At 42.0% G+C, this 66,072-nt stretch overlaps 2 protein-coding genes and 1 pseudogene across 2 annotated transcripts; 1 reads left to right on the plus strand and 2 right to left on the minus strand.

Annotated features, from left to right (window-relative positions):
* Positions 1–2,141: 2,141 nt before the first annotated feature.
* Positions 2,142–13,450, minus strand: LOC101606305 (UDP-glucuronosyltransferase 2B15-like). Its single transcript, XM_045130189.1, has 6 exons — positions 12,724–13,450; positions 10,639–10,787; positions 8,816–8,947; positions 6,851–6,938; positions 5,577–5,796; positions 2,142–2,418 (listed from the first exon to the last, which is right to left on the minus strand). The coding sequence occupies exons 1-6, from the start codon at positions 13,445–13,447 to the stop codon at positions 2,142–2,144; spliced, it is 1,590 nt and encodes a 529-aa protein (XP_044986124.1). The 5' UTR covers positions 13,448–13,450.
* Positions 13,451–16,396: 2,946 nt separating this feature from the next.
* Positions 16,397–17,553, plus strand: LOC101615866 (annotated as a pseudogene).
* Positions 17,554–52,191: 34,638 nt separating this feature from the next.
* Positions 52,192–66,048, minus strand: LOC105944544 (UDP-glucuronosyltransferase 2B1-like). The gene is made up of 6 exons (XM_012950338.2): positions 65,325–66,048; positions 64,133–64,281; positions 58,985–59,116; positions 55,830–55,917; positions 54,017–54,236; positions 52,192–52,471 (listed from the first exon to the last, which is right to left on the minus strand). Exons 1-6 carry the CDS (start codon positions 66,046–66,048, stop codon positions 52,192–52,194), a joined length of 1,593 nt encoding a protein of 530 aa, XP_012805792.2.
* Positions 66,049–66,072: the final 24 nt, after the last annotated feature.

Raw genomic sequence — 66,072 nt, forward strand, 5'->3', positions numbered from 1 at the left:
TCAATATTTCCTCTGGAATGAAGGAGACAGATTCTGGAGGCTCAGAAGATCAAACCTGGCAGGGATAAAACTTAAAAGGTCTCAGGACCGCTTCCCGAGGTTAGGGGAGCTGGAAATGTAAACAGCTGTTGGAGCTGACGCTGAGCAGTGTTCCTTAGCAATTCTCTCTGAACTGAAACATCCCATCTCGTGGAGAGCAGGAGGCTGAGGAGACTTGGGAGGTCCAGAAGTCTGGAAGCAAAGGTTGCGAGACCCCTCCCCATGGTGACATAAGGGTTAAGCATCTACTTGGGAGGAGACTCTGACCTGCAGAGCTGCCTGTGAGCTGTGCAGTGAGCTCCAGGGATGCAGTTCTCCTGAGTCAGCTTTGCTGGGTGGGCTTTTCGGGGGTGCAGCTGCCTTGGAGTCACCACGGCCTCTGTCAGCCACCCTTCACCAGCTCTGTATGGAACACCAGGAAGCTTGGCGGGTCACCAAAGCTGCTTTTGGCACAAATGTACTTTATCTGTCACTGGAGCCCTACCTGGGGTGAATTGACATCTGTTCACATCTGTCCAAGGAAAAACGTTTCATGAGACATATGGCATCTATGTAGAGTTTTAAAATATTTTTATTTATTTATTTGAGAGGGAGGGAGAGGGAGAAAAGAGAGAAGAAAATCATGATTGCTGATATTTAAAATTGGGATCTTAAGACCTTTGCCTATAGTATTCTGTCTTCAGCCTGGGCTTTAGAAGCCCCTGTACGTATTCTTTGTCTGGTTCTTCCATATTTAGTATAGCTAGAAGAGACTGACTAGAACAAAGAATGTAGGAGAGAGGAGATGGTGTTGCCACAGGAAGAAAGTATCAATTGTACTCTGAGCAGACCGAGTTAAACTTGCAGGTTCCCAGCTATCATTCTGAGCTAACTGGACATAGACTTTTATCATTTTTGTTTAAGTTTTTTTTTTCATTTTTGTTGTTTAACTGTCTATTGTATATGATCATTCCCTGAAGCCAAAATACCAAGTGGAGAATATTAAAGGCCTCATATAGTAAAACAAAACCTCTTTTCTTATTAACCAATGACCTATCAAGTATTCTTGCTTTAGTGGGAAATGTATTAGGACCATTCTGCATTAAGAAAAGAATCAAAAATCAGTAATGGACCTTCTATGAGGGCTGTACACTGTTAACTCTCACGTGTACAAATGACTTCAACTTCCTTCCTTAACACTGTCCTGAGATTTGACCAAATTTCTCCTGGCTTCTCCTTGTATTAAGTCATGATCCATGTCTCTAGGGGTGATATCACCAGCAAGGCATTGTCTCAAGCATATGTGACTCAGTGAAACTGCAAAACGTTCATTGTCCAGCTCCCTTTCCAGGATATTTTCAGTTATTTTTCACAGTCTTATTTTCTAATTTTATACTTTCAAATAGCCAAGCAACCCCTTATGTTTCCTGTTTCCCTACTTTTATGTCTCCCCTGTTTATATCTATCACCTCAGTCACCTTCCGGGTTCAGCTACACTAAGGTTTCTCTCCCCTACTTCAGTCATGTGAATAAAAATCTTGGTTGCCACATTTCAAAGAGGTCATTGCCTTGCTTTTTTTAAAAAAATATATGCTATTTATTTGAGAGGAGAAAGAAGGAGGGAGGGTGGAAGAGAGAGAATGGGTATACCAGGGCCTCCAACCTCTGCAAGTGAACTCCAGATGCATGTGCCCCTTTGTGCATCTGGCTTAAGTGGGTCCTGGAGAGTTGAACGGGATCCTTTGGCTTTTCAGGCAAGTGCCTTAACCACTAAGCCATCTCTCCAGCCCCCATTCCCTTCCTTTCTTTGACTGACACGCAACATATGATTCCCTTTGTTTAAGGGTGTAAATTTATGAAAGGTACACAATAAAAACTCCAGTCTTCCACCTCTTCTCTAGCAGGCAAGCTGACCGTGAGTGAGGACTAACTGAAATTGTTTATGGAAATCCTAAGTTAGGATTGTACAATTCTTAACATTTAAGGAGTAAAATATATGAAAATGGCTAGGGTCTTCTAACACGTGGAGAATAATCTTGCAACACCTCCCTTCTCATTGATGGAATGGGCATAGAAGGCTTGCCCATCATGACCTCAGATCACACCCATAGGCTTCACAATACTCATTCTTTTTTTTTCTTCTCAGTCTTCACAAAATTGTGATAAAAAAACAAGGAGCATTTTACAACAAGAAAAGCAATGGCTGCCACACAGGCCAGGAGGAACCCAAGTACATCCAAGGAGTAGTACTGGAACCAGGTGAGGTTGTGCGCAAGTGGCCTCAGGTGCTTGGCCCCCTTGTGGCGCATGACAAACTCGATCCAGAAGACGGCGCGGTCCAGGGGCTTCATAGGCTGGTCGTGGTGGATGGTGGACAGCCGCATGGCATTCTCTTTATAGCTAGAGGGAAAGCAAATAGTCATCGACTTGTGCAGTGAATGGGAAAACACATATGTGTATTTTTATTTTGTTTAGACAGTAAGCATGACTGTGCAAAATTGGAAGGAAAATACTTTAGCTTATTCACTCATCGTTGTAGAATTCTTAGTTATATAAGTCAGAACTTCAAAATATATTGAGAAAACTACTGTAACTTTTATTAATAAAGACTAGAGTGCTGGAGAGATGGCTTAGCAGTTAAGCGCTTGCCTGTGAAGCCTGAGGACCCCGGTTTGAGGCTCGATTCCCCAGGACCCACGTTAGCTAGATGCACAAGGGGGCGCACGAGTCTGGAGTTCATTTGCAGTGGCTGGAGGCCCTGATGCGCCCATTCTCTCTCTCTCTCTCTATTTGCCTCTCTCTCTCTCTTTCTCTGCCACTCTCAAATAAATAAATAAAAATGAACAACAACAACAAAAAAGACTAGAAACAGTTAATCCCTTTGTAAACTCACGATTACAGTTAAGCCCCAAATTTAAAATGAACAAAATCAAAATCAGCTATCATTTCAGGGTTTAAAATTTGAGTTTTTTCACCAAAAAATTTAAAAAGTTGTTAAAAAAAAAAAAAGAAAAGGCAGGGCACGGTGACACACGCCTGTAATCTCAGCACTCTGGAGGCAGAGGTAAGAGGATCACCATGAGTTTGAGGCCATGCTGAGACTACAGAGTGAATTCCAGGTCAGTCTGTGCTAGAGTGAAACCCTACCTCAAAAAAAAAAAAAACAAGAAACAACAAAAAAGTATTTTTTATAGTTAGTCATTAATAATGTAACTAGTGTGTAGAGTTTGGAAAAGCATCACAATTTAGAAATAGTAGAGGGACCCATGTCAAGTTTCCACTGTGGTGCATATTGGGGGGAAATTTGTGTTGATTAGGAATTTGTGCTTCTCGTTGATTAATGATGGCCACCGCAAAGGTGGCTTGGCTGCTTGGGTTACTGGCTCCAACTCCACTCTTTTTCTTGTGCCTGCTCTGGATTTCTGTCTCTAATCGTTGACTCTACCAACATGGGAAATGAGATATTACCTCCTAGGATACTTTGCCTAGTTGTCCTTGAGAAGTAGAATCTCACTAACATTTTGATATTACTCTTGTTCTTGTTAACTTTGTGATGTGTCTTCTTGTCACCTGCATGCTGGTGACTACACCACTGAAGAACGTGCCCCCCTCCTCGACCAGCAACCATTAGCTTCCAGCGGTGACTGTGGAGGAGTGGGGCCTCATGAGTCCCTCCCCATCCAGGACAGAATGTTGACTGGTCCAGCCTTGGGCAGGAAACCCACAGCTGCTGGGAGTTCATGCGTGCAATGGCCACGACACGTCCAGAAGACAGAGGTCCACAGCATGCCTCTCTGTCCTCTGGCTCTTCCATTACAGAAAACCAACAAATGAAAACTTTTTTAAAAAAACTTTAAAGGAAAATGTGTTTTACAAAATCTTCACTAGAATGATTTAAAAAAAAACCACTAGAACTAAAATAACTACCTTGACATGTGTCTTTTGCACTTGTATTAACCAATAAATTTCCAAAGTATTTTATTTTAAAGTCATAAGGAAAGGAGAAATAGATATAAACTATCTCTAATTCAAAGAATAAGATGATATGAAGTAACTGAAATTAGCGTCTGTACTGAAATTATTTAAACTAGTATTTGCTTAAAGATATTATGGTTACTCACTACCCACATTCCTACTTATATCTCTCAAAATGATTCTATTTTGACTTTAAAATTCTCCAAAATAGTATAGCCAGGGTCTGGGAAGATGGCTCAACAGTTAAAGACAGTTGATTAAAAAACTTGCTGGTTAAGGTTTGATTGCCAAGACACGTATACAAACCAAATGCCAAAAGTGACACCAGCTTTTGGTATTTGTTTACAGTGGCAAGAGGCCATGGCACACCCATAAATGCACACACATGTGCACAAAAATTATTAAAAAATAAAACTACAGCTCATAAAAATCCAGGAATGTTCACACATTTATAAGTACTTTGTTTTTTTTTTTTTCCATAGATGCCAATTGAGAAAATTTAAAAGCCCTAGTTATTTGGCACTTATCAATGATGGAAGCAAAATATTGGCATAGAAATTTGGGGAGCATGAACTACAATGAGAAATAGAGACTGATTACTGGTTAACATTGGTCATTGTAGAGAAGATTTTTAAGTAGAGAAAATGAAAAATGGAGAAGGTGGATATGTTCATTCCCCCCCCCCACCATGAAAAGATGTTAACTATGCGCAGGAATCCTGTAGCGTGGTGCTGTGTACTTTAAAGGGACACAGCTCATTTGCTTTCAGATTAACCTCTGGGGTGCGTCCTGCCAAAAGTCTCGGCTGGGATCACAGCCCCACATGGCCTTGCTAAAGTCATGCTTCTCTGCTCCCGTCTCTCCCTCGCACTTCCACTTAGTCCACTGAGACCATGCTTGGGAATTCTCTTCCTTACACTTTATGCTGTCTCAAGATTCTATACTATTCTTAAAATTCTGATAAATTTTTCCAGTAAAACAATGGGGAAATGAAAGTTGGTCAGTGGTTTTGCTGCATCTCCTAGCATTGTGGAGGATGAAGCCGGAAAATCACAGGTTAGAGACAAGCCTCAGCTCCAGTAGCAAGACCCTCCCACAAAGACTGAAAAAGGGAACGTAATATTAGACACCCTCCTGCTCTGAATTTACTTTGTACTTATTACTACTTTCTCTCTCCTAGCCTTCAGCTGAGAACTTAGATATCAGTACTACCTACCAAATAGATAGAGATGATAGAGGGGGAGAGAGAGAGATTTCTTTGCTGTGGTAAACCCTAAGATGCCCATGCAAAGCCACAGGTTTCTCCCAAGACTCTTTAGCAAGTAACAAATAAACATCAAAAAGGTTATCCTGGCCTGGAGAAGTGGCTTAGCAGTTAAAGCACTTGACTATGAAGCCTAAGGACCCAGCTTTGATTCCCCAGTATCCATGTTAGCCAGATGCACAAGATGGCACACGTGTCTGAAGTTCCTTTGGCGTGGCTGGAGGCTTTGACATGCCCATTCTCTTTTGCTCTGCCTCTTCCTCTCTCTCGCCCTCCCTCTCTCAAACAAATTTAAAAAATTAAAAAGGGTTAGACTCACGAAGCATCATTAAGGACAGCCTCCAGTGCATTGAGCAAGTCTGAACGTGATATGGTTTTGTAATCCAAGCCCACAGCTGCTCCCTTGGCCACCATGTGAGCGATGTTGTCTCGCTGTTCTCCAAACAGAGGAATGCCCACCATCGGAATGCCATGATGGATGGCTTCGTAGAGGCCATTGGCTCCTCCGTGAGTTATAAAAGCTTTTGCTTTTGGATGACCTAGGACCAGATGAATTTCAGTAAACCAATGCAGGTGCTTTAGACGTAAGAGCAAGACACACGCAATGAAAGGCACTGGAGGGGAAGGTTTCTTTTCTTTACAAGGAGGCTATGGTATTGTGATGGCACTTGAATGGCTTTCCCATCTCAGAGCAAGAAGCCCCTACTGCAGAGAAGAAACCACTGAGAGCTGCGCGGTCCTGGACCCCAGAGCACCGCGGGCAGGACTGACGGCTGAGCCCGCGGGAAGATCACAGGGTGGGTAAAGGAAAGTGATTGTCAAGGAAAGCCCAGTGCTGGTTAGAACTTGCTCTCTTAATGAAACAGAGCATTTTACTCTGTTAGACAAGAACGCCTTGTCGGGAAGCCTGGAGGGGTGTGGGAAGTGTGTATCACTTCATGATGAAGATGGTGTATTTTATCCCAAAAAGAATGCAGTCATTCATAATCACAAAATAAGGGTGATTCTTGGGATCATTAGAGCTTTCAAAAGGGGGAGTGGTGTAACAATTGAGTTAGAAGAAGGAAACTAGAAGCAACTTTGCACACAATTTTGTTTCTGACCTTAAAGAATGTGACTTTACTAAATCTCTCTTAATTAATTAATTAATGCTTATCTCATTGAACCTATGCTGAACTTAGTCTCCTGGGAGAATCTATTTTTCTTTTGCAGCAGGCAGCTAAGAGGAGGAGATGAACCACCCCTCGCACATCAGCCAGGGCTCAGGGGGGACACCACTGAGGAATTGGCGCAATGAGCAAGAGCGCTGCTTCCACGGCGAGCCGGGACCAGGGCCAGGGTCATGGAGACGGCACAGAGGACTCTCAAAATGCCCCAAAGCAGAAATCCAGAAGCTGCGAGAGCTCGATCCTAAAGTGGACTTAAAGCACACCCACCACGGCTCAGGTTTCCCAGGGCTTGTTTCTGTTCTGTCGCCTCACACACCGACTGGGTGTGGAACAGATGTCTTGGTGTGGGCCCTGTTTTCTTATCACACACCCTGACTTGTGTCACTCACACACATTTCTCAGTGCTCGATTTCTAGATTCTTACCAAGAAGATCGTTCTGGGGAATCCATTTGTACAGCTGAGTATTGGGTCCTAAAGTTTTTGGTTTCTTACCCTCAAATCTCCAAATAACCTGTTAGATAGAAGAGACTATTACAGGAGTCAATGTTTAAAATACCATACTGTAAATTTTAGAGATAGCTGAATATCTTTAACAGCACAAATGAGAAAATAGAGATAAGAACTTAGCAATATGAACTATTAATAGACTGAGACAAAGAATACACCAACATTTCCTGTACTTACATGTAATCAGGTTGAATACAATCTTGGTATTATGTGCACAATTACTGAGAAAAATCAGGTAGTAATTGATAAAGGAAAGAATTTCAAAAACTACTGTGTTTTCATAATTTCATTGCAAGGGAGATTAACAAATTATTGTTTACATAACACATTTGTTTTGATGCCATCCATATTCCAATTTAAATATTAACTTATATTTAAGTTATACTAAAGTCTAGTTTTCCATTTGGTCTATGTAATCTTATCAGAATTTGGAATTTTTTAGTTATCATTATTTATGGCAAATTTCTGCTAAATCTCTCCTGTTGGAAGGTCTTTGAGAAAACGCCACCACTTTCCCTAGTGGACCATGAACTCCTCTGTTTTAGCAATCAAAGAAACAACCCCACTGGCCATAAGGTTTTAAACTGGCCCTTAGATCTGCCTGTGACGTGGCCACCCTCACTTTCATGCTTGCAGAGGCAAGCACCTTACACACTGAGGGACTCCCCTTCCCCAGTCCTCGTCAGCATTTTAATGGGGGCTTCATTTTCTTCTCCTGATGCAGTGACCTCTTCCCATGATGTCCTGCAGAGAATGCACAGATGTGCTACCACCAGGCCTTTACAGACTAGCCCCCAAAGAAGGATGATTCTAGAAAGCCAAGCAAGGAGAGGACTGGAGCACGCTGCACCTTTAACCTCTGCTGCTCTGTGACAGCTGAAGCTAAATTCAGGATCTAAGTGAAAATTAGCGTCGCTGACTACCAAAGGCTGCATCTGACAAAAAAACAGAAAAGGAGTCCACAAGTGTGCAGAAACAAAATCTAGTCTGTAGGAAATTACTTCTTGTCATTTTTTTAAATGAAATGGGACACCTGAACTGTCTTCTTCAACAGGCTCGGTTCTATTTGACTCTTCGTCATGTATTTCTTCCTCAGTGAGAGGACTTATACTGTGATGAGTTAGAAGCAGATCTTCATAAGCCATGATGTTCATTTTAAGGGTAGGATCATCTCTACTCTTTTTTTTTTTTTAATTTTTAACATCGTTTGGCTTCCAATATTGGCAGGGGACAGGGAATAGTCCAGGAAGGATGAGCTGTTAGATCTCTTTCTGCCTTTCAACATGGATAGAAAGGTACTTGAGTTGAGAGTTGGTGGACCTGTGAAATGTGGTCAGTACTGATTCCTACAAATGTCAAAGTGCTTAATGTGAGATGTATGTATTCTGTGAGGTTTAGTTCTCCCTTTCTTTGAAGAGTTTTCTGTATTGCACTCTAAATAGGTGTATCACAAAATCTGCACAAGGAAGCAAGCATTGCAGGGGCTATTTAAACTTCATGCTAAATTTAAAATGTTTTTAACACCTGCTTAATACTATTGGGCTAATTTCTTTCCTGAAATCACTCAAGTGTTCAAAGTGCTTTTGAACTATCAAATCACTGGGTAGTCAGTATCAAGCATTACTAGTCATAACACTATCAAGATAAAGCCATGTTTTATGCTGTGCCCAGCAACTAAGGTCGTTGTGATCACAGTGTGTATATCAAGACTGTTGTCGATCAAAAAGCCCTTCTGCATTAATGGAGTGGCTGCTATGTATAAGTGCTTTTAAATTGGTTAAAATTAGAACACTTCATTTTTCACACAGTGAGCACCTCTCACACATCACAAGTTTCACTAGTCTGTAAGTGGCGACTTCCCTCAGAAGCACCCCACCTCACCTTCTGTGGAATCTGTGCCAGGGCTGATGCTATTGCGGTTGCCTTTTCTTCTGTCATGTTACTGACCATGGAGCCTAGAGAAAACACCACCACACCATCTTCTCCAGAGCTCTGCACAAAATCTTCCATTTCCTATGAAGGAAGTATTTGCTTCATCACAAAAGAGTAACAGCAGGAAAAAAAAATACTATAAAATATTATGAAAAAAAACAGCTAAAGAAGTATCAAGTATTAGGAATTACTGAAGGGTTAGAAGCTAGAAAACTCACAAAAAGCAAAAATTTTCACATTCCACACGGTGACACTTGCAGGTAGCCACATTCACAGCATTGAGGAAGGAATGTTTTTTATATATTTTTTTTCTGCCAAAACTAAAACTTCAAAATCAGTGTATATTATGTGAGCTGTCCATCAAGTTGCAATCTTGATTTGCATTTATTTTTCATCCTACAAAAAGATGATGTGATTTTATTCTAGTATTTCCTTTGTTCCTTCTAAACTTCCTGTGTTGGTTGATTTGATATAATGAAGGGCTGCTTTGCAATGCAATTTAAATGCTGTGGTATACATTTGATTCAGAACTTGGTTCTGGGGTTGTATTAAGGCAAAATGTAATGTCAACAGAAGCATGTGGACCTGCACATTCACCCCGTGGAGGACAGGATACAGAAGTAACGTCCTAAACTTGATCTAAACCTCCCATGGTGGCTGATTTAGTGTTATTCAAGATTCTTTGGTAAAACAAGTAGAATCCAACTTAGAGTAAATAGATAACCAGGGATATCTCTTGGTTCTTGCATCAGAAACCTTTCAAGTTGAATCTGTCTCATCTTCGGTCCCCAGTTAATTCCATAGGAGATTAGTATTCTAATTCGCGGGGTTCCTTGCTCCTGGAACTGGTCTAGATCTCTCCATCCCTTACTTGACCTTTAACAACAGCCTCTGCATTGTGCCCTGTTCCCACAGACCTGCTCCTCGGCAGTGCAGCCCAGTTACTTCACCTTGAAAGTTGTTTATTTTTCTTCTAAAGGAGCTCTGCTCATTATCTCGCCCTCCTTCAGCTTCCCTCTCTGAATTCCTGGTGCCCTTATTGTTGTCCTAAATACTTTCCCACTATTGAGCTCCAGATTACCTCTCTAGTAAAGTTGGCAGCTTTATTCAGCTTCCTACTAAATTAAACCTCTACTTCTTGGGAATTGATGCTACAGTGCTCATTGATTTTCTTCTTCTTTCTTTCTTGGTCAATATTCTTTCAGGTCTTCCTTCCCATTGTTCGTAGCTCAGCTAAGTTATCACATCCTTAACTAGCTTTCATTAAGAAATTAGAATTTCTCTTTCCTACTAGACTCTATGCTATTTCTCTGCATCATCCACACTTCCTTTGGGTATGGCAATCACATTATCAGTTCTGAAGGAATGGGTGATGTTTTCTGAATGGGCTGAATTTAGCTGATTTCATTTAAATAACTATTTTGAATATTTCCCAGAGATCCCATGTTAATTTCTAGGCACAATGACATGTAAACTTATAATGTCATAAAAATTTAAGCTTCTTGAGGACAGGACACCTTACCCTACTTCCTAGATCACTCTGAGTGGAATACAAACTGGATGAGTCATCTTGGTGGGGCACATCTTTAATCCCAGCACTTGGGAGGCAGAGGTAGGAGAATTCCTGTGAGTTCAAGGCCACACTGAGACTTCATAGTGAATTCCAGGTCAGCCTATGTTAGAGCGAGACCCAACCTCAAAAAAACCACAAAAAAAAAAAAAGAAAAGGAAAAGAAAAAGAAATAAAGAGAGCAGTGAAATGAAACATTTACCTTAGGCAGAGGTTTGGCAGGTTTGCAGTGGAGTCCTCCAACAAATTCAATATTGGGCAAGGTTGGGCGAGGAAACTCCAAGTCCCAGTAGGATCGAATGAGCCACATTTCAGCTTTGTTCAACAGCTCAGCTAGGGTGGTGGGTCTTCCTAGATAGAGAACATGAGCAAGAAAATGGAGAAAAGAAAATGACAGAATGAACGTATGAATATGATAGATTATATGAAAAGGGGTGGACTAATTTCTACTAAATGATGTATAAAATGTACATTTATCAACACATATGTTTATATGTAATATTATTTATATGTATAATTGATTTCTGGTCCACAGTACCGTGTGTGGGGGAGGGGGGTTAAATACAGACAAGAAGGTGTTATTTCTAAAGTCACATCAGAAAACTAGAAATCATCGTTATTAAAATAAGCCAATTTATAACTAGGCATGCACTTTCTTCACCTTTGACGATTTCTTCGTAGCAGATGCAAACATACACAAATGCTCAAGTTCCAGAGCCTCACAGTGAGAACTACAGACACAATGTCCTCACTGCAGCCTCCACAATGCAACTCGCTCAGCCTCGGCTCTCGGTTTTCCAAAGGAACTCTGCATGTTATGACTGGTTGAATTTCTGATACTTCTGCATTGGTTCAAAGCTTAATAATGTTATGCAGTATTCACAACTTAATAATATTATTTATTATTACACAAAAATATTTTAAAATTCAACTGGAAATCTCCTTTTATAAATAATGAGGATAGACATTTATCGTCACCTTTTTTTTTTGAGGCAAGACCAACAGACTGGTCTTTTTGTTTTTTAAATGAGGAATATATCCAAATAGAGAAAGAGAGACAAAGAGAATGGGCACGCCATGCACTTGACTACTCTCCTCGAACTCCAGATGAATGTGGCACTTTGTGCACATGTGTGACCTTGCGTGCTTGTGCCACCTTTCGTGTGTTTGGCTTATGTGGGACCTGAATAGTTGAACATCAGTCCTTAGGCTTTTCAGGCAAATGCTAAGCCATCGAATTAGCCCTACCTTCAGGTTTTCAAAAGCATTTTCATTTGTTTAATTGCATGGAGAGAGCAAGTGAGAGAAAGAGAGGAAATGGGAGCACCAGGGACTCTAGCCTCTGCAAATGAACTCCAGACACATGCACCACTTTGTGTATCTGGCTTTGCATGGATACTGGGGGAATTAAGCCTGGGTCGCTAGGTTTTGCAGTCATGTGCTTTAACTGCTGAGCCATGTCTCCAGCCCTAACTGTGGTTTTTAATGGAGAACCACGACCTCAAAAAAAACAAAAATAAAAATAAATAAAATAAAATATTTAAAAAAAGAAAATGGAGGGCTGAAGAGATGACTTAGCTGTTAAGCACTTGCCTGTGAAGCCTAAGGACCCTGGTTCGAGGCTTGATTACCCAGGACCCACATTAGCCAGATGCTAAAGTGGGTGCATGCGTCTGAAGTTTTGTTTGCAGTGACTGAAGGCTCTGGCACTCCCATCCTCTCTGTATCTATCTGCCTCTTTCTCTCTCTGTCTGTTGCTCTCAAATAAATAAAAATAAAAATAAAATGGAGTTCTTAGAAACCTAAAGTTACCTTCTTTTGTCCACGATAAAGTATCTCTGAAGAGAGGTGAAATACTTTAAAATTTTTGGCAAAATGTTTTAATTTAAAATAAGGACACACATCTACACAAGAGAAAGCAATTCCTTTACTGTTATATGCACAATGTTACTATAAATTATGTCACTTCCTAATCTATATACATCAAGACAATGAGGTGACCAGTTACTTTTTAAAACACAAAAAAAATACAGTGCACTGACATGTAACTGCTAGAAATGCTTCACTTTGTGACGGTGTAATGTGGAATACCTGATATCAGCATTGTGCTGCTTGCTTCTATCTACCCCCTAATGTCAGGTTCTTCACAATCTTTGAGAGACTGGTAAAAATTTCATTTCACCATTTCACATACAAATACAAATTAATTTTATTTTAGATGCATATAACACCTTCAAAAGTACATCAAAGATAGATTTTCAATCTATTGATGAGAAATATGACTTACCTAAAACCTCACTATAGAACTGATCCCATTTCTTTTCTTCAAATGTCTGAAACCAAAAGTCAAAATAAAACCTGCATATCATGTTTTCTACCCTTTCCCAGAAGGACATTTGACCACTTAATCCTGACAAAATCATGGGGACATAAGAGGGAGGCACCAGAAGTCCAGCACTGTACTTTTCCATATAGTAGCCCGGAGAGAAGCGAAGACTATACACAAAAGGAATTTTAAGCATCTCGGCTATCAGCTCACCACACGGACCAATAGCATCTGAGAGCAGGACATCAAACTTTGATTTTTGTAGTTTTGTCATAAGCTGCTTGTTCAGAACTGCTGCTTTACATAAGTCATAGGCAACATCAGAATAGTCCTTCATCATTTTATCCAGTGTTGGAGAATACATCAAACAAGTATCTGTTTGCACATTGTCTATCCAATCCATGACCCACTGTGCGAAAAATATTTTCAGTTCATCGTTACTAATAGGTACCGGAAAGTTTTCAAACATGAAACCAGAAGATTTGCTGGTATCAAGAAAAATGGAAGCTGAGTGTCTCAGAACAGTCACTTCATGGCCCCTCTGCACGAGTTTATCCAGTATTGTTTTGAGATTCATCCAGTGGCTGAATTCCATGGGCCAAACCAACACCTTTCCACAGTTTCCAGATCTGAAGTAACAACTCATCTGTAGCAGCAGAAGAGTGGCAATCCACTTTGTTGACATCCTGGGAACATGCAATGCTTCCTCGCTTCTCAGTGTGTTCCTTTCTATCCATATCTGTGCTTATATCTAAGTAGAAATTGGCCACAAAGTTAAAATATAACTTTGGTTGTTCCAATAAAACATATTACCTAATCAACCAGATCATGTTGGCTCAAGGGAGAGGAAAAAGCAAATTTTAATTCTTTCTGTTTACATGAGCATGTTTAATGTCTCTTTTCTAATGAAGTGCTTGCACCTGCTTAGGAATCAATGATCTGCCTAGGTAAATAATTTGTATTATATAAGACATGTTAGGATACTGCCAAGAACAGTTACAGATGAGTGATAGCTTGTCTGAAATCTTCTCAGAACACAACTCAAGATACAATAATGATGCACATGATCAGCATTTCTTGGATATAAAATTTTAGTAATTTTATAAGACTCAAGAAATATATACCTTATATTACCCAATATATAATTTTCCAATTTAAAGTATATAATCAATTTGTTATAGTACAATTATAACAATGTATAACTACCTTCACTACCAGTTTCAAGAATTTTTTTTTTCAAAAGAAATGCAATTATTACACCATCTTGCCATATTACACCATGTGCTGAATTATACCCTATGGTCATAGGATGAAAGTATCATCAAGGAAATATAAATGGTCAGAAGCACATGTTTAATGCCCAAAGTAGACACACATTCATTTGAGATTAATTAAATATGCATTAATTATTTTAAAAAAAAATGTTATTTAGGGCTGGAAGAATGGCTTAGCAGTTCAGGTATTTGCCTGCAAAGCCAAAGGATCCAGGTATGATTCCCCAGGACCTACGTTAGCCAGATGTACAAGGAGAAGCATGCCTCTGGAGTTCGTTTGTAGTGGCTGGAGGCCCTGGTGCACCCATTCTCTCCCTCTCTCTCCATCAAATAAATAAATAAATAAATATTTTTTTAAGTGTTATTTACAGTGAGGTAACCTAGGCCCAGAAAGCCAAGCGCCACATGTTCTCCCTCATATGTGGATCCTAGCTACAGATAATTGGGCTTCTGTGTGAGAAGGAAAATACTTAGTAGCAGAGGCCAGTAAGTTAAAAAGGAGATATAAAGGGAAGAGAAAGGAAGGGAGGAGGGTACTTAATAGGTTGGTATTGTATATATGTAAGTACAATGATTGAGATGGGGAGGTAATATGATGGAGAATGGAATTTCAAAGGGGAAAGTGCGGAGGGGGGTGGTATTATCATGGGATTTTTGTTTTGTTTTGTTTTTGGAGGTAGGGTCTCACTCTGGTCCAAGGTGACCTGGAATTAACTCTGTCATCTCAGGGTGGCCTTGAACTCATGTCAATCCTCCTACCTCTGCCTCCCGAGTGCTGGGATTAAAGGCATGCACCACCATGCCCAGCTGTGGGATATTTTTTATAATTATGGAAGATGTTAATAAAAATTGTGAAAATAAAAAATAAAAATAAATAAATAAATAAAAATAAAAATAAAATGTTATTTACCAGAATATTGTACTTTGAGACCCTACAAAGTAATACAAAGACAGGACATGAAGTTAGTTAACTCCCAACATAATTTAATTACTATCATGTGCAAGATGTTTGATAACAGCAAAAAAATAAGAATAATCTGATATCCAAAATGTATATCAGAAAAATCATACTTAACAAGATAATACAAACTTTGTTTTGTGTTAAGTTTTAAAATTACAAAGCCATATACAATGCATTATACAAGAACAATATGGGGCTGGAGAGATTGCTTAGTGGTTAAGGGCTTGCCTGTGAAGCCTAAGGACCCCGGTTCGAGGCTCGGTTCCCCAGGTCCCACGTTAGCCAGATGCACAAGGGGGCGCATGCGTCTGGAGTTTGTTTACAGTGGCTGGAAGCCCTGGCGCGCCCATTCTCTCTCTCTCTCTCTCAATCTCTGTCAACTCTCAAATAAATAAATAAAAATGAACCAAAAAAAATTTTTTTTAAAGAGAATCAGATTGTCTTTTTAAAAAAGAGAGCAGACTATGAAGAGTACCCGGGGCGAGGTGGCGCCCGCCTTCAGTCCCAGCACTTACGAAGCCGAGGTAGGAGGAGCGCTGTGAGCTCAAGGCCCACCTAAGACTACATTGTGAATTCCAGGTCCACCTGGGCTACAGTGAGACCTTCCTTCGAAAAACCAAAATTAAAAAAAGGAGATGTAAAACACCAAATTAGCTGTAGCAAGTATATGTTGGTGACACAATTGTAACATTTTTTTTTCTTTTATGCTTAATACTTTTCTGGTTTTTATAACGATGCTTTCCCTCTGTAGTGGACAGCTGTAGGCCCCTGAGGTGAATGTCCAGGCCAGGCACGGTTATGGAGGAAGGGATTTACTGAAGATAGAGGGTAAGTTCCACAATGGCAGGAGAAGCTGCCCCGTTTTCACAGATCCATGAACAGAAAGCAAACACACCCCAGGCAGAACTCAAGCTCTCCAGGTACCTCTAGACTGGGATTCCAGCTCCATCAGCACGCCTCAGGGCCGGACCTAAGATGCACCCAGGGACACCTCCTCCAGCCAGGTGGCTGCATATCTAGATTTCAATCCAGTTAAATCCTAAGTATATTGGGGGCCATCCATTTAAACTACTATTTATAGGTTTGTTTGTATGGTGCAGCTGAAATTTCCCTCGGACAAACTTTACAAAGCAAGACACTATTTACAAGTCCGTGGGCCCGGAGCGCACGGGTGTGAGCGCACCGGGCGGGAAGCGGCGCCCCGCGCGGCTTGGATGCGGCGCCCGGGACCGGCCCGCGCTCTCCCGGCGGCCAGCGGAGGGCCTCCGCACCCCCTTTCCTGCCCCTGCCGGAGTTCACCCCGCGCCGTCCGAGCCTTGTAAGAACCGGAGGCAAGAGTCCACGAAGCCACAGAGAACCTGGGCGCGCCAGTGGCTGTCAGACACATTCCCACCGGACCATGGCAGGAAAGGTGAAGTGGGTCCCTGACATCAAGAAGTCTGTGTTGATCAACAGCTTTGAGAAGAGAGCGTGGGTCCAAGTGACGGACAGTGAGGATTGGAACTTTTACGGGATGAGGGTGCAAACCATCCGAAACGTGTTCAGTGTGGAAACTGGGTACCGGCTCTCCGACGACCACCTCCCCAGCCACGACAAGCTGACCCGCACGGACCTGATGGTGAAGAACAGGAAGGAGCTGGCGAAGGAGGGGCGACCTCGGGCAGAAAAAGACGAGCATGGAAAATACCTCTATCTGGACTTTGTCCCCGTCACCTGCATGCTGCCTGCGGACTACAGCCGACCTGCTCGTGGAGGAGTTCAGGAAGAGCCCGTCCAGCACCTGGATCATGGAGCCGCGCCGCAAAGCCCAGGACAGGGGCATCTTCCTCATCAACAAGCTCTCGCAGGTCAAAAAGTGGTCTCGGGACAGCAAGACAGCCCCGTTTATGACTCAATCCACAAAAGAAGCGGATGTGATCTCCCCCTACATCAATAACCCGCTGCTCATGGGTGGGCGGGAGTTCGACCTGCGCTTGTATGTCCTGGTGTCCGCGCCGCCCTCTTCGCTGCTCCATGTATAAGCCAGGGTGTCGCCGGCTTTGCACACTGAAGTACACCCCAAGCACCAGTGACCTAGACAACACGGTCGTCCACCTCACCAGCGTGGCCATCCAGAAGCACGGACAGGACTACAACCACATCCACGGGGGCAAGTGGACCGTGAGCAACCTGCGGCTCTACCTGGACAGCACGCGCGCCAGGAAGGTGACCACCAGGCTCTTCCACGAGACGCGCTGGATCATCGTGCAGCCCCTCAAGGCTGGGGCGCCCGTGATGAACAATGACAAGCACTGCTTTGAGTGCTACGGTTAGGACATCATCATCGACGATAAGCTGAAGCCCTGGCTCATCCAGGTATGACGAAGAGCTGGCCCAAGGTGATGGGCCCAACGAGGAGAGCTCAGAAGTCGCCCTGGCCAAACCCTTGGGCCCAGGGGGTCCCGGTGGACAGACTCATCGAGATCTGTCCTCACAACATGGAAGGGACCAGTGAGCAGCAGACAACAGACCCCAGTCTGGGCCTTCTCAACCCCTCCTCGCCCCAGGCCCTGCTAAAGACCTATTTTGGAGATTCCTTTTTTCTAGAGCACTTCTTTTCCAAGCCCTGTAAATGAATGAAGGCCCTCTGCCCTCTGGAAGGTGGAGGAGTCTGTGTGACCAGGCCTGCGAGGGCCTCACGGATCACACAGGCAAGGACGGCTGCAGTGCGCGAAGCCACTCCAGTGATCATCCCGTCTGTTAAGACGAGTTAAAACAGAAGGATGCGGCCGTGGGAAGCAGTGCGTGTAGCCTGACCATGATTTCGGCTTTGTTCTAGCTTGACTGTAGAGAAAACAGGCATGTATCAAGACCCCTGCTGCAGTGCCCCCGGGGACCTGGTTCTGTCACCTCAGTGTCCAGAGGAGGCCTGCACAGCACAGCCGACGAGCACAGACAGTCCTGCTGGGTGGCCTCTGTGGTGCCAGCATCTGGGTTTGTCAGCTCTGTCGGCAGCCGTCAGCAGGGACAGGCCACTCGATTGTGTTGACACAGAGCGTCCCTGGGCACCAAGGACGTAGAGGCGCACAGGGACACCACCCGACACTGCCGACGTAGCTCCTGCCGTGCGAGTGGGGTTCTTTTCACAACCCTTTTTCTGACAGTCACACTGGACACTTGTGGTGCATTAGTTACGGCCGTGAATTTATCTTGAAAGCATGCTGTGCCCGGCTGTGCTAGACTGGGTAGACACCACAGCACCTGAGTGCTTGGCACACATACGCCCATATGTTTAATGTTTCATGTTTCACTGCTAATTAAGGACAGTTCCTTGTTTGTTTTGTTTTGTTTTTGTTTTTCAAGGCAGGGTCTCCCTGTAGCCCAAACTGACCTGGAATTCACTATTTAGTCTCAAAGTGGCCTCAAACTCATGGCGATCCTCCTAGCTCTACCTTCCAAATGCCAGGGTTAAAGGCATGTGCTACCACACCCGGCTTGGAAAGTTCCTTTTAAATAGGTGTGATGCCGTATTAGGCGAGAGCTGTCGCACAACTGAGGAAACTGCAGTGTGGGCGATTCTGCCTTCCAGCCTGGTTAGGAGCCACGCTGTGTACATTCCTTGCTAGGTAGGTTCAGTGCTGCTGGGGGTCAGTGTAGGGTTTATTCTCTGGGTCAGACCTTTGCCATTTATTAGCTATTATCTATGCTGTCCCATGGGCTCTTTGGACCTTTCTTTTTTTTGAAGGGGGAGGGGTTTGAGTTAGAATCTCACTGTAGCGCAGGCTAATGGTGATGGAATTCACTATATAGTCTCAGGCTGGCCTTGAACTCACAGCAGTCCTCCTACTTCTGCCTCCAAATGCTGGGATTGAATTAAAGGCGTGTGACCCCACTCCCCACAACCTTATTTTTTTCCCCTTGAGATGTAAAATGGGGACTAGGGTCCAGCATGGTGGCACACATGCGTTAACAGAAGCACTTAGGAGGCCGAGACAGCACCACGGGCTCATGGCTGGCCTGGACGGTGTCACAGAACTATGTCCTAAACTCCTCACCCTGAAAAGTGGGAACTAGTTGTGTTTGCCTCAGAAATAATGACTGGGGCTGGAGAGATGGGTTAGCAGTTAAGGCAATTGCCTGCAAAGCCAAAGGACTGAGGTTCGATTCTCCAGTATCCACGTAAGCCAGATGCACAAGATGGCACATGCATCTGGAGTTTGTTTGCAGTGGCTGGAGGCCCTGGTGCACCCATCTTCATATTCTCTGTCTGCTTCTCTCTCAAATAAAGAACTTTATAAAAAAAATAAAAAAAGGTACTATTTACAATGAAGCATGTCTTCACAAACACAGTCTTTCATTTCATTTCTTTTCAAATACAACTATAAGATTGCATATAAAGTGTATATAAAGAAGACAATTCAATTAAAAGACCACAGGACATTTCTGCTTACTCTGAATTAACATCAACTTAAATTTCAACTGTTTATTTTTGATCATTGGGGGCACAGTTGTAATCCCAGCCCTTGTGATATGGAGATAGGAGGATCAGAAATTCAAGGTTAGCCAGCTATACACACTTCCAGGTCAAAGTGGACTACATAAGACTGTTTCATAAACAAGTATTTCTTGGAGGAATTTATTTTATCATGTATAATATTGTTATTTACAGTCCTGAGAGGTTCACCTTTTATCCCAACCTCCCCAGTCATTTATAACCACTCTTAAAGAAAGAAAAAGTATTCTTCATCAAACATGAACTGTTGATGGGGGAAGTCAGTGGCAAACACTTGTCTTTTGACTTAATAAAATGACTTCTAGTTGTAGGAGACAGGAACATACATTCCAGTTATTGACAATTGAAACTAAACTTCATCTCGCCTCGAGATTCTTGAGCACTGGTCCACAAGAATTGTCCAGGAAGTGTGCCAAACAGAAAGCCATGGCTCTAATACTCACTACCCTCAGAATCATCAGGGTGGAGCCCTTTCAAGTAAGACAGCAGAGTAGAACTTTTACTGGACAAAGCCTTCCCTATGAATATGCAACTGTCCTACTAACTCTGAGGTAACATTCCCAATTTAAACATCATAATCAGAGATCGACAATGTTAAACTTATGCATGAATCGATCTGCTCCTCTATTCCACTGTAGTTGTCAAGCATCTCTACAATTCAAGAAAACCATATGCTGTAGAGACCAGAGGCACCTGTGCCTCATAAGACAAAGGCACATCCGATTCCTGGAGAAAACAGACAGCAGATATGACCCCTAGGATTTAGTCACTAAAAACAATGTATCCTAAAAATAAATTTCCATGTCAATGGAACAAAGCTGTTTATAAATAAGAAGGAATGAGGAGGTGTGGAGAAGACAAGAGGAAGCTTCAGGAAGTTCAGGACTGAGAGCCAGGAAACAAGGCCGAATGAATAGGGACTGGGGAAGTAGACTGAAGTGGGAAATGGATGAAGGGAAGAGCTTTATCCTTGGAATCCCAGAAGCTGGGGGAAATAAACAAATGTTAGTAGACACTGACCTGAACATTAATACAAAATTAAGAAGAAAAAAAAATGAGAAATTTATAGACTAGATCAAATCATTTTGGGTGAACATAGGTGAAGAGTAGAAAAAAAATAAAAATGTATAAAGCAAGTATTATTGTGAACAGAATGTTGCTGAATACAGAATAAGTCCATGGATTCAGTTTCCAACAACTCAATTTCCAGTGCAAAGGTAGGAAGCAGACAGAAGAAAATTGAGCAAAGAAAGGGGATGTTATGAGAACTGGGGAAACCAAGTCATAGGAAGCAAAGGGTACTTTGAGCAAAGTCAACAAAATTAAGACATTGCCTCCTCACTAACTGCAGACCAGTTAATACGACATACTGCATTACTGTTTGTGAAAAATAATAATGTCATAAAATGCCAGATACAGTAAGTTTTATGCAAATAAAAACCAAAACATAAAGTAAGTAATTTGACAAAGTAACCAAGAAGTTGAAGGCTGAAAGAAAGCAGGTATTGAAGAGAGGTAAAAATGATAATAAAAGGGGTGAAAAATAGTATGGAAGACAACACACCACCAATTAATTGAAACAAAAAGGATGCTAGTCAAGAACATCGTGTGGACATTGAAGGGGTAGCCACTTACTCATGGTGATCTGTATAAACTCAAATAAACAAGGGAACAATGACATGCCCAGTTGCTACCTTACTGAGCATTTGTCCCAAATGTTCTAGATGTTTGCTCAAACATGTGTAGAGCTGTTCAATTCATAATAGCTTGGAACTGCAATCAGCCCAGGTACCCATCATTGGATGAATGGATAATGAAGATGGGTACATTTACACCATGGAATTCTACTCAGAGGCAAGAAAATTTGATACAATGATATTTAGAAAAATGGACATATTTGAAACAAGTCAGACTCAGCAAACACACAATCACAGAAAGACAAATGCTACATGGTCTGACTCATCTGTGCTTCCCAACCTGGATGAGCTTGAGTTGCTGACAAACCTGACAGGCCACTCAGGGGCCAGACACTATGGATGGAAGGGATTGGAAGGAGGGTGGGGAAAAATAAACACAAAACTAAATCTAAAATGAGCTGATACCTTAGAAACCTTTATCCTTGGAGATAGACTAAAAGATATAACCCTCAAGTGGGGAGCACCTGAAAAGGGCCTTGGAGAGGCTGGGATGAAGCCTAAGCTTAATTTCTTTTGTTGTTGTGGGCCTGTAACCCCCAGTAACAGAAATTGGATGCTACCCACAATCAGCTGTTGCTTGCAGAGACCTAAAAGTTTCCCAAAATAAGACAGGTTTCTGTCAAAGCGCTTGATTACCTGCCTCAGGCAAAAGGTAAGACCCTATTTCAGAAGACACCATATGCTGCCAACACAGAGCATGGAAAGACCTGGCTGGAATTCAGAAGAAATCCAGTTCCCAGACAGCTAGCCTGTCTAATGCTGGAGAGCACTACATGAGCTGCTGGGGAAAATAGCCAGCAACCGTCTGAGAAACCAGAGGTCTAAGCTACTCACAAGCAAACGCCCTGAGAGCATATACATGCCAGTGCAATAGTGGCACACAGCCATGGTAGGTAACCAGCAACATTCTGATTGGCTAAGAAACCTGCACAATGCAAAGGAACCCATATCTGGAATTGGGAACCCGATCAGAATCTATGGAGACAAGATTATGCTCTCGGTGTCAAGCTCTCACTAGCCTTTGGTTAAAAGAGGGGTTACATACATCAAATTTCCCCTAAATTAATAATGCTTATCCCATTTAAACTATGCTGACTTCAGTCTCCTTTGGAGAATCTGTTTTTGTTTTGTCTGATGGTAGTGAGACCCGAGAGATAAACCACCCCTCACACTTCAGTCAAGCCACATCTGAATCCACAGAAGAATTGGAGAGATGAGCAACAGCGCTGCTTCCATGTTGAACTGATAATCAGCGCCAGGATGAAGGAGAAGCTGAAGACATGCAACACCTACCAAAGCAGAGATCCAGAGGCTCCTAAGAGCCCATCACTGAAGTAGACTTGAAATTCACCTACCATGGTTCAGGGAAGTTTGCGGAAGAGCGGGACAGAAAGACTGTAAGAGGCACATGTTGAGACATCATGCCCAGAAGCATTCTCTCCTCCCAAAAATAACTGCCTGTGGCTCCCACGAGGCATAACCCACAGTCCCATGGGAAATACCTGCAACCCCACTGAGGAGCATCCCCAAAGGAATGGAGGCAGGGACAAGGGAAAAGAGTGTAACAACATGTGATGTATCCATACGGAATATCTTTTTTAAAAAATTTGGTTTGGGTTTTATTTATTTATTTATTTGACAGAAGAAGAGAGAGAGAGAATGGGCACGCCAGGGCCTCAAGTCACTGCAAAAGAACTGCAGATTCACACTCCCCCTTGTGCATCTGGCTAATGTGGGTCCTGGGGAATTGAACCATGGTCCTTTGGCTTTGCAGGCAAATGCCTTAACCACTATGCCATTCCTCCAGCCCTGGAATATCTTGTTAATAATAATAAACATAAAAAATTGTGGCCTCAGTAAAAACGCAATGAAAGGATCTTTCTGCATCCTCCCACCAAAAAAAAAAAAAAAAAGAAAAAAACAGAATCGTTTATAACTAGTGGTCATAGCAAGCTAGCCTTTTGTCAGCTGGTTCTCCAGCATGGACTTTTAGTGCCCCATAATTCCCCATGTAGTTCCCCCCTTTTAGCAGTGGAAAAGGAAAATGTTGGCCGTTGATTTGTACAGGACCTCAGGGTCACCAATAAGCCTGCCATTCCTCTTTATCCAGTGGTGCTCAGTCCTTAGTAGGCTACCCCAGGAAAACAACGTGTACAGTGTATCTACACGGTGCTTGTGGCTGCATGCCAGCCTGCACCAGCTCTCCATCTCAATTTACAGTGGAGTCGCCTTAGCCCACAGGAGAGGTAAAACCAACCATTTGCAGAGTATCTTGCCAACTCACTATTTTGGCAGCTCTCACCTGTTTGGGCAGGCTTTATTTAGCTCAAAAGCTGAGGAATGAGGAACTTGTCTCTTCCATGTGGGGGCTATTTTACAGCATGTGGATGGTCTCATGACTTGTTCCCTACTACGTGATGGCTAAATGCCATGTGGAGATCTCTCTATGTGTTGGCTAAGCAAGGATATCAGGTTTACAGGAACAAAGTTTTATTATTATGTTAAAGAGCAGCATACTTGGGTCTTGTCACATTGAGAGAATGAACTTCAGTTGCTTCTTGCTGATGGCATCAATAGCTTAAGATCTTCTAGGGCCTGGCTGCTGCTTGTGTTATGTGAATGCTGGGGTACAGGAGCTAGCAGAGCCACGGTGCGAGGCCTTAAAAGGGAAGGAAAAGAAAGACTCCTTGCCTGGGAATAAGAAGGAAAAGTCCTTATGGGGAGCTGGAGAGATGGCTTAGTGATTAAGGCCCTTTCCTGTGAAGCCTAAGGACCCAGGTTTGATTTCCGAGGACCCATGAGAGCCAGATCCACAAGGGGGCGCACGCATCTGGAGTTTGCTTGTAGTGGCTGGAGGACCTGACACTCCCACTCCCATTCTTTCCCTCTCTCTCTCTCCCTCTCTCTCCCCCCCTACTTTTCTCCCTCTCTGTCTGAAATAAATTTAAAAAATTAAAATATACGTGTCTTTAAAAAGAGGAGGGAAAAGACTCCTTGACTGGGAATAAGAAGTAAAAGTCCTCATGGGGGCTGGAGAGATGGTTTAGTGGTTACATTTGCCTGTGAAGCCTAAGGTCCCAAGTTCGATTTCCTAGTGCCCACGTAGGTCAGATGCACAAGGTGGTACATGTGTCTAAAGTTCATTTGCAGCTCGTATCTGCCTCTTTCTGTCTGTCAAATAAATAAATAAATAAAGTATTTTCTTAATTCCTCCTGGAAGAAACTGAGCAGAGGTATGCCATGTGTATCAGCTTTAGCCATGCCACAACTAGACAAGACAACCCAACTGAACATCACCAAGGAGGGGCTTTGGGGTTCTCACTCAGAAACAGCAACCCACCTCGTGGCATGGACCCCATCACACAGGGTTCACTCAGGGGTCTCAGATTTTAACTGTAGTATTCCTATTTGTTGAAGAGAAAGATCCAAAATCATTTTGGAGCCTCCCCTGACCGACCAGTAGGTCTGTGACCTTCTGCACACCAAGGGAGAACTCTGGTTCACAGAGAGCCTCCTCTTGTAGTCACATGTTGTGTTAATTACAAGAAAACCCTAAGGCCATTGTTCAGAGGTCTATCCATCTTCCTCCTTTTTAAGGACCCAGTCATCTCCTCATGGCTGACTGGAAGTCTTGACGCCGTCTTCGGCAACAGAACAGTCAGGAAGAGCCCTTCTGTGCGCAGACTACTCCTGGGTTACTGATGGACGCTCCTGTGTTCACCACGGTGTCCTTAGAGCTGGATATGTGGCGATGCCAGAAGTTTTTGAAGCCAGACCTCTGTCAACAGGGACGTCTGCAGAGCTGGCTAAGTGGATTGTTCTGAGGGGACACTTGTCCTGGGCAAAGAACAAAAGGTCAGCATCTGCCCTGACAGGTAGCTCTGTTTCCATGCCAATGCTGCCATCTGGAGGGAAAGTGGATTAATAACAGTCAAAACATGTCCATAATATGGGCTTGAAGTCAGAACTGTGTGAGGTGGCCTGTCCCACTGAAGTTGCAGTTAATCAGGGCTGGGGCCATAGAAGGGGACAGTCTGAAGTGATCCAAGGGCTGGTCAAGCCTCAAAGCTGTGATGGCCCATACCAAACCGGAGATCACCCTGACCCCATGACTTCCTGCCCAACATGCATGCTTGTTACACCCAGGGGTGCTGACCATGGAGAAGAGAGCTGAAAATCCACCCAAAGGGTGAGGTCAGAGAGGCCAGGTCATTTGTGTTCCTCGGAGCTCACGAGGACGATTTTGCACAGGACTTCGCCATTCCAGCAGGCACAGGCTCTAGGCTGTCTGTGAGGAGTATTTTCGGGAAAGGGCTTTGGCCTGTGAGGTCTGCGATCCTAATCATAAACCTCAACTTTGTAAACCGACTCCCCTGGTGCTCCCAGTTCAGAGACATGACCAACACCAGAGAGATAGGGGCAGTTAGGTGTCCCCTCGTGGAGATTCAAATACCTGTTAATGATGGCTAATGCCTTCCTGGGCTGGACGCGATCCTTCTCGTCTGTGCCAAGAGGGCTTTGCAGCTTTGAAGTCCCCTTGTAAGGGAGCCTGATCAAAAGTCAATGCTGGCTGCTTGCTTGATCCCCGGCCTTTATGTGAGCCCCCCAGAGAGCACAGTCACTGAGAGCACAAGAAACGTGAAGGAAGAGTAGCAGTGAACAACAGAGGAGCAGACCACGAGGTAGAGGATCTTGTGGACCACCGAGAGAACTAGAGCCACCATCCACAGCCTCCCCTCCCCCACTGCCAGTGCCCAGCTCCGGAGAACACAGCAGTGGTCCAATGACCCAGCCAGCCTACTTGAACCCACAGTTCACCAGAGAGGGACCCAAGCAGGAGTGCAGCATAATTGAGACCAAACTCATCCAAAAAGGTAACTGGGATTATACCAGGTCAGTATCCACCTAATAAACATGGTATATAGGCCTGAACTGGAAGTGCTAATTGCACCTTCCATATCAGGATAAATTATATGTTAAATCTGATGGATGGTCAGATTTGCCATTCTTAAATAAGCTATATTTTGGGCTTGTTATTTGTTGCTTGTTGATTTATAGTGGCTTTGTTTCCGCTTCTGTTATACATTAGGGAAAGGTCTCACTTGGACACAAGCTAACTTGGAAACCTCAACAGACCAGAAATCTTAACCTCCTTGTTGTAAGGATTAAGGGTGTGGATGGGGCACCACACACCCTAAGGGACAGTTAAAGGATCTGGTTATCATAATACCCACTCTTGCATAAATACTCTGTGCTGATTTTCATTGAAAGTGTACATTGTTTAGTTAAATTTTAGAATCTATCTATATTTTGTTCCACTCAGCCTACTTGAATGCTCTCATAGCAAGCAAACCCAACACCTAGGGTCACTTTTGCAGATACTCTAAGAGTCTTGAGAGCCATAGCTAGCACCTTAAGTTCCTACCCTGAAGATATATAACATCATATTGATTGATACATCTAATAATACCCAGCTAACTAGGAAATCCAAACATTAAATAATCCAAGATGCAAAAATATACACATTATAACACAAGAAACACCAAAAATCAAGACAATATAAATCCACCAGAAAGTATTAATGCATCAGAAATGACCTCCAGTGAGAATCAGTTACAGGAAATGTCTGAGAAAGATTTCAAAAGAATGATTATAAATATGTTCAAAGAAGTCAAAGGAGTGAAAGAGGAAATCAAAGGAATCACAGAAAACACTGGACACCAATTTAATGAAATAAAGAGGTCCATACTAGACATAAATAAGGGAAATAGGAATAATAAAGAAAAACAAGTCAGAATTACTAGCAATGAAGAACACAGTTAATGAAATAAAAAATAACTCTGTAGAAAATCTCACCAATAGAATGCATGAAAGAGAGGACAGAATATCTAAGCTAGAAGACCAGGTGGCAGATCTAATACAGTCCAACAAAGGGAAAGACAAACTAATAGAAAAGAATGAATGGGAATTTTGAGATATTCTGGACACTATGAAAAGATCAAACATAAGAATTTGGGGTATAGTAGAAGGAGAAGAATTTTACTCCAAAGGCATAGTAGGCATCTTCAACAAAATCATAGAAGAAAACTTCCCACAAATGGGAAAGAGGTGCCAATGCAGATACAGGAATGCTTTAGAACACCAACCAGACAAAACCTGGAAAAAACCTCTCCTCGTCATATTATAATCAAACTACCAAACACACAAACCAAAGAAAAAAATATTGACAGTAGTTAGAGATAAAAATCAAGTTACCTACAAAGACAAGCCCATCAGGCTCACAGAAGATTACTCAACACAAAATTTAACAGCAAGAAGGGCTTGGAGTGATGTATTCCAAATTCTGAAAGATAATAACTGTCAACCAAGGTTACTTTATCCTGAAAAGCTATCCATTCAAATAGATGGAGAAACAAGGACATTCCGCAACAAAAGAAGGCTAAAGGAGTATTTGAAGACAAACCCAGCTCTACAGGAAATACTTGAAAGAATCCTCCATGCTGAAGAGAAAGAAAAGTACACATATAAGGAACCTGGAAAAAACAAACAATACTCAAATACTACTTAACACAACAGAGCAAAGGTAAAACCGGAAGAAATACAAAAAAAAAATGGCAAAAATGAATACACACCTTTCAACAATATCTCTTAATATCAACAGCCTCAATGCGCCAACCAAAAGACATAGGTTTGCATAGGGTTAAAAAGCAGGATCCTACAGTTTGTTGTCTCCAAGAAACTCACCTTTCTACAAAGGATAGACATTATCTTAGGGTGAAAGGTAGGAAGACGGTGTTTCAAGAAAATGGGCGTAGAAAACAAGCAGGGGTTACTATCCTAATATCTGACAAGGTAGACTTCAGTCCAGTGTTAGTCAAGAAAGATAAGGAAGGTCACTTTATATTGATTAAGGGCACACTCCAACAGGAGGACATTACAATCCTAAACATATATGCACCTAACATGGGGGCTCCCAAATTCATCAAACACTATTAGAACTAAAGTCACAGATAACACCAAACACAGTGGTGGTGGGTGACTTTAACACCCCACTCTCATCAATTGACAGGTCATCCCGGGAAAAAATAAACAGAGAAGCATTTGGACTAAATGAGGTCATAGAAGGAATGGACCTAACAGATATATACAGGACATTTCATCCAAAGGCTGCAGAATATACATTCTTTTCAGCAGAACATGGAACATTCTCTAAAATAGACCATATATTAGGACACAAAGCAAATCTTAACAAATACAGGAAAATTGAAATAATTCCTTGCATTCTCTCTGACCACAATGGAATCAAACTACAAATCAATAGTAAGAAAAGCTATAGAGCATACAATAAAATCATGGAAACTAAACAATACACTACTAAATGATGAATGGGTCAAGGAAGAAATCAAGAAGGAAATCAAAAAATCCACAGAGTCAAATGATAATGAGAATACAACATACCAAAACCTTTGGGACACAATGAAGGCAGTCCTTAAAGGTAAATTTATAGCTTCAAGTGCCTATATTAAGAAATTAGAATGGTCTCAAGTAAACAACCTAATTCTTAACCTTAAAGTCTTGGAAAAAGAAGAACAAGGCAAACCAAATATCAGTAGATGGAAAGAAACAATAAAGATTAGGGCAGAAATTAATGAAATAGAAACAAACAAAATAATCCAAAGAATCAATGAAACAAAGAACAGGTTCTTTGAAAGGATAAACAAGATTGATAAAGCCTTAGCAAATATGACCAAAAGAATGAAAGAAGAGACACAAATTAATAAAAATTAGAGACAAAAAAGGTAACTTTACAACATACTAGAGAAATTTAAAAAATCATAGGGACATACTATAAAAACATATACTCCACTAAGTATGAAAATCTGAAAGAAATGGATGATCCTTGATTTATATGACCTACCTAAGTTAAATCAAGATGAGATTAATCACTTAAATAGATCTATAATAAATATGGAGATCCAAGCAGTTATCAAAAATCTACCAACTAAAAAAAGCCCAGGCCCAGATGGATTCACTGGTGAATTTTACCAGACCTTCTGGGAAGAACTAATGCCATTGCTTCTTAAACTTTTCCATAAAATAGAAAAAGAAGGAATCCTACCAAACTCCTTCTATGAAGCCAGCATCACTCTGATACCAAAACCAGGCAAAGATAGAACAAAAAAGAAAGAAAGAAAGAAAGAAAGAAAGAAAGAAAGAAAGAAAGAAAGAAAGAAAATTACAGAACAATCTCCCTCATGAACATAGATGCAAAAATTCTCAACAAAATATTGGCAAACAGAATACACGAATATACCAGAAAGATCATTCACCCTGACCAAGTAGCCTTTATTCCAGAGATGCAGGGATGGTTCAACATATGCAAATCGATAAATGTAATACATTATATAAATGGACTAAAGGACAAATGTCATATGATCATCTCATTAGACACAGAAAAATAATTTGACAAAATCCAACATCCCTCATGATAAAAGTCCTACAGAGACTGGAAATAGAAGGAACATATCTCAATATAATAAAGGCTATTTATGACAAGCCTACAGCCAACATCTTACAAAATGGGGAAAAACTGGAAGCTTTTCCACTAAAATCAGGAACAAGACAAGGGTGTCCACTGTCCCCACTTTTATTTAATATAGTACTGGAAGTCTTAGCCATAGCAATAAGGCAAGAGATATACATAAAAGGGATACAAATTGGAAAGAAAGAGATCAAGTTATCATTAGTTGCAGATGACATGATTCTATACATAAAGGACCCTAAAGACTCTATCAGCAAACTGTTAGAGCTGATCAAAACCTACAGCCATGTAGCAGGATACAAAATAAATACAAAGATATACAACAAAACAGTGTTGGGTGCATGTAGAAAGAATAAGAACTGACTAGAGAGAGGTTAATATCATTTCATGTACTCATTTTGGTTTCTTAGCTATTTCTTTGTAACATGTTCTTTATATCAGTAATTCTTACTTAATCTGAAATCCCATTACTTTAATGATTTTGTAAATTTTTATGCAAACATTTTCATCACTACAGTAATAAATTGTAAGCCACCAGGGTAAAAAGTAGGACCTTACTTATAGATGTAGGAACATTTTTAGTTCATCTCATAGTGGTTATTTTGTTTTATTTGGAAGAATTATAAAATAAAAAATAGTAAATGTCCTACTAGGCATAACTTGGAATGTTTGTTAATAAAATCCAAAATTTCTATCTGGGCGTGTGTCTCATGCCTTTAATCCCAGCACTCAGGAGGCAGAGGTGGGAGGATCACTGTGAGTTTGAGGCCACCCTGAGACTCCATAGTGAATTCCAGGTCAGCCTGGGCTAGAGCAAGAACCTACCACAAAAAAAAAAAAACAAAAAATTATAATTATTCTCATTTTTATTAATTAATTTTTCTTGCAATAAACTATATTATTTGTGAGAGAGACAGAGAAAGAGAGAGAATGGGCGTGCCAGGGTCTCTAGGGCTGCAAACAAACTCCTGAAGCATGTGCCACCTTGTGCACTTGGCTTAGGTAAGTTCCTGTAATCTAACCTTGGTCCTTAGACTTCACAAGAAAGTGCTTTAACCACTAAGCCATCACTCCAGACATAATTGAATTTTTAACATAGGTTTTAATATGTCCCCTGCCCCCTCCCCCCACCTCCCCATTCTCTTTTCCCTGAGGCCTCCCTTCTTTTTAGGGCTATTGGTGTCACTGTGGGGTACTTAGGACCTCTGTCTCTTGGGGCCGCTTTGCTTCAGGCTGTTTCTACGTGCCTGGCGGCTCTTACAGTCTCCCTCCTGCCCACCTGCTCTTCAGCAACAGAGCCAAGCCTTGGTGGGTGTGATATCAATTAATGTGGACCTCTCAGCAGCCTCTGTGTTTGTGTTATGAGAGGGTTCTGATCACCACAGTATAATCAAGACCTCATTGTTCCTACCACCTATGCCTGAACATGAGGAATTCTGCCAACATGTGGGATGATATGCCTCAGGAATATATGTATATTAACTCAATATCACACTTACATAGAGAGACCAACCATTTGTTACTATGCCATTATGATTTAATCCCTTAAGAGATCCTTTTTTGTCTATCTCCCTAGTAGAAATAAAACAGACTTGAGATTTTGTTTAAAGACTAAAATCCAGTATCTATACAGAGTGTAAATTTCTTAAATTTTATAGGGTGATATGATAGGGCCCCGGAGCTAACACGAGGCTCTGGACAGCTCTGTTCAGTCTACACTGATTCCTGAACGATGTTTCCATTCCCATCAGGAGAAAGAGCGTCAGCGGCGGGAGAGCAGAGCAGGAGCCGCACAGGAGGACGAGGCCGAGTCGGGCGCGGGGCTGACAGTATTGCCAGCTGCGCTTAGTCCTTCTGTGGGTTTTGAATTAGAATCAATAGCCGTGAGGCCGACACACTGGATTTAATGTATATATCGATTAAAACAGCGTACTTCTTCATTTACCACTAAATTCTCAATTCAATGTGTTAAGGAAGGACACATGTTTTGTAAAATGTATCCTATGTCTGAAAGGGAATATAGCCAGCGACCTCATATAGCATGTGAAAATAGAGTAAAGTAATACAGGCATGTTGGAACATGTCTATAATCCTAACACACAAGCTGAATAGGCAGGAGGGTTGCTGTGAGTTCAAAGTTAGTCTGAGCTGCCTACCAAATCCAAAGCCCATAAAAGTAGGAAGAATGGAGCAAAAATGTCAACAATATACAGAATAATATGTTTGGCAGTGGTTCATAAAAGAAAATTTTAATATTAATATATTCTACATATCTTACATTAATGAACAATTTAAAACTTAAAATATGCACATATTACAACATGACAAATAATTTCATCAAAATCTTAAGTCGGCCTTACTATGATTCTAGTTGGAAAGGCAGGGCTATGAATCTATATTGCAAGTTCACAGTTTGTCTTATCATGAGAAACTGTGCACAATAGGCTTCTAATTTCCCAAGTATAAAATTTATAACTTGGTATATACTTGGGTATGGAGTATAGGTGAATCACTTTTCAGTTTTTAAGCTCTTTCACACATTTTTAAATTTTCTCAAATTGTGCTAATTCTGCTCTCATACGGATACCCCACAAATGAGACAGCAAATCCACATTACTGATAATTCCATAAACAGAGCTGTTATTTTTTTTTCACCTCCATAGGGCACTGTTATCTGCAGCCTGGACAAAGAAACCTGGAACAGTGAGGGAGCACTGAGCACTGGTCACCGTGTGGTGACACGCTTGCCCGCATCCCACAGGCCGCCTGGTGAACTTGCTAGCACCCTGGTCCTTAGCAGTGGTCCAACAGTTTCCCACTGAGAAGAGAAGGATGTTACAAGATTAATGCAACAGGTTTGAAGAAGGGAGTCTCCATGATCATCATTTGGAAAGTTTTCCGTATCTTTTATGTTGTCTTTAAACCCGTTTTAGAGTCAGATGGGGTGGTCTCAGCCCTCACAAAGCTTAGGCAAGAGGATTGATGTGAGTTTGAAGCCAGCCGGTAGCCTGGGCTACGTAAGACCCTGACTCAAAAAAGAAAGAAAGAAAGAAATCTATGAGTATGTCAGGATAGGACTTCTAGCTCAATGACAAGTATTAGGTATTGCATCTTAGCCAGGTGCGGAGGTACATACCTTTAATCTCAGCACTTGAGAGGCTGAGGTAGAGGATTGCTGTGAGTTTGAGGCCAGCCTGAGTCTAAGTTCAGGGCAGCCTGGGGTAGAGTGAGACCCTACCTTGAAAAACCAAAAAGAGAAAAGGAAAGAGGGGAGTGGTTGTCAGGCTGGCATGGTTGATGCATGGAACAGCAGGCTGGTACCAGCCAGACGCCCCAGGTTTGGCCCGTTCTCCCTGAGCGACCACCATAGCCGCTTCTGCCTTATCAGACCATGACCCGAGCGTCACCACCCTGGCCTCACTGTCTGGACTCGAGCCAGGGCGACGGTGAGCAAAATGTACCTTTCTTGCTTACAACTTACCTTTTGACATGGGTAAGTCACACTAAACCAACGAGCAGTGTTGGGGTTAAACTTCAAATCAATGAGATTTCATGATTCTGCGAATATATTGTGAAACAGGGAATTATGGGTTTTGCACTAATGAACTGTATGAACTGATGTTTCTTTTATATCATCAAGTTCTTTGAAAGACCCCTTTTATACTGACAGTGAAAAAATTCTGACTCCACTGTATCATTATTTTATCTATATTTATATGTAAAGGAGACTGCAGACCTAGTGATGAATATGAACTATAAACAAACCTTGATTGCCTTGAGGTCAGCTAGGTTCTAGTTGGCCCCTAGACATATGCAGGATCAAAAGTTAAAATCTTATTGATTTACAAGGAAGCATAGAAGTTAGATTTTAACTTCTTGTTTGATTTATACTTAAAATGTTTCAGAAAGGAGCGGCAAATGCAACAGAAGAACTTGCACTGCAAGTCATAGCTGGGGATCAGACTCCAGTTCTGCACTCACAGTGAATCAGCGACTTTGGATCCGGGAGTGGTGGACTGTGCTGGTGTGGCCCATGGAACCCAGCCACGGAGTCTACCTGAGGACAAACCACCATGAACTTTCAGCAAGGACACGAGGAAACTGACTGTTCTGATGTACTCAGCTTCGATTCTGGTGGATTCCAGAAAATAAACCCACGACTATGCATGGGGTGTCCTCTATATTTTTGAGTAAAGGTGGTTTTGCAGATCATTTCGTTACACATATTCAGAAAGGCTGGGGAGCCGGCTCACTGAATAGAGCACTGGCTGCGTAACTGAATATCTGACTTCAGACCCCTGACCCCGCACATGAACTCCAGAAGCTGTGACAGGCTTCCGTAAGCCCAGCGCACCCTCAGTGAGAAAAGGAGATGTAGACAGGCGAATTTCCCCAAAAGCCTAAGATGGAGCAGTGAGCAAGCAGACACCCTGTGCCAACCAAGGTGTGAGGTTGACCTTGCTGATTATAATATTAAAGTGTTTCAAGAAAACTACCTGGTGTGTTAATATTTGCCTGATATTCTTGTCATTTCCCCTGACTGTGGTACTTTTTCCATTTCAGAGAGATCCCACTATGTCATGTAAGACCATGGGGAAATCAGATATATGGCTCATTTAGACCCATTAGGATTTGGAATTTCCTCATCTGATTGTAACAAATTTTAATTTTGCTGGAGGAATTCACTGCAATTCACCCAAACCTCTACCTGAGGTAAGTGGATCCCAGTTTGTTTGGGTTTTTTGGTCTTGCACTTTATACAGGCCTGATTGTGGGGATCTTCCTTAAGAACTCCTGATTCTGTTACAGCACCAGGAAGTGGGCTGAGGGAAAAAAAGCTAATTAATGGTCAAGACCTAAGACACATCACCCATAACTTTTTAAAATATTTATTTATTTATTTATTTGACAGAGAAAGGGGGGAGAGAGAAAGAATGGATGTGCCAGGGCCCTCAGCCAGTGCAGATGAACTCCACATGCATGTGCCTACTTATGCATCTGGCTAACGTGGGTCCTGGGAAATCAAACCTGGCTTCTTTGGCTTTGCAGGCAAGTGCCTTAATAGCTAAGCCATCCCTGCAGCCCATCACCCATAATTTTCATACAGAGACAAAATGGGACTGTAGAGATGACTCAGCAGTTAAAGGCACTTGCTTACAAAGTCTGTCTTTCTGGGTTCAATTCCCCAGTACCCATGTAAAGCCAGATGCACAAAGTGGCGCATATATCTGGAGTTTGTTTTTAGGGACTAGAGGCCCTGGCATGTCCGTACCTCACTTTCTTTCTCTCTCTCTTTCTCACTTTCTTTCTCTTGTAAATAAGTAAGGACCCAAAAATATGATTTACAAGTGTGCAAGATCCCTTCTGAGGCCCAAATCCCAGATCACTAGTTTACCCACACTGGCAGGCGTGCAAGGACGGCCATGTATGCTAAGGTCATTAGGGAAAGGCGCAGCCAGCAGTCATCTGCAAGGTGGGTGAGGTTAAGAATGTGCTCTAAGGGCTGGAGAGATGGCTTAGCAGTTAAGGTGTTTGCCTGAAAAGCCAAAGGACCTCTGCTCAATTCCCCAGGACCCAGATGCACAAGGTGGCAACTGGGTCTAGAGTTTGTTTGCAGTGGCGGAGGCCCTGGCACACCCATTGTCTCTCTCTCCCCCTCTTTCTCTCTCACTCAAATAAATAAATAAATAAGAGTGTGCTCTAAGTGGTTAAAGATCAGAGCCTCTGTCACTGGGACTGAGCAGGTGAGTGAAGTAAGACTAGAAGATGGGATTGAGAGAGAAGATTGCGTTATACTGAGTACACTCAGATTAGTACCACGGAGGAAAAGAGTTCAGTCTCACAGCAGAGGTGAGCTCCCTCAGTAAGCGAGCTGAGGCCGAGGTGCAGCAGGGACTGGCTCTGCCCCTGTCCCATCCAGACTTGTGATGGTGTCTGCTGCTAGGGGTTTTTTTTGGGGGGGTCAAGTTGAGGTAGGGTCTCACTGCAGCCCAGGCTGATCTGGAGTTCACTATGTACCCTCAGAGTGCCTTATAGCTCACGGCGATCCTCCTACCTCTGCCTCCCGAGTGCTGGGACTAAAGGCGTGTGCCACCACATCTATGTTGGTGTTAGTTTTAACATGGACAAATGAATCCAAGAACTTTTGCTGCACCAGGATAGTTAGGAGAACCAAGTAGGATCTCATCCATGAAGGAGGCTGCAGAGGAAGGGATGGCACGTCTAGAAAGGCCTTCGGCAAAATTTTATTGTCAGTGTATCTTATGAAGTGTCTGGTAGATAAGATGTCTGGGATGCAATCTCCTGGAGGTGCAGAGGTGGTGCAAAACCTCCTAAAACAAAAGGCCTCCATAAAAGCGTTTCAAAGAGCCACGTGGGGCTTTGGGTACTGCCCAAGTTGTCGAGAGAGGCATAGGGAGAAGGTGAGTCCAGCTGTTTGCGCTTGCATGGTTGACTGAGAAAGGAGGTTAGTGGGGCTGATGGCCGGTAAGGAATGGGTCCTGCCATCAGGGAGATGGGGCAGGGGCACATTCTGCTCTGCGGGAATGGGCTCTTACCCAGGGAGCAATACAGAATTATCATTCCCAGGCTGCGATGGGGCAGGGGCACGTTCTGCTCTGCGGGAATGGGCTCTTACCCAGGGAACAATACAGAATTATCATTCCCAGGCTGCGGGACAACCCACAAGAACAGTAAGAAATGGGTCGATAAGCTTTATTGTGCAGGAATCAGAATTACAGCAAAGACAGAAACAGCAGGCAGGCTTAATTGCAAACAAGGCAGAATTCGGTCAGGAAGGGGTAGGAGCTCCAGAGTGGGAACTCAGCTAAGGGCTAAATTTCAGGGGCTTTCAGGAGGTTGGGGCTATCTGTGCCTGTAGTTGAATATGCCCTAGGCTAATTGATTATCTATTTGAGAGTTTTTCAACGGTAATCACAAATCCTTTGTATTGAAAGGACAAGTGCACTGTCTAGAAATATGACTACAAAGAAGCATCAGAAGCAGTCAGCTGCGACCGGACTTTCCTAGTCACAGACTCTCTGGCTGAGTTCCCACAGCCCTGGACGCCCAGAGCCTCAACCATCCTCAGCCACCCATGCCATTTCTTAACTATATAATTCCAAGCAGCAGGCTGGATTTCTTCCCCAGCTAGGATGAAACTTCTCTCTTTGAGGCAAGTTTATCTTCCCTTCCTTATTAAACCAGCCCTGGTTTAGGGTTGGCCCCTTTGGGGATCAATATCTTTTTCTTCCGGGGAATAAACTGGAGGATTACAGGGCAGTACAAAAAACAAGGAAGTGAGGGACCAGTAGCTTGAAATTTAACTTGCATAGCCTTGATATTCCTAATGCTGATAAAGGAATCCTGTCTTTGGTGCCCTTCACAATGGAGAATGGCTGCTAATGTACGTTGATAAGCAACTTGTAACAGGATTAGAGTACTATTATTATATATTATATTATTATATTAGAGTACTATTTATAATCTTGGCTCCCTCAAAGTTAAGATATCTCTCCCTCTCTCCAGATGGGAGCATGAGAATGAATAATATGAAATTCCTACTCTGAATCTGTATAAATGTTAACTGTTGATCATGTACACAGGATTAGTGCTGGTTAGCATTATATGTCTTTCTTATTGTGAAGTGGTCCCAGGCAGGATTCCCCCTCACTAAGACTGAATCTTGGGAACCTATAGCATATCTCAGTCTGGTTGTTGCAAACAAGCATTGCTACCTCTAGGCTAATTCTGTAATCCAAGAATCTGCACCTTCTATTATGGTAATTGCTAGGTCCTTCCTTACTGGAGCTGGGAGGAAACAGGTACTCTCACAGAGCTAGCACTGGCGTACCCAAGACAAGACCAAAGGTCCCCGTCACGAAAACTTGAGATGAAATCGTTCTAGCATAATTCCCACCCTGATGTCAAGTGGACACCCCCACACAGTGTGGAGTCCAGGATTATAGACCTAACCTGAGAGGTAGACAAAACCGTCACCTGAGACATCTAAATCTCCTGGCCTTTATAACTTTTCTTATCTCCTAGTTTCTGCTTTTATGGTTTCCTGTCCCTGAGGTTAATTATAAGTGGATGGCGTTCTTGACTATCTAGATCTCCATTCACTGTGTCAGCAGCTCCCTAACCCATCCTGTACCTGCACACACCATATTAAACTGTCCTTACTCTCCCCTCTCGTGAAATGTCAGACTTTTGTCTGAGGAGAAAGGGCAGTGGCCAGTCTGGCTTCTTCAAGCTGACAGGGGGCAATGAAGGGGATTCCCTGAGAGGGAGATCCTCATGGGTCAGAGGGCCATGGTAAAAGCTTGAGGGAATTACTAGTTGTTTTCACCTGGAATGCCATCTGAATCTGAAGGCCTCTAGGAACCTGTGAGGAAGTCTGTGTAGTACCTTGGGATAAAATGACCAAAATTTAACATGAAAATAAAGGCAAGAGGGCTCAGGATGGGGAAGTGGAGAAGCAGGGAGTCTTCCCACGATAAGTGAGTGTTGAAGACTTTTGCTGTTTGGAGCTGCGCTTGGCTGCACCACCTGCCAGCTGGTGGTCTAGGACCAGTGGCCCTTCTCCTCTCTGACACCTATGGCTTCGCTCCTGCTCCTTGGAGAACCAGCACTGCCTCAAGGAGACTCAGAACTTCTTTAGGAACGTCTGCTTGGAGCTCCTGGAGTACTTAACAACCCTTTTCTGTACAGCTTCATGGCCATCTACTATCAAGTAAGCATTTTTAGAGTCTGTGATCTCTAAAATGAAAGCAGATTTTCCAAACAAGACCAAGATCAGCTTGGGTTTAAAGGGAGTATGCAGATTTACTTGAGAGATTGATTGATTGATTGATTGATTGATTGATTGATTGATTGATTTGGTGTTCAAGCCCACTCTTCTTCTCCAGAGACCAATGAGGCCTTCTTTCTGAAGTAGGAGTTTCCTGACCATGAGATTCTGACTTGGTTTCCATTACAAGGTATGAGCTCTCTCCCACTGGGTGTGCCTCATGTCCAATCAGAAAATAGTAGGTTACCCACAGAGGCTGTGTGCCACTATTGCACAAATGTGTGCTTCTTGTCCAGCTGGTTGATTTCATCTTCTGCAGGGTCCCCTGCTTATTCAAGCTGTTGGTGACTGTTGTCCTCCCGCGGTTGATAGCGGGCTTTCCACCATGCTGAGGGCTAGCCACATGGGAGCTACTTTCCCTTTTCCTCCCTGGAATTATATTCCAATAGCCTGTGGTGCCTTCAGCAATAAATAGGGTCTTACCTGTTAGCTCTGGCAGGTAATCAATTGTTTTCGCAATGGCCTACATTTCTCTCTCTCTCTCCCTCTCTCTCTCTCTCATTCTCTCTCTCTTTCTCTCTCCTCCCCCCTCTCTCTGTCTCTCTCTCTCTCTCTCTCTCTGGTATGATGGTGCACACCTTTAATCCCAACACTTGGGAAGCTGAGGTAGGAGGATTACTGTGAGTCTCAGGCCAACCTGAGACTACATAGTGAATTCCAGGTCAGCCTGAGATACAGCAAGACCTTACCTAAAAAGTAAAGAAAGAAATAAAACAGGCAAGTTATATGCACTGGACCATTCTTTTAGGAGTTCCTATGTCCTCAGGGCCATAATTATGAGTTTAAGTCCCTAAACTGTGTCTGGTTTTAGTGGATATTTTTTTTGATAAGGGAAATAAGTAGTGTGATGGTTAAGGTGTTGTCAGTTTGATCTGTTTAGTAATCCACAGAAATCCCTTTCAGGTGGGTCCCTGAGGTTGCCTCCAGGAAGGATTAACTGAAGGAGGAAGTCCTTCTCACAGAGCAAGCTATTCCCACAGAGCTGGTGGCCCCTCTCAGAGGGAGACTTTATATAAAGAAGCTCTGGGTGAAAGAGGTCCTTCTTTCCTTCCTTCCCTCCACTTGGCTGCAGGAGCTGCTTGCTGCCTTCCAGCTGGATTAAATACCAGCATGGACTGAAGACCAGTGTCAACTGAAGACCCACATGGATCAAAACTCAGCGGCTCTTCAGGAAGCCTCCAGGCCTTAGTGCCAGATTGGGACTGCTGAGGCATCTGGCTACGTGGACTGAGCAGCTACTGGGTGCCTTGATTCTCTGGCCTGCAACTGCTATTGGATGTTAACTAATCCAACAAATTCCCTTTTTAATCTAATTCCAGTAGGCTATTCCTCTAGAAAACACTGACTAATACAAGCAGGGTCCTTACGATGTACCTGGATAGAAATAATGGAAATGGCTCAATCTGCAGTCTGTCAGTCCAAACTAAGGGAGCTACACCATCTTTAATTAGGAAGACAAAATTCTCTTCCAGAGAAGGATTAACTCTGCTTAAAATTTATAGAAAATATCCTCCCACAAGAGGTTGGGATTCCTGGAACTATGAGGAAGGAGCGATGGAAGAGGCATTCTCTCCCAACACAGGAAAGAGACCATGCAAAGAGCTTTTGCTGAAGCATGCCTGATATGCATCTCTGTCCCCCAGTTTCAGCAGTCACCTACACCCATCTGATACCCTCTTTTGTCCTCCTAAACTCACTTCAGTAGCAGTGGAAAAAAAGTAAAAATAATAACATTTGGATATTCACACAAATAATATATTTTATCATGTGTTCACTGCTATTATATACATGAATTTGGATAGTGTTAGCCTGGACAGGTAGAATTTCACAAGATGATTTAAAAAACACATCCATTGATATTCTCTGGTAAATGTGCCAGCCAAGGATAATAAGGAAATTCTGTACATTTCTAAACACATGAACCATGTAATATGTGCCAGGTGCTTTGGATAAAGTTCCTCACTCAACGGGAACTGGTTTCATAAAACATCATGGTATTCTCAAGGAAAGTTCCAGACAATAACTACTTTCTAAATTTATTTAAAAGTAAATATATGTGTTACTAACCAAATGAGCAAGGAGAAATGCCAAAAGTTTGTTGTAATGGCTGAAGGTTGACACACATTTTTTATGTCAAAGTAATTCCAATTTTCACTAGAATAAAAGCCTGGCCTTCACAACATTTGTAACCAAAACCAACCTTTGCTTCACACATCATTTAAACTACATGCTTCATTCTAAAGGTATTATATCTTGATCAGTAGAGGAATAATTTAGTTTAAAAGAGAAGGTGTTCTCTGCAGGTGACCATCTGTTGGGATGCTTTGGTGAGACTCCCTGGATGACATCTCTCCACATAACAGCTACCTGAGAGAAACGGCAGGAAGAAAAGTGGCCCCTCATATCTAACGTAAACACTTCATTTTCTGACATCCCATTCTGAATGTGGCCTGTAATCTAAATCAGCACAAAGTCCAGTCAATGAACATGGCAATATTTTATTGGAAGCAATACAATAACATAAAACATTTTCAAATAACATCATACTTGTAAACAATAGGCAGAAAGCAAGTATTCCTTTAGTAGTTGTCATTATTAGAGTCACTGTTATTAACACGTTAAAGTACACATTGATGTGCTTCAAGGGACTCTGGATTATGCATCACACTTTGCGAACGTCCACCCTCCTTTCCTCGCTTGCCTACACCCCCCACCTTCTCTGTGTTCCCTTCTCCAGCAGTCCTTCTCTGAATGTACTTTTATTTTGTTCTATTTTAGTTCTTGCATGTAAAAGGAAATATGTAACACTGGTCTTTTGGTGTATTGAATTTTGCTTAAGAAGACATCCTCTAATCATAGCCATTATCTTCAAAATGACACAGTTACATTCTTTATGGATTAACAATACACTCCTACACACGATGCATTCATTAGTTAATGGGTACCAAGATTGATGCTATTCTTTTGCTGCTGTGAACAGTGCTGTAATAAATTATGTTATTCAGGAAATTCTTTGGCTTGCTGTTGCAGTCAGGTTTGCAATGCTGGCAGAAAATACCCAACTAAGAGCTGCTTATGGAGAAAAAAGTGGTTTATTTTGGCTTACAGGCTCGAGGGGAAGCTCAATGATGGCAGGGGAAACAATGACATGAGCAGAAGATGGACATCACCTCCTGGCCAACAACAGATGGACCACAGCAACAGGAGAGTGTGCCAAACACTGGCAAGGGGAAACTGGCTATAACACCCATAAGCCTGCCCCAAACAACATACTGTCTTCAGGAGGCATTAATTCCCAAATCTCCATCAGTTGGGAACCTAGCATTCAGAACACTTAAATTTATGGGGGGACACCTGAATCAAACCACCACACCTGCTATCTTCATTTCTTTTAGATATAAACCCTGGGGAAATAGGAAGATAAAGTGAGTATAGGTATGCCAGAGCCTCCTGCCATGACAACCTCTGAATGCACGCACCACTTTGTGCGTCTTGCTTTATGTGGGCACTTAGCAATAAAACCCAGGCCATCAGGCTTTGCAAGCAAGCACCTTTAAATTCTGAACCATCTCTACAGCCCATAATTCTTGTATCATTTTATACTTCGTTTAATAATGTGTAAGCGTTCTTTTTCCTCCACTTCCTTGGGAATTTTTTTTTTTTTTTTTTTTTGTATTTTGGTAACAGCCATGCTGATTTGAATTTGATGGAATCTCAATTTTCTGGTTCCATTGATTGTTTGTTTGGTTGGTTGGTTTCGTTTTTGTTTTCACTATATTTATTTTACTTTATTTTTTGAAACAAGGTTTCCTGTATCCCTTGTTGGTCTCAAACTTGAGGTTGTGGCATGATGTAAAAGATCCACCACCGGCTGAAGTGTTGGAACACCTGCTTGGTTCCCGAGTGGGCAGTGTTCTTTGGGAAGATTGTCTCACTCTTAAGATGTGACCCTTGCTGGAGCAAGTCCATCACTTTGGCATGTCCTCTCCTTTTGACCACGAAATCAGTGCCCACTCCTGTCAGCATGCCACGCTGCCATCATGGGAGTTCACCACTGGGAACTGGAGGACAAAATCACCCTTCTTTTCCTGTGTTATTTCTGGTCGGGTATTGGCTTACACCAATAAGAAAGTAATTGATACACTTGCCATCTACTTAAAGATAACCTTACACCTCCAATCTCCTACCTGCTGAGTGCATAGATCACCAGTGTGGCCACCATAGCTGCTCTACGTGGCACTGGAAATTGAACCAGGGCTCCATGAATGCTAGTCAAGAATGCCAACAGCATCGCTCCATCTCAGTGCAGCTTCACCCTGCATTTTCCTCATGGTTAAAGTTAGTAATCCTTTTTTTCAGATATTTATTGGTCGTCTGTACTTCTCCTTTTGAGAAGTATCCCTTCAGATCATTTGACTTTTTTTTTTTTTTTTTTACTGGATCACTTGTTCTTTGATATTAGGATTTTGAAATTCTTCTGTTTCCTGGAGATCCGTGTTGTAGATTTCTATCTGCCACAGTTTTTCTCTCGCCCTTTGAAATATCACTTCACTCTGTTATTGTTTCCTTTGTTATGTAGAAGTTTTAATTTTAAGTAGTCCTATTTACAAATTCCCATTTTATTTCCTTGGTTAGTGGAGTCCTGAATAGGACATTATCTAGGTCAATATCATAATGTGTTTTCTCCTAATACTTTCAAATTTTCAAATCTTACACTAAGCTATTTGATCAAATTGTGTTTGATTTTGTGAAACTTTGAAGTAAGATTCTATTTTCAATCTCTTTGTGTGAATATACATTGTTTTCAGCACAAGTTGTTGAAAAGACTGTCTTTAAATTCCCAGAGTAATTTTTCTAACTTTGTGTGGTGGTTTGATTCAGGTGTTCCCCATAAACTTAGGTGTTCTGAATGCTAGGTTCCCAGTTGATGGAGATTTGAGAATACCTCCTGGAACAGTGTGTTGTTGAGGGCAGGGCTATGAGTATTATAGCCAGTGTCCCCTTGCCCGGGTTTGGCACACTCTACTGTTGCTGTTGTCCAGGAGGTGATGCCATCTGCTCATGGCATCATTTCTCCTGCCATCATGGAGCTTCCCCTTGAGTCTGTAAGTGAAAATAAACTTTTTTTCCCACAAGCTGCTCTTGGTTGGGTGATTTCTACCAGCAATGCAAACCTGACTGCAATAGTCTGTAAAGAATTATATACCAGGTTTGCAAGTTAGTTTCCATTCCTTGGTCTAATTATTAGTTTTCATGTCAAAACCTTGTTATTTTGGTTACACAAGCACTACAGCTTATTTTGAAGTGAGATATTTTGATACCTCTAGCATTATTCTTTTTGCTGATGCCTAATTGGGCTTTGTGAAATCTTTTGAGTATTCTTCTGAATTTTAGAAGGAATTTTTCTAATCCTGTAAAAATATATCATTCATAATCATGTGTTGGTTGCCTTGGATTTATATTAATTGCCTTTGCTAGTTGATATTTTAAGCAATACAAATTTTTCCAGTTTGCAATTACAATACTTTCTTGTATCTTTCATTAGTCTTTGCATTGTCTAAAAGTTTTTAACTAGTGACCTCCATTGAGATACAAAATGTAGCCTGAGTTATAAGCCCCTTCCTCAATATTTATAACACAGGTCTTTCATCTTTTTTTAAATTTTTATTTATTTATTTGTTTATTTGACAGCAACAGAGAGAGAGAGAGAGAGAGAGAGAGAGAGAGAGAGAGAGAGAGAGAGAGAGAATGGGCATGCCAGGGCTTCTAGGCACTGCAAACAAACTCCAGATGCGTGTGCCCCCTTGCACATATGGCTAACGTGGGTCCTGGGGAATTGAGCTTCGAACTGGGGTCCTTAGGCTTCACAGGTAAGCACTTAACCACTAAGCCATCTCTCCAGCCCAGGTCTTTCATCTTTTTGTTCAGTTTATTATTTTTTCATTATGTTTGAGGGTTATATTGAATGGACCCATTACAATTATTAGTTCTCAACAAGTTCATTATTGGTGTAGAAAACTAGTGATTTTCTTTGATTTTTGTGTTCAGCTATTTCATTAAATTTATTTATTAATTCTCAGAATGTTGGAATATCTATATCTTCAGAAGTATAGAAACAGTCAGTCTACAAAAAAGAACAATTAAACTTGAAGCTTTCCTGTTGGTATCACTTCAATTTCTTTCCTTTTTTTTTTTTTGCCTAATTGCTCTGGGCAGAACACCCATGCTGTATTATATGGTATGCAGTAAGAATATAATATGACATTCTGTCTTCTATTTATGACTTTGGAGAAGAGCTCTCCTTACCCACACTCATTACAACCTTGGCTGTGCACTGGTCATTAGCATCATCCACTGGTTGAAATTCATCCTCATAAATAGAATAGTCAGGTTTTATCAAAAAGAAATGTTAAACTCTTACTCTGCCTTCCTGAGTGAATTGCCCCTGGGTCCACAACTCCCAGGTCGCCTGCTCCAGAGGGTACATGCGTGGGTGGGATGAGTAGGTCAGGGTTCCCAGCTCTTTCCCATCTCACATTTCCAGGCCCAGGTGCCCCACTGCTGCCTTAGGGCTGCTTAGGCATGCTTGCTGCAGAAGCAGGCATGGTGCTCTGGCTTTCAGATTGACTGAGCCCTGGGCCCCCAAATCCCTGTTTCCCTGAGCCAGAGGGAGCATGGGACACTGTGAGAGCTGGGCTCTTGCCCCTTACTCCCTAGCTTGCTGGCTCCTGGTACCCCAACACCTAGTTCCCTGTGTGGAAGAGTTCATGCAAGTGGAGTGAGCCAGCCAGAGATCCAAGTTCCCCATTTCCTAGTTCCTTAGGCAACTTTGATGTACTTATAATCACTACAATCTGAGTATGTGCAGTTATAACCCTACCCTACATCTGATTCACATTTGAAACAGAACATTCACTGAAGATCCTACAAGGAAAAATACTTGCTTCCTCCTCAATAAAATAAGACTTTTTCCCAAGATGGATAGACAACAACTCTAAAACAAACCAATGAAAGTCAGAAAACTGAAAGATCTCCATCAAGGATGCCTAGATCCACACTGGAAACCTCCAATGAAAACATACAGAAAACTACAGAAATTGAATCCCAAAATGAAAGCACAACAAATTATGTGACTCTGGTCAAAATAATCACTGAACTGGAAGCAGCAGATCAAAAACACCAACAACCACATAAGTGAAATTGAGAGGAATCTTCTCCTAGAGAGCACTCAGCTTTGGTCACTAGGCTTAACCTAACTGAAGAAAACCAGAGAAGCCTCAAAAGAGAGATACATGAATTGAAGGTAATTCAACAAATAGAGGATTGCAATAACCAGCTAATTAAGCTTAATGAAGATATGATCAAAAAATGCAACAATGAATTCTAGGAATCACCAAGAAAATCAGACCTCAAACTGAAATCATAACTCAAAAAAGAGATTGACACAATGCAAAATAAACAACAGGAAACAAAAATAAAATAGAGCTTTTGATAAACCTCTCTAGGGATAGAGGGATGGCTTAGTGGTTAAGATTCTTGCCTGGGATGCCTGAGGACTCTTGTTTGACTCTTCAATCCCACTAAAGCCAGACATATAAAACGATGCAAGCATGCAAGGTCTCACATGCATATAAGGGGGCACAGGTATCTGGAGTTTGATTGCAGTAGCTGAAGGCCCTGGTGAGGCAATTCCCTCTCTGTCTCTTACATAAAAAAAGGCTGGTATAGCCAGGTGTGGTGGCACATGCCTTTAATCCAAGCACTCAGGAGGCAGAGGTAGGAGGATTGCTATGAGTTCAAGGCCAGCCTGAGACTACATTGTGAATTCCAGGTCAGCCTTAGCTAGAATGAGACCCTACATGAAAAAGCCAAAAAAAAAAAAAAAAAATACTGCTAAGTTGGGCTTCCCTCAAAAAAAAAAAAAAAAATCCCTCTGGGTTTCAATGGTACCAATTCCTTTTGCATTTAGTTTTGTACATGTCTCCCACCTCCAGCCATTGCAAACGAACTCCAGATACATGCACCACCTTGTGCATCTGGCTTACATGGGTCCTGAGGAATCAAACCTCCAACTGGGGTCCTTAGACTTCACAGGAAAGTGCTTAACCATTAAGCCATCTCTCCAGCCCTTGTTTGATTATTTTTTTAATGATTGCCATCCTGAGTGGAGTCAGTTGGAATCTCATAGTTGTTTTAATTTGCATTTCCCTGAATCATGGTTAAGGATATTGAGCATTTCTTTAAGTGTGCATTAGCCATTTGTATTTCTTCCTTTGAGAATCCACGATTCAGTTCTCTACCCCATTTTTGGAGTGAATTGTTTGATTTTTTTTGTTTTACTTTTTATTGGTTAATTTTTTGAGTTCTTTGTATCTCATCGTGGCACCAATGGTCTCTATGAGGCAATCTACCATGGCATCCCAGTGGTTGGCATTCCTCTGTTGGGAATCACCCTGATAACATTGCTCACATGATGGTCAAGGGAGCTGTGATTAGAATGGACTTCCCCACATTGCCCAGCGCCCATCTCCTCTCTGCCTTGAAAACAGTCCTTAATGACCTATCGTGAGTTTGACTATTTGTTTGCCAGTGGTATTTATAGAAGGGTTCTCATCTCCAGTGGGAGGGGGTCTTATCCCATTTGGAAGTAGACAACTTTTGAAAAGAATTAAATGATTTTGCCCTTTTAAAATAAGAAAGTTATTAGAATACCATTGTTGACTTCAAGAAACACCAGAATAGTATATCTGGACAGAAAATGTGGGGCAAAGGGACACAGGAACATGCTGCAAGTTTGCTCTCTGTAGAATGCTCTACTTCCACAACAGGATTGTTTGTGTTTGATTGTGATGAGAAGTCAGGTGGATTTTTTTTTTTTTTTAGTAATTCACTTTTTTAAACTTCGTATTGACAGCATCCATACATATATACAATATACCACAGTTATAGGTCCTTCCCACTACCCTCTCTTTCCCCCTCTTGTATGCCCCTCTACTAGGTCCCTTCTTTCCAGCTAGTCCCTCTTGTGTTTTTTATTCGTAATTTTTATGTATGTACAGAATTATTTAGAACATAGTCCTTTTGTTCCTTCTGTCTCTTCCCTGTCCCAGCTCCTGTCTCTACCCCTGTTGCAGTCAGTTTCACAGAGCTGGCAGGAAGCACCCCACCAAAAGCAGCTTATGGGAGGAAAATCTCTCCAGCCGCTCTTCTGCAAATTTCCCTGAGCCCTGTTGGGTTCGTTTTATGTCTACTTCACTTATGAGGTCTTGGGAGCCTCTGTGTCTCTGGATATCTGGTTTAGTAGGAGTTGAGTGTTCTCTGTGTCTGTCTCCTTCACCAAGGAAACAGCACTGTTGCTCATTTCCCCAATTACTCTTGGTTTCTGCTGGGGCCCTGGCGAGGTGCCAAGGGCTGGTTCTCTCCTCAGGTCTGTGTCCATCTGACAAAGAGATGCAGCTTCTCCAGGGAGAGTCAGGTTCTACTCCAACAACAACAGCAAGGTGCTGGGCCAGTGCCGGTAGAACACCTGCCCAGCCACTAGGTGGCAGATACTCAACAGAAGTTACAAGAGGGGAAGCAGATTTGGGTGAGATACTTCACTCACCATGATACAACACCTCTTTAAAAGCTGGCGATAACTAATTCCTAAATGAAACTTGTATTTCACTTACTGGATTTATCCACTCTATGCCTTTTAGGTTTATAGAAGAACTGGAGGACGTCATTTAATAAAATAAGACACGCACAGAAGTACAGATAATGTGTATCTGCTCTCCTGTGTGTGGGGGGGAACCAAGGGGACTGCTAGTCACTAGGAAGGGAGGTCTAGAGAAAAAAACTACAAGGCAGGATGAAATAGAATGGAAGTGAAGATAGATGTGATCAATTCATAATAAGCACTTATGGAAACCAAAGAGGAAATGGTTATTCTGGGCAACTAATGTGTTAAAGAAAAAACATGGCTATGTGAGTTATCTGATTTATTCATACTATGATATATACATGCGCCAATCATTATGTTGTTTATAAAAAAGAAATATAAATTTGACATTTAAAAATAAGAACTTAAACCGGGCGTGGTGGCGCACGCCTTTAATCCCAGCACTCAGTAGGCAGAGGTAGGAGGATCACCGTGAGTTTGAGGCTACCCTGAGACTACATAGTGAATACCAGGTCAGCCTGGGCTAGAGTGAGACCCTACCTTGAATAACCAAGAAAAAAAAACAAACTTAGAAATAGTTCTTTGTAGTGACTTAAAATTTATGACACATCTTAGAGCTCTCCACTGGTAGTGAGTATAGTCATTTAAATGACATTTTTGTTACACTGGTGATCAAATCCAGGGCCTTCAAATGGCAGGCAAATGTACTACTGATGACTTATCCCCTGTGGTAATTACACGTTAATGTTTCTAGTTCATTCGTGAAAACCCCATGGAGAAAATCCGCACACTGCAGAAGCACAAACACTGCTCGTTAAGATTCCCCCGCGCGCTCTACGTTCCTTCTGATTGGACCCTCTTCTTTGCATTGCTTTATGTATGTTATATTTTTTCTTGCCAAAGTATTTTTCTTGTTGATTCTGGTATATTCTCTTTCTGACAAGCACAACAACACATGGGAAAGGCTGAGCGATACTGCCTGTGCCCTGCCCATTCTGTAATGGTTATGTACCTTTAACATTTCTTATGGGTGTGCCCACTGGCTGCTAGCCTGCTTAGTGTTAGAAAGGACATTCTACGCATAAGTCATTCAAATAAACCTACTTTTGCATGACAGAGTCCTAGATGTCGTATCTGGGGGTGCAGCACAATGATGTCATGTTATTTGGAAAAATCACTCCCTATTGTTTTCTCCCAGAAACGGCTTCCTCAGGGGCTCATAGGTGGCCACCCTTCTCCTGGAGAATGATATGCTGACTTAATTGCCTTGTTTTACATATTAATGACTTTTGTCATCTTTGATTTTTCTCATGGTAATTTTTTCTCCATCTCGTTTATCCTTCTGCATTTTTCATTTTTCATATTGTTAGTTGATCATTCCTGATATTTCCCACATGAGGATGGGTCTGAGTCCTTTGTTCTTAGATTTGCTGCCAGAATGGGTTGACAACAAAGTTTATGCATATTGTTACAGCGTCATACAAATGCAGTCATTGGTTTTGTGTTCATTTGAAATCTGTCAATTCTGTGTAAAATTTATTCAACATTTCCTGGCAGGTTTTTGCAGCAAGAACCTTTAATCATTGAGTCCCCTATTTTTATTATTTGTTATCTGTTTTTGAAGCAAGATCTCAGTCTAGCCAAGGCTGACCTGGAACTCACTCTGTAGTCCCAGCTCTTCTTTGACTCCTGGTCATCTTCCTTCCTAAGCTCGCTGAGGGCTGGGATTAAAAAAAAAAAAAAAAAAAAAAACTGAGCCATCACACCTGCTGATTATGTTGCTTGCAGTCATGAAAAATAACTGATTTTTTCTAGTGTTATTAAGGACTAGAACAGCAAAGTATTGTCCAAAAAGAAAAGGTTCACTTTCCCTTCATAGTAGGATATGTCCAAAGTGACCATCATTTCAAATACAACCAAAGGCACTGAAATTTATGGCGTACCTTCAAGTCATCCGTATTAGTTCCTTTTGCATCTCTGCGGCATAACGGCTAACAACAGAGCAGGGGAAGGAAACATGCCTGCACTTAGCTTCAGATGGGCGCATTCCACCAGTGTTGTGGGGAGCAGGCCAGTTCCTGGCAGCAGTAGCACATATCAGCCTGTTCGAATCAATCACTAGGGTGTCAAGACACTAGGTAGCCAAGTGAGTCTAGGGTCTGCATTATGACCTTCAAAATCCCAGCTCTAGTGAACTTTACCAGTCAGGACATGCCGCTCAAAGGTTAGCCTCCCACAACAGCGCCTTCTGCTGGGAAACAATAGTTCCATCTGTGAGCCCATGGTGGACCTGTTAGCTTGTGAAAGAAACCTAAGAACGTAAGTGATGCTTTACTTTATTTTGCATAAAAAAATGGGCCTACTTATGAATAGACACCTTGGAAGAAAGGAAAAAATGAATAACTGAGATCTTGTGTCTACCTCAAGAGGCTGAAATCAGAGTAACAGCTGCTTAACCTTTATTACGGATGAAGAAGAGAATGAGCTTGCAAAGTCAGAGTTTCTCCAGCGGAGCAGTTAAAAGTAGTACACAGGGGCTGGAGAGATGGCTTAGCGGTTAAGCGCTTGCCTGTGAAGCCTAAGGACCCCGGTTCGAGGCTCGGTTCCCCAGGTCCCACGTTAGCCAGATGCACAAGGGGGCGCACACGTCTGGAGTTCGTTTGCAGAGGCTGGAGGCCCTGGCGCGCCTATTCTCTCTCTCTCCCTCTATCTGACTTTCTCTCTGTGTCTGTCACTCTCAAATAAAAATAAAATTAAAAAAAAAAAAAGTAGTACACAGTTAGTGAGAATTGTTACATTTCTACTAAGAAATGGTTCTGTTTGGAGAAGGACAAACATCACTGCAGGCACTTTAGGAGGCAAGTGATAGCAATTCAGTGAAAGTTAACAGGAAATAATGGTCTCTCTTATCCAAATGAAGCGGTAGCTTTGATTTCATAAGTCTGAAAGTTGAGCATTTATTTTTACTAAATAGTATAAAGGAATAAATACTCTACCCCCAAAAAGTTAAAACATGCTGAGGATTTACAAATTTATTTTATGCTAAGAGTGTAACTTCTGAGATTCATGTCCATGTAAAATTTATGAACCATAACCAAGCCAAAAAAAGTATGGGGGGGGAGGGAAATCTCATGAATTGCAATCACAAATTTCAAAATGAACACGTGGCTTGATTTTAATATGTGTCCAGTTTTTATTTGGTTTGAAAATTTTCATGACTTATGTTGTGAATCCTTTAAAAACACTTGCTGGGCTGGAGAGATGGCTTAGCACTTAAGCGCTTGCCTGTGAAGCCTAAGGGCCCCAGGTCTGAGGCTCAATTCCCCCGGACCCACGTTAGCCAGATGCACAAGGGAGCTCACGTGTCTGGAGTTCGTTTGCAATGGCTGGAGGCCCTGGTGTGCCCATTCTTTATCTCTCTTTGCCTCTTTCTCTCTCTGTCTGTCGCTCTCAAATAAATTGAAAAAAAGACAAAAACACTTGCTGTTTGGAGAGGATTCCTCAGTAGGCATAGGTACTAGCTTTGCAAAGGTGAGGACCTGCCTTCAAACTCCCAGAGCACATGAATGCTGTAGCCCATACCTTTAACCTCGGCACACCTGCACCGAGATAGAAGGCCCGAGCCAGGAGGACTCCCTAGAAGCCCATGGGCCATTAGCCTGGTATAGGCAGCAACAGCAAACAAGAGACCCTGACTCAAGGTGGAAAGTGAGGTCCAATTCTGGAGCTTTCTCCTGATCACAACACATGTGCCTTCACTCAGACATACTTGAAACACACACAAAGACACAGAGAGAGATTCAAAAATGATCAACACTTGACACAGTAAATTATTCCATTAAAGAGGGAACCGAAGTACTGTGTTGCTACAGAAGAAAGAAGCTGAAAACACTGCCTGCTGGAACGAGCTAGTAGAAGTCTAAGGGGACATCCACCTCCTGCTTCCACACACTACGCCCTTTTCTCCTTCTTTCCAGCTTTCCCAAACTTCCCACAACAGAGCAGACAACACTTAGTGATGACAAATACCACAGACAGCACACAGGCCAGCAGGAAGCCGAGCACATCCAGCGAGTGGTACTGGAACCAGGAGAGGTCATGCAGGGCTGGGCGGAGGTGCTTGGCCCCCTTGTGGCGCATGACAAACTCGATCCAGAAGACGGCGCGGTCCAGGGGCTTCACCGGCTGGTCGTGGTGGATTCTGGATAACCTCATGGCGTTCTCCTTGTAGCTGAGGGTGGAATACATGTGTAACGGCATTAAAGGAAGTTAGTCAGCAATGAAATTTTGTAAACGACCCTATCACTGGTTCAAGCTAAATGACACATATGCGTTGAGAGGTTTGAACCTGCTCGGCACCTCAGATGGCCTCGAGCAACTGGCCTTCATGCTGCTACCTCCTGGGTGTTGATGTGGGCATGACTACCACGTTCTACCATCACTGCTATCATCTGGCGTTCATGCTCCTGCAGGGTTTGGATTATAATTTTACTTAGATGTTGAGGAACTGTGACATTTTGAATTTAAAATGTCCCTCATAGCCTCACACGTTTGTGATTAAGCCTTGTACTTACTCCCCAGCTGCTGTAGCCATGGGGAGGCAGAGCCTTGCTGGAGTAAGTGTGCGGCAGGGATTGAACCTGGGTGACGAGCTCAGGCCGCTGCGTTTCCACAGCTGGCTCCCGGGGACGGCCGCTCCCCACCTGCTGACACAGGACAACCTGCGATGGTCGTCACGGTTCTCTCCACGGGAACACTGCTCCTGAAAATCTACATCTGAGACACACCCTTTCCTTCCACGAGCTACCTGTGACTGCTTGTTCTTTCCCAACCATGAGAAGGTAAGCGCAGCAGAAAATTGGTCAGGAGCAGGGTCAGTGCGGTGAGCAGCCTGGCCTTGCCGCTTCTGGTCTGGATGTGCGGGAGGACCTGCAAGGACCTGGAGCGTTGTACTTGACAAGCCCCACACCCTGTAGGCAGAGCTTGCTGGGCCGCTCGGGCGAGAGCACAAATGGCTAAATACAGAGGGAGATGTGGACTGTGACCGCTGAGAATATGAAGATTAGAAGGGAAAGAAAGGAGTTCGTTAGAACTGGGCTATGCGTGGAGGGGCTGGAGATGAGATTTTTTGTGTGTTTCCTGAGAAGTGGAGTAAAAGTTAAATTTAGAAGTAATGGAAATTTGGGGTGGGAGAAAGAGCAAGAGGATGTGAAAAATAGAATGTTTTACACAAAAAGTAATGTGAGTAAGGCAGAAGTTCTGGGCAGCAAGATTCATCTGGTGGGGCGTAAGGTACAGTTGTTAGAGATTCCTACCACTGCAGCCGGGCCAGCTGCTCTGTGTAGACACAGTGGAACCATGTCCCAGGGGGAGACCTCACCGATGGAAGGCTCAAGCGAGGAGGAGTAAGAATTCTTCTGAAAGAAGGGGCCTAATGGAGGAATGTTGAAGGAAGGTTTTGTTCCTCAAGGCCAGTCTTCATCCCCACTCCTTCAGTGTACGAACAATGACACCCACCAGGTGCTCATTTTGGAAGAATGACAAGGGCAGGAAAGGGGTCAAGAAATGCAAGTCTGGTTCCACAAGCGTCTGAGACACAGCAAGGTGACACAGTGTCACAGTATCGGTGTGGAGGCCCCAGGAGGCCACTGTGAGGAGCTGTGAAGATGAACCATGGGTTGCAACGTTAGTCTCCTTCCAAATGGGGTAAGACTCACCCCTCTGGAGATGAGAAGCCTTCTATAAATAGCACTGGTAAATAAGTAGTCATACTCACGATGGGTCATTCAGGACTGTCCTCAGGGCAGAGAGGAGATCAGCACTGGACAACGTGGAGAAGTCCACTCTAACAGCTGCTCCTTTGGAAGTCATGTGAGCAATGTTATCAGGCTGATCCGCAAACAGAGGAATGCCAACCACTGGGATGCCATGGTAGATTGCCTCGTAGAGACCATTGGTGCCACCGTGAGCTAGAAAAGCTTTTGTTTTGGGATGACCTACAATGGGGAGAATTCCCACCAAAATATTAGCCATAAATGTTAGGTAAGGTGTGCTGGAGAGATGGTTGTCTGTTTAAAGGTGCTTGCTTGCACAGCCTGAATGCATAAGTTCAGTTGCCTAGTGCCCACATAAACCCAGGTGGACTAGGTGACTCAGGTGTCTGAAATTCATTTGTAGTGGCAAGAGGCCCTGGCATGTCCATTCACCCTCCCTCTCTCCTTGAAAATAAATAATAAATAAAATATTAAAAAGTTAGGTAAGCAGGGCATGGTGGCACACACCTTTAGTCCCAGCACTCAGGAGGCAGAGGTAGGAGGATCACCATGAGTTCAAGGCCACCCTGAGACTACATAGTGAATTCCAGGTCAGCCTGAACTAAAGCGAGACCCTGCCTCAAAAAACCAAATATATATATTAGGTAAGGTCCAATATAAAATTCTAACAGAGACAGTGTTCTACATAAAAGAGAGTATCATTATGTTCATGAACTTGCTTTGGAATTCAAGAGCAAGAAGCTCTTGAGTTCATTGAGGAGATAAAGGAAGTTGCCTGGATACATATTAAGTGACTCAAGACGTGATAAATGAAAGAACAGCAGAAGAGAATGTAAAACAGAATGTCTTTGCTAGAAATGTAGGACATACCAGTAAAAAAGCAAGTAAAATGAGATCAAGTGTGACAGTTTAAAACTGGAAGCAACTTTGACATCATCAAGTCTTATATCTGCCCAGTTAGCAATTCCTCGTTACTTATTTCTAAAACTAAATAAATATGTTTCCTTTATTTGTGAGTTTTTAAGGAACAAAAGTTCATTAAACTTGTTTCCTTTTGCACAAGCTTTCCTGATGGGCTGTCGTCTTGTTTCCAGTCTTCATTCAGAGAGTTAGTGTGGTGCCCCAGGACCTCCTGCCGCGGCAGATGAACTCCAGCTGCAGACGCGACTTTGTGTGTCTGGCTGTAGGTAGGTACTAGGGAACCGAACCCGGCTGTCAAGCACTGCAAACAAGCACCTTCAACTGCTGAGTCATTCCTCCTTCCCCCCTTTTATTATCTGTGTGAGTGTGTGTGCGCACGCTTGCGTACACAAGGGCACGCCTGTGCAAGCGTGAGTGCTCAGTTGTGCATGACTGTGGACACCTGTGTGCTATGTCATGTGTGGAGAGTTGGTAGAAAACTTGGGTATTTGTCCCCACCTTCTAGTTATTTGAGGCCAAATCTGTCATTGTTCGCTTGCTTTCTTTTGCACGCATATTCCTTATTGGCCACCCCTTTACTTTCAGCATGTTTCCTTCTTTCTTTTTTAGTCTGTGGCACGTGTGTGCTGTGTCACTTGTGCTGATGTCAGAGGACAGCCTGGAGTGTGGATCTGGCCTCGCGATGTTTAAGCCTTGGCCTCTCATTGCTCACCATTGCGTTTGCCACGCTGACTGACCATGAGCTTCCAGGGGAGTCTCCAGCCCACGGGGCCCCTGCAGGCGTGTTGGGGTCACAGACCCTGTGCTAAAGCACCTGACCGCCCAGGGGTTCCTGGGATCTGAAACATATCCTGTCACTTCTCAGTGCATCTCTCTTCATTCTTCTAGCCTTACCAAGAAGGTCGTTCTGGGGGATCCACTTGTAGAGCCGAGTATTGGAGCCTAAGGTGTCTGGTTTCTTGCCATCAAATCTCCACACAACCTGTTACACACAGAAAATACTGGATTATATAACTGAAATTTCAAGGCTTTAGGAGGTTTTAACTTACAAATATGAAGAGATTATTGCACACTTTCTCATGACATATAAGAAAATTCAGATAGGAAATTTTAAATTAATTTGAATTATTAAGAGACTGACATAAATACACTTCTGATATATATGTATATATATTTTTGAAAAACTTTCATATATTTGAGAGAGTGAGACAGACAGAGAGAGAGAGAGAAACAGAAAGAGAGAGAGAGCAGAAGGAGGGGAGAAAAAGAGATTGCACATGTAAGGTCCTCTTGCTGCTGCAAACTCCAGACACATGTGCAACTTTGTGCAATTGGCCTCATGGGATAGAACCTAGGCTGGCAGGCTCTGCAAGCAAGCCCCTTTAAGCACCGATCCATGTTCCCAGCGCCCTGTGTATATCTTTGTAATCACTCAGTCAAGATGTTTAGTCATACCACCTTAGAAAAATGTGATAAATTCAAATGTGTTTGAGATTTTTAGGCAAGAAATATGATTTGGGTGGGGAAATTATAGCTCTTACTCTCCAAATTTAATATTCCTTTGTTTAGTTTTTCTTTATCTTAGAGAGAGAGGGTGGGGAGAAAGAGAATTGGTGCACAAGGGCTCTGCAATCAAATTCCAGATGCTTGCACCACCTAGTGTGCATGCGCAACCTTGTGCTTGCCATACCTTTGAGCATGTGGCTTACATGGGATCTGGAGTCAAGCATGTGTCCTTAGGCTTTGCAGGCAAGTACCTTAACAGCTAAGCCATATCTCCAGCCCTGTTTACTTATTTTTGAGTCATAGATGAATGATTTTGTCTAGGTCTGTAGTCTAATTGTTATTGTTTGGTTTCTTTTCAGGCACACAAATGTCAAAGTAATGCAGGCTACTATTTGTGAGAAAGAAACGTCTTTTTACAAGAATATATATTTACTTAGCTTTAGAACAAAAATTTTCAGGACTACACACAGGATAAATATTTCAATAAGAAATTTCAAACTAATTTCATACTTTTATCACTAATGTGTTAAAGTAATAACAATTGGCAATTTGTAAGTAATAATGATAATAATGTATAGTTTGTAATAACCAAAATTGATCAAAACTGTGATATTGCTAAGTTTTGCTCAATTATTGGCTAAAATTTTAATTATAATAATAAGTGTTGAAAAGACAACTTCACAGTGGCTATTAAAGGTCATTAATTGATCTAAATTTCACACTTAGTTCCAAATAAGGAATTGACTCTATATTTGTCAGCAATCCTTACAGACTAGAATGTAAATTATAAGTGTTTATTCATATATGAATTATGTCTACAAGATGATTTTAGGTATGAACATAAAACCTAACTTGAGGAGGAAAAGTGTCACACAAGAATTTAAAGACTGCTCACCAACACCCAAAGAATCCCACTCTATGATATGCCCAATAGAAAGTGAGCCGTGAACCACGCTTTACAGGTGTTAAGACTTGTGAATTTCTCCTTAAAATACTCTTGCTTCTTATATTGGACACATAGGAAAACTTTATGTTCTATGCTATAAGAACATATGTAATTCCCATTGTTAAAAAGCAATCCATATGTACAAATCATAAGTATCCTAGTGTGTAAAAATGGAAACAGTTGGCTTGTCCTGAGTTCAATACTAACCAGGTAAAAATCCAAATAGGATTCTACAGAAATGACAGAATCAGTTGCATTGCTGGGTGAATCCCCACTGCAAAGGCAGAGGAAGCCATGAGCAGAAAACATGTTGTGCACAGGAGAGGAGACCATGAGAGAAAACACCCTGTCTAAAGGGAGACAAGGCCATGAGCAGAAACAGCAATACCTTAAAGGTCAAAGACAAGGCTGACTTCATCCTGACCAGGGGGCTAAGGCTGTTTTTGTTTCTCTTCCCTACATAATATGCTCTCTGAAGACAGGCTGTAAAACAGACCTCTTGGATATTAAATTCCTGTCTTTCAGATTCTTGACTTTCTATATGGAGCACATGTTTTGGGATTCAGTTTCTGGTTGCATACTGGCTTTGGTAAGTGACAGGTAGCCTGAACCAAATTCCAGTTTCATTTTGTCTTGAGTCTTCCTCAGAGTCCTTTCTTCTTCCTCGATCCTGAGGATGTGATTGTCTAGAAGCAGGGTCCCTGTGGATGCCAGTGTGATCGCTGGGCTGGACTGGCTTTCCTTTTCCTCTGGTATTTCCCTGCTTTAGTCACTGGCCATCAGGGCCAGCTCGATCTCTTTCTCTACATAAACTCTGCATGGTGGGTAGGTACTTGCAGTCAGGGTTGGTGAACTTTGCCTTGTGAAACAGGTTGCTGAAAGGCCTATCTAAAATGAAGGTGAGGACAGGTTCACAGATGACTTGGAACACCTAGATGGTATGCTGACATTCTTGTGATTTTAAATAACTGCTTAACATTATCTACTCTTCCAATAACTGCCTGTCTTTGGGTTGCTCTCTGATAATGTCTGTAATTTATACAGTGTCCTTAGGAGTCCTAAAAGAATTGAAAGTCATGGAAATGAAGAATTTGATGGGTATTTTTGTGTGTATTTATCTATTGCAAATGATCTTAGTAGCAATATTTCAGTATCTACTAAGTAAAATTTTTCTAGTCACAATGATAATAAAAGCTATCAGTCAAAACTATATGATTTTTATGACCCAATATAGTTGTATGTGTGGAGATGTGTGTGTGTGTGTGTGTGTGTGTATTTAAAAAAACTTTCTGATACCAAGTGTGGTTGCACATACTTTTAATCCTAGCAGTCAGGAGAAAGAGGTAGGAGAATTGATATGAGTTCAAGACCAGCCTGAGATAAATTCCAAGTCATCATGGGCTAAAGAAAGACCCTACCTCAAAAATCCAAAAAACAAATGATTAATTAAATGAATAAATAAATAAATGCTTTATGAGATGAAATAAAGATAATAAGATATTTTAGTTTTCAACCAGAAAATTTCTGTACTTAAGTCCTTCTATAATTGTGTAGATGTACTATGCAGTTGTCTACATAGAGGGATGCATCACCTCACCTTCTGTGGGATCTGTGCCAGGGCTGATGCGATCATGTTGGCCTTTTCTTCTGTCAAGTTGTAAACCATTGACCCCAGAGAAAAGACCACAATGCCATGCTCCCCAGAGCTCTGGACAAAGTCTTCCATTTCCTGTGCAAAAAGAATTTGCTCCATTATAAAACAACACCAGCTCAGCAAACACAAAATGTCTGATACATCCCAATAAGCAGAGACGTTTAGGTACTGTCAGGATTATTGTAGGAAGAACTATGTTTTAGTGACTCAGTATTTCATTTTTCTTGGAAGCACATTTTTGAATCACATTTTAAATATGTTTTAAATTAGTGAAATAAAACTGGAGGACAAAAGGCATATTTCAACAGAAACCATTGACATTTAATGAATGACAAATAAATGCATAGATAGGTAGGTAGGTAGGTAGGTAGATAGATAGATAGATAGATAGATAGATAGATAGATAGATAGATAGATATAGACATATACACATACATATGAAATATCAAGTGAAGACTGAGGGCTCGAGAGATGGCTTAGATGTTAAGGTGCTTGCCTGCAAAGCCTAAGGATCCAGGTTCAACTCCCCAGAGCCCACATAAGCCAAATGCACAAGGAGATGCCTTTTCACAGGTGGCATGTGCACAATGTTACACATGTGTGTGCCTGGAGTTCATTTACATTGGCAAAAGCCCCGGTGTGCCAATTCTCTCTCTCTCTGTGTCATTTAAAAAAAAACAAAAACAAAAACAAAAAAAACTGAAGGTTAAAGATGGTTGATACATGAAGGACTTGCTGGATCCTCAGGGCGCAGCTAAGGCGGTGGACATCTGCATTCCCAGCTCTCTCATGGTGGGGTAAGACAGTAAGAGAATCCACGACGTTTTCAGTTAGCCTCACCGGGCATACTCAGCAGCAAACAAGAGACCCCGCCCCCAGGAACACGAAGGTGGAGCTACCCAAGCGTGCTCTTTCCCCTCCATCAGCTCGCAGTGTCCCAGCCCACACGCGGCACACACATATATGCATATATAAGTGAACTAAGAAGATATAATAACTTAATTGTGTATATCAATAGTAAGTAATAAGATTTAAGAACAAAGTGTCAGCCGGTCATGGTGGCGCATGCCTTTAATCCCAGCACTCGGGAGGCAGAGGTAGGAGAATTGCTGTGAGTTCGAGGCCACCCTGAGACTACAGAGTGAATTCCAGGTCAGCCTGGGCTAGAGTGAGACCCTGTCTTGAAAAACCAAAAAAAAAAGGTAAAAAAAGAACAATGTGTCTCCTGACAAATAAAGAAGCCCAGGATGAGACAAATTCTCTGTTGACCTTCACCAAACTTTAGGGAAATATTAACACCAACACCATTCAAGTTACTTCATAAAATATAAGAGAAGGAGTACACCCACACTCATTCTACAGACTTCTAGTTTTCTGGTACCAAAATCTGGTAAGAAAACAATGGCAACAAGAATATGTGTGGACCTCCCAACACTTGGGAGGCAGAGGTAGGAGGATTGCTGTGAGTTCAAAGCCACCCTGAGACTACATAGTGAATTCCAAGTCATTCTGGGATAGGTGAGACTACCTCACAAAAACAAAAATGTGTGGACCAGAATTCATAGCTGCATAAAGCTCAATAGAATCCTTGCAAAGCACATTCAACTGCACGTTGAAATACCATAGCTATGATCATGCTGGATTCATTCCAGTGGTAGATAAACTATAAATGCACAGGCCTCACAGGGCAGCCACAGAATTAATGGTAAAAATCACATGATTATCTCATAGATGTCCCAGACCTTTACTAAAAGTTAACATTTCTCCCTGACAAAGCTGAACAAATCTGGTATTGAGGATGAACCTCAGGACAGTGGAGGCTGCACACGACCAGCTCATGGCCAGCGTGGTAATGAATGGGGGAAATGAGAGCTTTCCTCACAAAACAGGAAGAGAAGAGAGAGTAATACTCATATTATACACCACATAATATGGGGTGGGAATTCTGCCCGCAGCAACTGGACATAAAAAGAAACACAAGTAGGAGGAGAGAGTGAATGATCCTGTACTTGTAAAGCTAAACATTCTTGTAACAGAGTGTAGTGGCTTGAATGCGATGTCCCCACACACTTAGGCTGGGCTCCCAGCTGATGGTAGTGTGGGAGGTGGAGTGCGCTGGAGGAGGTATTGCTGCTGACAGTGGGCTTGTGGATGTGGAGAGGGTGAGGAGAGGACAGACAGAGGAGCACAGGACATGTGATCAAGTGTCGTCTGAAGCACATTAATGTGTAAAATAATGTGCTAATGACAATTATACTAAGACTTATGTCTGTTGAAAGAATGCTTGTGGGATGGGGAGATGGCTCAGTAGTTAGAGGCACTTGCTTGCCAAGCCTATTGGCCCCAGGTTTGATCCCTCAGTACCCATGTAAAGCCAGATACACAAAGTGGCACATGTTTCTGGAGTTAGTTTACAGCAAGAGTAGGCCCTGGCACAGTTATTCTCATTCTCTTTCTCTCTATGCTTGCAAAGAAATAAGTATTTAAATGGGCTAGAGAGATGATACAGAGGTTAAAGGCACTTGCTTGCAAAGCCTGATGGGCCAGTATCATCTCCAGTTGCAGGAGGCACTGGGGAATCATACTCACTCCCTCTCTTTGTGTTTCTCTCTCTATCAAATAAATATATATACAATTAAAAAAGAATGCTTGTGGGCCGGGCGTGGTGGCGCACGCCTTTAATCCCAGCACTCGGGAGGCAGAGGTAGGAGGATCGCCGTGAGTTCAAGGCCACCCTGAGACTACAGAGTTAATTCCAGGTCAGCCTGGACCAGAGTGAGACCCTACCTCGAAAAACCAAAAAAAAAACACACAAAAAAAAAAGAATGCTTGTTTTTGCTGCTTACTGAAAGTACATTATTCTAAAATGTTATATTGTACTGTTATCTATGAAATACATAAGTTGATAGAATTCTATTTTAATTGTAAATTAAAGCCTATATTCAGAAAGTAATGAAAGGAACTGGAGTATCCGTATGACATATTCAGGATGTGTTTTTCTATGCTGATTCTCTCAATCAGTTGTCATGTTTAGACACATGTTTTCCAAGGAAGCTTTACTCACATGTACCAAAGGATTAGAACAAGCAGAAAATATCAGATATTTTAAGATAAATTATTCCTCTTCTTCTTTAAGATGAATGGCCTGGAAGTGCAGGAATGAGTTGTGTGAATGAAGGCTAGAGAGGTAAGTTTTGGCTGCAAATATTGTGAAGGCCATACTTTTATATTGATGAGAAATGAAATTATTTTGATATAGAAATTGTGTGAAATACTTCAACAATTATAGTGAAATTTTTAATATTTCTTATGCTTTTGATAGGAGAAACCCATATATGATTTTAAATTGATATAGAAAATTCTTGCCGGGAGTGGTGGTGCACGCCTTTAATCCCAGCACTTGGGAGGCAGAGGCAAGAGGACCTCCATGAGTTTGAGGCCACCCTGAAACTACATAGTGAATTCCAGGTCAGCCTGAGCTAGAGTGAAACCCTACCTCAAAAAAAAAGGGGGAGGGGGCTGGAGAGATGGCTTAGCGGTTAAGTGCCTGCCTGTGAAGCTTAAGGACCCCAGTTCTAGGCTCAACTCTCCAGGACCCACATTAGCCAGATGCACAAGGGGGTGCATACTTCTGGAGTTCATTTGCAGTGGCTGGAAGCCCTGGCGTGCCCATTTTCTCTCTCTCTCTCTGTCACTCTCAAATAAATAAATAAGAATGAACAAGAAAGAAAGAGAAAAAGAGAGAGAGAGGGAGGAAGGGAGGAAGGGAGGGAGGAAGGGAAGAAGGAAAGAAAAGAAACTTCTTTTGTTTGGGACTTTACTTGAAACACAGCTATGGTCTGTTGGGAAACCAATTCCTGCTAAATATAGAATTATGTCTGAAAAGTCTTGTATGTATATAAAATGGCTCATAATTTTGGAAATTCACAAAAGTAACTTTTTACCTCTGGAATAGCTATATTTACAAGAAACAATCAGGGGTAATCAGTTTTAACCATCTTGTGAAAACCTATCCTAACAGGTTGACATTATCCAAACTCATGTGTACAGTAGCATTGAAAACATAACAAAACATATTATTTATGTAAATATCCAAATGTTGTTATTTTAACTTTTTTAACACTGCCACTTTGAAGTCCATGTACAGTCATAAATTTAAATCATTCATAAGAACAAAACAGAGCTCATAATAAAAAAAAAAAAGAGTAAGTACAATGTCAGCCTCACTCTGGGTCACACTGGGACATTTTCAGTGATTTGCCTCTGTTAAAGACTTGCCCCCACAACACAGTATGAAGTAGGATATCAATATATGAATAGACAGTCATCTCTATGAATCTTCTATACTAGTTTCCATCATCTGTAGCCTTACCTCCTGGAACAGCCTCACAAATTGTTTTTGGATCTCTTATCTTGACCCTCTGGTACTCATAAACAAGACAGTATTTTGAACTTATTTTTCAGCAGAAAATCTGACCTTTTCTTTCTTGTGCTTAGCTTGTTCCTGGCTCTGTGTGTCATCAGTAGACACTCTTCTCCTGGTGGCTGTCTGACACGATCCCCCTCTAGAATCAATGCCTGTGTCCGCCTCCCTCCTCTCACTGCCCAGCCAAACCCGGAGTTCTTGGGAGCAGTTCTTACAGTGCCAGCCTCTTGTCTGCTGAGTCCTTCTCTCCTTCTTGTTCAGGTCTCATCTGAACTCAGAAAGATTTTAGGATATTTCTTATGATCTGTGCTGGATAGTTTGTCAGAGTTGTTCTTTCCATAGGAAACTTGTTATGGCTTTCTATCCAAGTACAATGTAAGTTGAGAGTGGTGCAGAAAACAATTATTTCATTTATTTCCATGTTGACTGTATCCTCTGGTATACATTTGGTAGCCACCTAATACATATTTGAGAATGAATAACTGATTTTTCTTATGGTTGTATAATAAAAGCCCTCTAAAAGGATGCAAGATATCCTAATATGTTTTCTTGACAGTATTAAATGCAGAGACCCAATGAAGCATGGAAATATATGATTGTACATCTGGCAGAACACTTTATCCCACTTTTCACATCATTTTCAAAGAAAACAGGAGTAGGGCTACCTTCGGCAGAGGTTTGGCAGGTTTGCAATGGAGTCCTCCAATAAAATCAACATTGGGCAAGAGTGGACGAGGAAATTCCAAATCCCAGTACATCCGAATGAGCCATATGTCTGCTTTATTCATTAACTCAACTATTGTCCTGGGTCTTCCTGTATGAAGAAAGAAGACAAAATGCAAAAACAGTACAAGGATTATGAAATGTTCATGTAATTTTTCAGAGATGATTGATATAAACATGATATTAGAGGGTATAACATTTTGATTGAGGATATAAATGTATATTTTCACATATATTATGTTATACATGATTACACTTGTCTTAAATCAATAAAACTAATGCCAATAAATTTAGAAACATTTTGATCTCTGCACTGAATATTATCACATTGCAGAAATAATTTTCATAAAATATGTAGTCTAATTTCTACAATGATTCTGTTGATTGTTAATTCTCAAAATGAACTATAATGTTTTTGAGAATATGGCTAATTTTCTTAGAATTACTATTGTCCTTGGTCCCTAATCAAAGATTGACAATATTAACTTGGTAATATATTTCAAAGTCACAACTGGATATTGTATATAAATTATTAAAGTACAAATTTGAGCTCATTTTGTTGAGATCATATCTTATATAATGGGAGGTGTTTTAAAAGATGAGACTTATAAAGGATATATCCATCACTTGGTAAGGCTTTAGAATTTAAGACTCATAATTTTTTGCATTAATGAGGGAATCCAGAAGTATAAGAAACTTAAATGTACAGTTCTCTGTATCTTGTATAGAGATGCTGTTTATTTAATTGTGACAGACTTTGCATGTTATTATAAATAAATATTTTAATTTGTAACTAAAGATATTAAGCTACAGAAGGGAAAATCATCTTCCTAATGCTATGTGTAAGTACTTCATGTACTTATCTGTTCAGATTAAGACATTTGTTTATCCTTACATTTCCTATAATTAAAATGAACTGAAATTTTATAAAGCATAGGTAACTGCTCAGAGAAATCTTCTTTGGCTCAATTTGCAAAATTATTTCCTGGAGTGTTCTGACCACACACCCAGTGTTACCCCATTCTTTGAGGTTCCTTGACCTCCTTCTACTTTCACTGTACACTTCACAAGTGACTTCCTGTCACTCACACACACACCCAAAGACACAGGAGGTTGTGTCTCAACACAGCTTACCCAGGACTTCACTGTAAAACTGATTCCACTTCTTCTCATCTGATGTGTAGAAGTAAAAGTCAAAATACAGAACATGAATCATGTTCTTCACCCGCTCCATGAATGTCATCTGATCACTCAATTCTGACAGAACAACAGGGACGTAGGACGGAGGGAATGGAAGGCCCGCGCTGTACTTTTCATACGTGTACCCAGGAGTGAAGCGCAGCGTGTACACTAAGGATGTGTTAAGGAGCTCGGCCAGCAGCTCACCACAGAGACTAACGGCATCTGCGAGAACCACATCAAACTTAGATGCTCGTAGCTTCTCCATGAGACTCTTGTTCAAAACCACTCCTCTGCACAGGTTCCTAACAAAATCAGTATGCTCATCAAAGCGCTGTTTTAGTTTTGAATAATTTGGCCAAAATGAGTTTTTTTTAAAATGATTCATCCATTCACTGATCAAAGACATATAAAAAGCTTCCACCTCCTCCTTAGTCATGGATATAGAATAAACCTCAAATTTAATAGCAGATGGTTGGCTGGGATCAATGAGAACGGAAGCTGAAGATGTGAGAACTGTCACCTCATGACCTCTGTGGACAAGTTCCTCCAAAATTATCTTTATGTTAATCCAGTGGCTGTATTCTGTGGGCCACACCAGCACTTTCCCACAAGCCCCCCGCCTAAGCAAGCCCATCAGATGCAGCAGCACGAAGACCGATGCCCATTTCACAGACATCCTCACGGGCGCGCCCTACATTTG

Source organism: Jaculus jaculus, chromosome 11 (genome assembly GCF_020740685.1).
Source record: "Jaculus jaculus isolate mJacJac1 chromosome 11, mJacJac1.mat.Y.cur, whole genome shotgun sequence".
NCBI classification, from domain to species: Eukaryota; Metazoa; Chordata; class Mammalia; order Rodentia; family Dipodidae; genus Jaculus; species Jaculus jaculus.

What these genes read in the sequence shown, in the direction of transcription:
- LOC101606305 (XM_045130189.1), bottom strand. Translation starts at nt 13,447, where the DNA reads ATGTCAACAAAGTGGATTGCCACTCTTCTGCTGCTACAGATGAGTTGT. An exon ending in GTTCTATAGTGAGGTTTTAG is followed by an intron (nt 10,788 to 12,723) that starts GTAAGTCATATT and finishes TTCTCTATCTAG; the next exon opens with GAAGACCCACCACCCTAGCT. An exon ending in TGGCACAGATTCCACAGAAG is followed by an intron (nt 6,939 to 8,815) that starts GTGAGGTGGGGT and finishes TCTATCTAACAG; the next exon opens with GTTATTTGGAGATTTGAGGG.
- LOC105944544 (XM_012950338.2), bottom strand. Translation starts at nt 66,048, where the DNA reads ATGTCTGTGAAATGGGCATCGGTCTTCGTGCTGCTGCATCTGATGGGC. An exon ending in CTGCCAAACCTCTGCCGAAG is followed by an intron (nt 59,117 to 64,132) that starts GTAGCCCTACTC and finishes CTTTTTGCACAG; the next exon opens with GAAATGGAAGACTTTGTCCA. An exon ending in TGGCACAGATCCCACAGAAG is followed by an intron (nt 55,918 to 58,984) that starts GTGAGGTGATGC and finishes TGTGTGTAACAG; the next exon opens with GTTGTGTGGAGATTTGATGG.